At 35.3% G+C, this 72089-nt stretch overlaps 1 long non-coding RNA gene across 1 annotated transcript; it reads right to left on the bottom strand.

Annotated features, from left to right (window-relative positions):
• Positions 1-15818: 15818 nt before the first annotated feature.
• Positions 15819-34269, bottom strand: LOC123567893 (uncharacterized). Its single transcript, XR_006691021.3, has 4 exons — positions 34104-34269; positions 21865-21994; positions 19362-19436; positions 15819-17127 (listed from the first exon to the last, which is right to left on the bottom strand). It is a non-coding gene; the product is annotated as an uncharacterized lncRNA (long non-coding RNA).
• Between the last annotated feature and the right edge of the window lie 37820 nt (positions 34270-72089).

Genomic DNA, 72089 nt, shown 5'->3' with positions numbered 1-72089 from the left:
ATTTTTGGGAAGCCAATATGCTGCCTACCATAGTTCACTATTCTTAAGACCCTCTTTGCAGTCAGCTAGCATAGCCTGACTGAAATCTCACCCCTGCCCTATCTCTTACTCTAGTTTGTTTATTACTTGGGGATAATTTAGATTCTCTAGTTCTAACCCTTAAGCAACTCCAACAAGACCAAGGCCTCACTGGTAGCCATTTCTTGCATCTATTTTCCTAGTTTAGACCTCCTTGTTCAAGTTTGTACCTCATATCTTTAAGTCCAGCATCTGCCTTGTTCTAAAATTTTCATTTCTAGAGCCAGAGTTCTGCTTTTATTCTGTACTGTGCTTGGGACTCTCATGTGGCCTCCATATATGACTCTTCCGGGACTCCCAGTCACTTTGTTTCCACATATCTAATGGCCACCTATTGTTATATCATTTGCTCAAATTTTCTGAAGTTAACCATCTGCTTTGATTAGCATCTTCTCCATTACTGTGCCCTGAATTCTAGCTTCAATCCACCACAGAGACGTGGCAATATGGTACCTACAACATTTTGATCAATGAGTCCAAATCTTAAAGCCTCTCTCTTTAAATGTAATCTCCATTTGATTGTTTACATGCATATTTTTCTCCCCTAGCTTAACATTCCTTTCTTTGACTCTGGCTTATAAAGAAATTTCCATATGCTCTTTATTACTCCTTAGGAACTGGAGTGATAGCAAAGCAGGAGAGGCTCAGGACACAAAATTTGAGGAGACAGGATCAGTACTTTCATGTCCCTGAGAGTGCATGTCTCTGTAAATTTTACATTCTAGGCTCTTCTTTTACCTCATACTCATCCAGACATTGTGCTTTACCCTCACATTTAAAGGAAATTATTATTAAATCTTTACCATCTCTGTTCACTTTATTTCTCATTATTGGTAAAGAGAAAGAAGGGTTGCACCGTGTGCCACAAGAGAGCGTGATCCCTTAGAATATTCTTCAAATGGGAGCACAGTCTGTCAGCCCCATCAGACCAATCTCTCCATGACAGATCAATCTCTAATTCTCTACCATTACCTGACTTCTCTCCTTAATCTGCCAACTCTGACTTCCCCTACATGATCTTTAACCTCTACTTTCCCCACTCTGACCTGTCAACTCTGACATTCTCTCACTAATACCTGTCACACTCAATTTCTTCCACCATGACTTTTGACTTTTTCTACCAAAAGTTTTGATTGTATTATTTTCTTTAGGGAAGTTCTTTGCAAACACTGAAATTGTATTGCACTAATCTATTCCTTTGGCTGGATTTGTGATTTCATGGATAGGAAGAGTAAGAGAAAATTATCATTAATTTGAATTACCCCGGAACTTGAGAAACGAGGATAGAAAGCAGTTCCTTACATACCATCCTCCACCTAGGTGACTTCATCCATTCCATGCTATAATAAATATCCATCTGAAGAGTCCCTGCTGCATTAGGCTTCTACGGTTTACTCTATTTTTCATCAGTTTTTATTTGTCTACTGACATTAATTGACACTAATGAAATTCTTTGGGCTTTTACACTTGCAGAATTATTTACACAGGACAGAGACCAAAATGTTGCTTGTCTGTGAGGTTTTTCTCCAGGATCATGATATGCTAAATTTTATGATAATTTCTTCTTTACTGGGATGCAATTAGATTATTTCATTTAGGTCAATTGATAATGTAAAGAGAGTACACTATTTTTGAATTTCAGGTCTATTTTAATGATTTTTCTCCTTATGGAAATATTTCAATTATTAATTATTTACATCACATTGAAATCCTTCACATTTATATTTTCTCAATTAGGAATCTAAGTTGCTGTTTTTACTCTAAAATTAGAAGTCAAAATTAACCACATAATAACAACATAAATGGTGAAATATCTTTATAAGTGAAAGTAAAATTACTTGTTAATAAATTCAAAATTCTGAATTTTTTTCTCATTTTTATTTTTATTGTTTGAATGTTAAGTTTTATTCTTTTAACCTGACATGACTTGGTTTCATGAACTGTTATTTCTCTGGTCTTTTTGGTTCTAAAATAACATTAAAGCAGCAGAATTTTCCTAGGGAATCTAGAAAAAAAGACATTCAGCATAATCTTACTTCAAAATTATTTCTTTAGATATTTTTAAAATTGAAATACATAATGGAGAGAGAGAAAGAAGAAAAAAAAACAAAAACCATAGCAACTCTTGTTGGGAAAATATGTATTGCATATTCAGAAGATATGCTTCTAAAAATGCTTATAAATAAAGAAAATGAGTTTGTCCTAAACATAAACTATATTTGACAGTTACTTTTTAAAAGATTTTCTATTTTTTATGTTATTTCAAGTGTTTGGGAGAATGTCTCAACTAGACATTAGTTTATTTTTAACATTTTTGCATCCGTTAGGGTTTAGTCAGGGAAGCATGGCTACTGAATATTAAGGGAATACGGAAAATGTGAAAGGAATAAGATCATGTACATAACGAGAAAAACTGAGGAAATAAAAATCTGTATGGCGGAATTTGAGAATTAAAGACAAAGTCACCAGCTTACTCCTCTGGAAAACTGGTACAAGCGACCAAATCTGAACTTGCAGCAAAATCCAAGAAGCCATGTCTAGCTGCTAACGTGGGATCAGAAAAGTTGAGCTCATGCAGAGTTCTTTGGGACTGTAACCTCTGTGTGCCCACCACCTCTGATAGGGCTACAGACAAGCTGAGGATGAATCTGGGCCACTGCTAGCCAGCAGGAGGTGGAGGCAAAATGGGAAGGACAAGAAGAGCTAGAGTTCACTGGGAAATTCTGCATTTGTCTGTCATTGTATCTAACCCCAAAATACTTCCAAGAATTAAGACTGCTGCTTCCCTTCACCTTTAAATTTTATGCAAGTTCCTCTTTTGGTCAATTTGAACCCGGAAGCACAAAAGAAATGTGACTTAGGGAAACAAGGTTCTCAGCTTAACGAGTTAAAATCTAGCACACTATTCCTCCTTATTTTCTAGTCCTTGATGACTAGAACGTATATCCCTCAAGAAGCCATAAGAACAAACACTACCAAGTCAGCTGGTAGGAGCCATGGATTGCCCTGAATAACAACAGAAGTTGAACTCATGAATGCTTTTTTCAATCAAAGTTAATTGAACCCAAGTATCTTGTATTTATAAGTAATTTAATAAAAATATTTAATCAGATTTTGCCACTTACTTTCTGTGACATTGAATAAATCCACAAAATATCTGATTCTCTTCCCATTTATAAAAAAAGAAATGTAAAAAAAGAAAAAAGAAAATTTAAAAAACTCTGAATTTAGTTGTTTATTTGTAAAATGAGCTTATTAATATTATAACTGCTTTAAGATGGTCCTGTGGTTTGCATATGGTTTGGTTGTACCCACCAAAGCTCATGTTAAAATTTAGACCCCTGAGTGTCAGTGTTGGGAGGTGGAGTTGAGTGGGATATGTTTCAATCATGAGGGCAGATGCCTGATCAAAGGCTTGATGCTCTTCTTCAGATAGTGTGTTCTCACTCTGGTATTACTGGATTTGTTCTTGCAGGAATGGATTAGTTTCCTTGGAGAGTGGGTTATTATAAAACCAGGATGCTCCTTAGGACTTCTTTTTTTTTTTTTATTGGCACATGTCCAGTTTCCCTTTAACCTTCCCTTCCATGTTATGAAGCAGCACAGGAGCCCTTCCTAGTAGCCAGGGCCATGCCCTTGAACTTCTAAAGCTGCAGAAACATGGGCTAAATAAACTTCTTCTCTTATAAATTAGCCAGCCTCAGGTATTCTGTGATAGCAACACAAAACAGAATAGGACAGGTGGGTTCCTTAGGAACCTGTCTTGAGATGAGTTTTTGTGTGATATCTTAGCAATTGTTCATAGAAAAAATCTGGCAAAGGAGGATAGAGGTGGGAAAGAAAGGGAAGGACATCAGACAAGAATGAATTGTCACATAATGTACAGAGTAAAGTTTGATTTAATCCCACACGAGACTGTGATGACAATGTAAGACACATATCAGATTTGACTCAACCAGGGGACAAGAGAAATGGAGAATTTATAATCTGTACCATCAACCATGGGCTAAGACTCTCTTGGGGGAATGTCCCAAGAACTCGCCTCTCCACATCCATGGGCGAAGGAGTCTGGCAACCTAAGGGTGGACCTCTTACAAGGAAACATAGATGTTGGTTGTTGGTCTAAAGCATGGGGAAGCAAATATGCAAGAAAATGATAACAGAATCAGAGGGGCTACAATCAGAGTGACTCACATCTGCTGTAATACTTTCAAAGGTTTTTTGAAGGTACTTTAAACCCTAATTTAACATACATATTTAAAGTACATAGAAAGTTAACTAATACAGAGTAAGCATCTAATATCTAGTCAATACTAGTAGCAGCAGAAACAGAGGTACTGTCAATCAAAGAGCATCCCAAATGAGTCCTATCATGTAAGACAAGGAAAATATTCTTATTTTTATTTTTATGTTTTTATTATTATACTTTAGGTTCTGGGGTACCTGTGCAGAATATGCAGTTTTGTTACATGGGGATACATGTGCCATAGTGGTATGATGCACCCATCAACCCATCACTTACATTAGGTATTTCTCCTAAAGAAATCCCTCCCCTAGCCCCCCACCCCTCAACAGGCCCTGGTTTGTGATGTGGCCCTCCCTTTGTCCATGTGCTCTCCTTCTTCACCTCCCACTTATGAGTGAGAACATGTGGTGTTTGGTCTTCTGTTCTTGTGATAGTTTGCTGAGAATGATGGTTTCCAGCTTCATCTATGTTCCTACAAAATACATGAACTAATCCTTTTTTATGTCTGCACAGTATTCCACGCTGTATATGTGCCACATTTTCTTTATCCAGTCTATCATTGTTGGGCATTTGGGTTGGTTCCAAGTCTTTGCTATTGTGAATAGTGCTGCAATAAACATACATGTGCATGTATCTTTATAGCAGAATGAGTTATAATCCTTTGGATATATACCCAGTAATAGGATTGCTGGGTCAAATGCTATTTCTAGTTTTAGATCCTTGAGGAACCACCACACTGTCTTCTGCAATTGTTGAACTAATTTACACTCCCACCAACAGTGTAAAAGCATTCCTATTTCTCCACATCCTCTGCAGCATCTGTTGTTTCCTGACTTTTTAATGATCACCATTCTAACTGGCATGAGATAGTATCTCATTGTGGTTTTGATTTGCATTTCTCTAATGACCAGTCATGATGAGCTTTTTTTCAAATGTTTGTTGGCTGCATAAATGTCTTCTTTTGGGAAGTGTCTGTTCATGACAAGTTTGGCTTTGGTAAAAATAGAAGGTAGGCTGGTAAAGCTATATATATATATATACACACATACATACACACACACACATATACATATACATACATACACATACATACACACACACACACAATGAAACCATGACACTCTAGGGGCAAAGTCAATTCTGACTCGGCAAGTTTATCAAAATAGACTGTGAACCTATTGTGATTTAAACAGTTTGCTGTTTCCATGAGGAGAGACAAATAGCTAAATGGAACACAAATGATTGGAAGGCAGTTAAGAGAATATATAAGAACACACCACATAATAAGGCAATTTCAAATGATAAAGGATTGTATTCAATAAATAATGTTGGAATTATTGGCAATCCATTTACAAGTAAAATAATTTTTTATCTCCTGCAATATATAAAAATAAATCTCAATTGGAATCATGATAAAGAAACTTCAAAATTAAAACTAAATATAAGAATCTTGCATTAAGGTCTTCTGGAGAAGAACAAAAATTTTCTCATTCTGTCGTAAAAATTCATGGCAGATTTGACAACTTTTTTAAATAAAGGAGAAAATAATGCACAAAGTATATTTGAAGCACATACAGCCAAAAAAGCATCAATAACCAAAATGTATTATTATTGTATATTCTCAAAGTGAAAATAAAAAGAAACTAATAGAAAATGAAAAATATGGGTTTATAATACACATAAAAATAAAGCATTAATAAATAAATGTAATGCTCAAATTCCATAATAGTAATAAAATAAACAAATCATATAACTTTTTTTTTTTTTTTTACTTATTAGATAGGCAAGAAAATAAGAAAACTTAAAATCCAGTAGGAGCTAGAATGTGGGGAATAGACAGTCTCATATATGTGTAGTAGTACTGAAAAGTGATATTGATATACACTTTAGGGAGGAAAGGTATCATTGTTTATCAAAAAGCAGAGCTGTTTAATCAGCAACTTCATGTGTAAATATATCCTAGAAACACACACATAAGTGTACAGGAAAGCACATATAGGAATATGTGCTGCAACATTGCTTTTAGTAATGAGATTTAGAAATAATCTAAATACTCATCAAAAGATAATTGATAAAGCAGTGTATGATATGTCCATACCAAGAAATATAATGCAGTAATATAACAAACCTAGGTCTTTATCCATTTATGTAGAGTAATTTTCATAAGTGTAAAAAAGTGATTTTTATAATAAAAACATTAATCACAAAATTATCTATTTATAAAAATACATACAACCATAAATATGTTTGTCTATACAGGTGGAAAGCATGTACTCTGCTTAAAGAACTCAACAAACTTACTGTTTGGAAAATGAAGCAACCTACAGTCTCAACAGTTTTGCTGATTTGGAGCTTATGATAGTATTTAATAAATGGTAGCTACTGGTTCAAATCTGGAAGCCAAACAATATTTGGTCACCACAATATTTTATGTTCATTTTTTAAATTGAGCAATTATTAGATGAAACATCATGCGAGTCATGTAAGAACTTGGACTTGCCAGTCTTTCTTAAAAATCACATTTGGCAAGAGTAGGCAAGAATGATGCAAGGCAGGTGAACCTTCAAGTGTACAATATCCCTACTGACCCTTTTACTCCCTTTTATTACCTGCCTGGTGTCTATAGGTTTTAAGGTTTTTGTTTCTTTGACTATTTTTTATCGCTATATTTAATATATAAAAACCTTGACTTGAACAAGCTTCCTTGTATTCTAAGCTACTGTTAGAACCAATGATCACATCTGCAAAATAATGAAATAAGCATGTCTTAGTGCTCCCCAATGGATGCTTATATATAATGTCTTATATATAATATGTTTATATAGAGTGTTTATGTATAGAATGTCCCTAGTGTCCATCACAGTATGCCAGGCCCATCAGAAAGTATCAGTGAAAGAATCAACTTAAAGTGGAATCAATGGCTGTGGAGCAGAGTAAAGACAACTAGTTAGATCTTTGATCTCATTAGCTAAAGATTATCTTTAAGCTAAATAATTATATTTATGATTTAATACTCTAGAACAGTTGAAGTTTTAAGAGGAAACATAAGGTGATTAAGGCTCTCTGTGGCAACAGAAACGTCCCTTCACTGGCTACTTAGAAAATCTGTTCTCTGTCTCTTGATGAGATGAGAACCAAATTGGCAGAAAAAAAAAAAAAATACGAGTGAAACCTACTCACTCCTTAGGTAATTCTTAGTTATGCAAAATGATTAGGTCAAAATCCAAGCCCATCTTTGCTGTTTTCAAAGATGAAATGAAGAGTTTGTCTTATTGTCTCTCATTCTGAAAAAAATCTTAGGTTTAAATTGAGAAGTACATTAATTTGAAATAAAGCAGTGGACTAACATTTCACAGTCTCAACTGACTCTGCAAATAAGTTGAGTAACCTGACAATGGGTCTTTTCCCTTCAGTCAGAGCTAATTGAAACCCATATGTCTCCTAGTCTCCTTTAACCATTATCTACATGTAAGGCATAATTGACTTGGGAGATTAATACACAGAACATCAGGATTAATTCAGTAAAATTTCAGCTTTAATCTGATAGCAACTCTAAATTCAGAGACAGCAACTTCAAGTATATAATTTATTTTTTAACAATTTCATTTGATCTGTCACTTGATCTTTCTCTTTTGAGCTAAATGGCCCCAGCATATATACAGGGAAACTTGCAAGAAAGTGAAGCCTTACTTTTTAATTAGAGCAAATGTGTTAAATGGATATAAAGTAATTTAAATACAGCAGAGACCTCTTAAATCGCTATCAATAAATCTGTAACTGCAGCAGATCTAGCTCTGCACCATAGATTTTGTTAAGGTTGGTCCTGAAATACAACAGTTAAATGAATTTGTTACTAATGCAATCAAGTTTCGGTAACTCATGAGAAAGTAATTCCTCAAGGTACATGACTCACTTAATAATTTAAGATTTTGGTAGACTTGATAATAGAACCAATGAGCTCATCATAGACTACAAAATAAAGGAATTCAGTACCTGATCCAAGTATTGTATTTCTTAACTTCATTTTAATTAGCATATTATTTATTTTGTACAATAAATGTGTTTGGATGACAGTCATTCCTATGTGGCATTTCTATAGACTCCATCCAACATTCTTGTTTCCTACATGATTGATGATCAGCTTGGTTCTAACTATATAATCAGCATTTGAATAGAATGTTTAATGATCCAACTAGTCGCAGCTTCATCATATATAAGACATATTTACTACACGTGGGAATTTATTTTGAACAACAGTGATCAGTGTAAAAAAGAGTTAGTCAGCTTTTATAAATATACATTTCTACTTACTTTATTTTATAGACAAAATTTTGTTCTGGAGACATTGTAAACACTAGCCAATGTATGTGATTTATGTTACAAAGGAGAGAAATAATTTGATGAGATATAAAGTTTGTGTTTCTTTTTTAAACTTGACATTTACTATACATTCTTTCTGCCAGATAATATAAAGAGCAGTATATTTCATATTTGTTTTCCTTTTTATACTTTTACTTTTTATTTTATTTAATTAATTAATTAATTAATTTAGTTATTTTTGAGACAGATTATCATTCTGTCACCCAGGCTGGAGTGCAATGGTATGATCTCTGCTCACTGCAACCTCTGCCTCCCAGGTTCAAGCAATTCTCCTGCCTCAGCCTCCCAAGTAGCTGGGATTATAGGCACCTGCTACTACGCCTGGCTAATTGTTTGTATTTTTAGTAGTGATGGGGTTTTGCCATGTTGGCTAGGCTGATCTTGAACTCCTGACCTCATGTGATCCACCTGCCTCAGCCTCCCAAAGTGCTGGGATTACAGGCATGAGCCACCATGCCCGGTCCCTTCTTACATTTTTAGTTTACTACTGTGTTTTGCTTTCTTTTTTTAATCCAGTGTTCTATATAGTATACAAGTTCCCTCCAATACTAGAAAAATGTCTTCATTTTCATAGCTTTTGGTATTGATGTTTAAAAGTCCTTTAAAAAAAATAAATGTGTCTGCTAGATTCCCTTATGTATGTTTCTTACAGCTCATTAAAAATTCTAATAGTTTTCCCTCACAGAAATATTCTTGGCTTTTATTCAATAGATTGTTTTGCTCTTTAGGTTACATGAAACATGCTGCATTCTGCACTGTTTTTAGAGGGAGCAGAAAAGGTTGTTTTAATTTAATACAAGCTAACTTCCATCTGTAGAGAGCTTCGAGACAATAATAGGATTATACCAGGTAAATAACAGGTGTCAAGTGACAACGTAGTTGTAATGCCATTCATGTTACATATTTTCTTAATCTAATTTGGGTTCAAGATCAACAATACTTTTCACATAATACTACAGAAGCCAAAGTGGCTCTCTGCATCCTCTTTCTGCACCCCTAGAATAACATTTCTTAAAGTGCTATCTGCGGCTCCTACACCTTAGACAGACTCACATGGAGTCCTTGTTTAGAATGAATGCCACCAGGTATCTCTCAAGATCTAATAAATCACTGATCCACAACTAGGTTGGGACCTGGGAACCAACATTTTAACAAGCTTCTCAGGTCATTGTTATACACGTATATATTTAGAAACACTTCATACAATCTTCTCTGATACCTGAAATCCTTTTGGCAAATTTTAAAACTTTGAGTCAGAATGTGAGCCAGAGTGGTTAGAAATAAATTCTCAAATATGTAAAGACTTTTTATGTTGCGGTTTTATGAAAGTAATAATGAATTAGTGATGTCAGTGTTACTGAAAAGTTTCAATAATGCTCCACCCTGAAGAGTGACAATAATACACAAATTCTACATGTTTAAATAAGAAAGACTGACTATGGGTAAAATGTGAAGGTGCTTAAGTTTAAAGCTATGTCTCTAGGTTCAGGGTATCCTACTAGTTAAGGGATCTGTTACATCATTTACACTTGGAGATTTCTGACATGTTTATTTTTCCAGGATAAAAATTTAGGGTTGATATGTTTTCTTTATACTTAGATATTTTGATTTCTGTACCTTATGTCTAGTTGTGAAATGTAACAATTTAGTATTTCCAATGAAAATGAGTTTAGGTATCATCAAAGAGCTGAATGAAAATCCTCGCTGTGCTGCTGATCCTGAAATTACTATTCATCTACCACTACTCTAGTACACAAGCCGTATTGAATGAGCCATAAAAATAGCATTTTCAGGCTGTTTCTTCCATTTTTTTGGTAATGCCATTCTTCTTTGGGGCCAAGCCCCAGTGGATTGACTGTAGCTGCTCAATGACAGGGTCTGGGAACTGATGGGAACAGATTAGTCAATCCTCACTGTCGCCATCATTCCTGGGACCTGCCTTGTTATAGTAGACGTCTATAGGAGAAATTTCTTACTTCTCCTTCAATAAGAGTTTATTGCTTTTAGCTTCTGAAACCCAGAACACCTAAAACCCAAAGCCCAAACTCTCTGTAGGCCACAAGGAGATAGAGAAGAAAAGTATTGACAAGTTTTATTCAGATCTTGCTCCAACCATTCATGTGAGTGTAAGAGAATTTGTGAATACGCCAGTTATAGAAGATACTGCTTTCAGAAGGTTTAACAAATTAGTGAAATTTGACTTTAAAAACATTATTGCAATTTATATCTCTTTGGAGGAAAACTTTTTCCATTTATGCCTGATTGCCACAAAGCATCATAGTCAGAATGTGTGTATTAAAATGTGTTAGATTATTATGTGTCTTTAAAGTACAACATTCTTAATTAAGAAATGGCTCACCAGATATCAAGTCCCTATAACACAATTCATTAGCTACATGACTTTGGTAAAGTATCTTAACATTTATAAACCTTGTTATCTTATTATAAAAATTGTGTTTATCTCTTAGGGTGTGTGAAAGGATTGAAATTGTAATATGTCCAAAACTTTTAACATAGCACCTAACACATAAGTCAAAGTTCAATAAAAAATATCTAATATCATTATCATGATTCTTAGCATAATGTGGTGATTAATAGCAGTTTGCATTTCGCTTAACATCGAAATTAGTTTATGTTGACTCATTCATCAGTCTTACTTTTGTAGTTGTCTAAAATATTACAATACCAAGTGTTAAACAAACCAGTGAAGTGTACATATTCTTTACACTTTATAATTTAATTAAGTTGCAAAATGATACATTACAGGTAGAATACTCAAAAGTGATACAGGTTATTTAAAAATAAATCTAATTTATATTTAATTGAGGAAACAAAGCATACTACAGAATTATGTTGCATTTTCTCAGAGTATATAAATTCTTCCAGTTTATCAGTCATTCCATTTTCCTTGCATTCACCTTGATGTGGAACAAACTTAGATCACTTTTAAAAAGCAGGATAAGCAATTTCCTACGAAGCCAAATCACTGGCCTGAGATTTTATACGTTTATGCTTTATAAAAGCTGGAAGTGACTCTTAGAAACTTATCAGTATGATTGTACTCACATTGTTCATGGGACTAATAGAAGAAACTAAATATTTCTAAAAGAGTTAAAATGTACATTAGCATACTTAAGGTTTTAGATGTCTAATTGTAATGAAAAATATTCAGCTTCATTTTCTCAATGTTTCTCTTCTTTAACTGAAACTCCATACATCTCTTATATTCATGTACTATTTTTTACAAAATATTTATTAGCATATTGAAGAATGCATTAATGTTTTACCAAGCAAGTTTTTGGAAAACATTAATCTCTGACAACAACTTCCTTTCTAGAGAGGGAACTGAGAACTTGCAAAATTAAGAGAATTATATAAGGACAATGTCATTAGTGAATCTGTTTGTAGATGTGTGTGTTTGTTTAGTTTTTAAATTAACCACATAAGCAGGTTCTTCTTGTTTTTTAATCCACCTGAACAATTCTGAGAATTTGAGTCATATAAAGATTAAGCAATTTTTTCCCAGAAGTTTCTTATTTGGACAGAAAATAGTTTTCCCACCATAATAAGTTAATGGTAGATTTTCAATAATATTTGTTGATGCCTTGATTACTTTTGAAGCAGTCAGTTAGGCATTGCTAAAAAGACCTTTAGTGTTTTAGTTCCAAGAGCACTGAAAAACTCTTATTTTAACTGCACTCAATTCTCTTTCCTTCCATGGAAAAAAAAAATGCATTAAATTGATGTAGTCAGCTGTAAATCACATTCTGTATCCTTGACCTGGTTTTCAAGTAGTCTATATTGCAGGTGGAGAGCAGGTGCTCCTACCCTTTGTAGAAATGTATGTGCATGCTGTTTGCCTTTATACGTATTGCTGAATTTAGTGCCAAATAAATGTTGTTTAATTCTGGTCCATGCTTGGGGTTTACTCCTATAAATTAAACTTGACAAAGCAGGGGATGTTTTAAAAATCAACTCTGTGAATTTTCAAAACCCATCTTATTTGGGAATACTGTGTAGAGAATTGAACCCCGTGTGGGCATCAGTAGAGTATATTAACTACAGAATATATTTGTGCGGGAGCTTTGTTTGTAACTACTTTGAATCTGTAGGTTTAAGATCTTATCTCATCGAATAGGTAATTATTTGTCCAGATCGTCCAGTGAATTTCCTGTGGACATTTTTTCTTTCTATTCTTTTTACAAAATGTTTTTCACTAGGGTCCTGCTTACTTTGGATTAACTAGGCATGTAAACTTCAGTGGGAGCCAGGCAGAATTATAGCATACTCCAGTAGAAAAAACATCATAATTCGCAGTCTCGTTTAATATTTTGGGAAAAAATCCACCAGACACGAAAGATGGGATGCAGGTCCTCTGATCTGGTTTGTTGGAATTTGTATTTGCTGTATGCAAAATTGCCATTGCTATATGTAATATGTGTGTGTGTGTGTGTGTGTGTGTGTGTATAATGTATATATTTTAAGGAGAGATAGTTCTGTTTTGTAAGGTTGTATAGTTTTTATTGACTACTAAATCTGACTAGAGGACAAGAAACACTTAAGTGCTTTTAATAATGATGATGAGAATTTTAATAACATGAAAATACATTTCAAAAAAATAGCATGTGTGAATGAATTTCCTTGGTCTTAAAAAGGGAGCGTTTCTACCAGTCCTTTAGACAGATCACTGGGCTCTTTTCGTCTATGTCAAAAAACACCATGGACAGGTGACCACAGAGGTGCTTCTATAATTTTCCACTGCCAGCCAAATATGTCTATAGCTAGTCCTGATTAGCCCCCTTACTTCCTCTTCCCCCAGTTAAAAATAAAGGGAAATAGCACAGAAATACTTACTGTGGTGACTGAGCCTGTACCTACAGTGCAAGTAAAAGACACCTGTCTTGTTCCCTAGCTTTTCTCATTCATGAACTCTCCCAGCAAATCACTTTTGGTGATTTTGTTGGCTTGCCCTCTTAACAATTGCCCTTCTGTTGTCTCCCAGAAACACCCCCTTAACTGAAATGAAGGCTACTGTCTAGAGTCAGCTTCTCTAAGCATGCCAGGCACAGGACTTAGAAATAACTGAAGACTTGCCTTGAGGTCAACAGGGTGACAGTTTATGTATATAAGAGCCAAAAGGGTAAGATAAATGTTTGAAGGCTAACTTAATTATATATACCTGATATTGACACTAAGGTTGCTTAAGGCACAAGACAAAATATTTTTAAAAACCTGAATCAAGATTCTTTCAGATCTCTTTGAAATCCTTTTTGTTTCTTCTTCTTCTTCTTCTTTTTTTTTTCTTTTTTCTTGGTTGAACCAAGTTCTGATCAAGAATTTTTAATCTTAGGTCAAGTTTACTAGTGAAGGTTTCTAAGTAGATAAGTGAGTACTTGGTTCATATTTAATTTTAGTGAGCATTAAGGGGTTCAAGTATATCAGGGCAGCATGATACGAAGCAATGTTTTTTGGTGGGTTGTCCTCAGGCTACCTACATTAGAACTACCTGAGACTATTAAGGTGAGGCTCAGAAATTTTTATGTGACAGCAATTGCTCTGCCAACCAATGTCTGTGACTCATCTATGTAAGGAGCCTAATATGGGTTTTGGAGAAATACAGTCCTGGTGTAGTCATTTACTACTCATAGAATCTTGGAGAATCATGTAACTTAGTTGAGTCTTTGGCTTGTTATATGTAAAGTAGAAATGATACAGCTCTGATGAGTAGAGGAACACCAGGTTCTTTGCCTTGAGTCGAATTAGAAAAAAACGACACGGACACACGTGGAGTAGTTTTAAGGAGCAGGGAGTTTAATAGGCAAGAAAGAAGGGAGGAGGGCAGAAGAAAGAGACTCCCCAGTACAGAGACAGAGGCAGGGGAGTTCCAAAGCCGAAAGAAGGAACCCCACACTTAGGTATTATCAGCCAGCTATATTTGATGGCTGGAGGAGGCGGTGTCTGATTTGCACAGGGCTCAGTGGATTGGTTCGACCAGGCACGTCATTCATGCAGCCCACGGAAAAATCTGGCCCTACCCCCCGCTGGCTTTTAATATGCAAATGCAGGGCACTATGATTTTCTACACATGTGAGGATATGTGCGGGTGGCCATGCTGCCAGACACATGTAGGGGCAAGGGCAAGGGGACAATGGTAGGAATCACCACGTTGTGTGGACCCAGTTTCTAACTGCATGCATTTGCACATCAAAGGTTGCCTGCCTGGATCTAAGAGCCAGGGCTTTCATGCTAGACAAGAGCTGCGAAAAACCTTCCAATGAGCCCCTTTTTTTCCTATGTGCCTAAAATAATTTCTTAATAACTCCTACCACAGAAATATTTCCAAAGATCAAGATTGTTTGGGAAAATGAAATGAGACACTATAGGTGAAGTGGCCAACCAAGTGCTTAAAACATTGTGTATGCTCAGATTTAAAATAAAACTCACTTTCATACATTTCTTTCCAGATTCTGAGGTAAGACTAGAAATATGTTCACATGTCATGTGCTTGTCAAATTTACAAAATTAAGATATTTTTGCTTCACTCAGTTAAGTCCATTGCTCCTTCTACTATCATTTCTACAATGCTGCACTCCTCCTTGTATCTACCTGTGCAACATGACCACAGGGATTTTTAAGATTTAACTAAGGAATGTTGTATTGAGAACACTGTGCTTGAGTTGAGTGTAGGAAGCAGCTGTCCAAGAGTAGACTTGGCTTCCAGGACTATGCCCACCTTTTACATTGAAGACCACACCCCTCCCAGCACCAAGACCCAAAAGTGCAGGCTGGAAGTCACTTTGCCCATGGTAGTAGATACCCTCAGGAATAAGCAAAAAGTACAGATGAAATAAGGTCTGAAATGTATGAAACCATAAGCTGCTTTATAAAACATTTTTTGTATCATCAAATGTACATACATTAAAGCAAAGGATTGGATTTTTAACAATGTCAACTAAAAGTATAAATTCTGTGAAAAATATAGACAATATGTAATTTTAAATGCACAAAGCATTATTTTAATTTTTTATAGGAAATCTCAGACAATAGAACTTATTACAATTTGTCAAGGTAAACTGAGGCTGGAGCCAAACCGGGAACGAAGACACAAGGCAAATGGCAGTGAGAATAGCCTTTATTAGGACTTGCAGGCGAGGTTCCGCGGTCCAAAGATGCGGGCCGAGGAAGTTGCACTGAGGGAGGAGGGTAGGGGCTTTTTATAGCCCGAGAGGTAGGGAAGCTGGTTGTACAAACAGGGCCTGGGGGATCTTGAAACTACCAGGGCAGAAGTCGAGTAAGGGTCATGAGGAAGGGGTCTTTGGAAACTGTTAACCGAAACTGCCGTTTATGAACTTGTGGAATGCAGGTGAGCTGCAGGTGATGGGGGAGTATGGTTGCCCAGCCCGAACCTCTGACGTATGCAAGTCTGCCGGTGTGTTCAAAGAAGAAGGGAAGTCTTGAACAAAGGACCTGCTATGCCAGGTGGCGCCGCCATGTCGAGTCTAGATCCCTGCCTAACACAATTTATGAGTTTGTGGGCCAAAACCTATTGTAGTACTATAAGCACAAAGTGTGTCTGTATGAGAAGCTCATGAATCCCAGCTATCAATAATAATAATAAAATTCAATCAACTATGCAAGAAGAAAGGCTGAACTATACTTATATTCTCTTTAGGAAAAAAGCATATTAAAATAATAGTTTTATCTAGAGGCAACCAAAGACGCACAATTTAAAAATGCAGAAGAAATGTTTCACAAGTGTATTAGGTACACATAATAAAAATTACTATTTTCTGTATTTCACAGAAATCACAGTTTTAAAAATTTGTATTTCATTATATTTATTTTTCCACTTTAAATAAATGTTTATGTTTGTATTTAATTTTTCTACTTTAAAAAAAAAAAATAGAATCCCATACTTATTTAAGGGTGAGTTCTGACAATATCTAGATCTACAAGTATTCAATGCATGTGGTGCTGGGGGCTATTTATTATTTGTTAATAAACTTTAGAACACACACCCACACACATCCACCAAAAACAAACTAGGTTAGAATAACGATTATATTGTCCGGTATGAATGTTACTGCCCAGGGGGCTCACAGAGCCCACTGCCTAGATAGAGTCGATTTATCAAGACAGGGAAATTGCAATAGAGAAAGAGTAATTCAAGCAGAGTCAGCTGTACAGGAGACTGGAGGTTCATTATTACACAAATCAGTCTCCCCAGAAATTTGGGGATCAGAGAGTTTAAGGATAATTTGGTGGGTAGCGGGTCAGGGAATCAGGAGTGCTGATTGTTGGCCTGGGGATGAAATCATAGGGCAACACAGCTGTTCTCTTTTGCTGAGTGAGCTCCTGAGTGGGGCCACAGAACTGGTTGGCAGGTCCAAGTGGAGCCATCCGATTGTTAGAAATGCAAAAACCTGAAAAGACATTCACAATAATGATGTTACTTCAAGAGTAATCGGGGAAGTTGCAAATCTTATGATCTCTGGAATAATGGCTGGTAATATTTAGAATTCCATCCCCTCTTGACTTGGTGGTTGGTGGTCTTTCAATTGTTTTACAAGAACAGTTTGGCCTTTGGGGAAGGGCTATTACTTAAACTATACACTAAATTATTTCTCATAGCTAGTTTGGCCTATATCCAGGAATGAATAAGGACAGTTTAGAGGTGAGAAGAACGATAGTGTCAATTAGGTCTGATATCCTTCACCATCATAATTTTCTGTTATAATTTTTGCAAAGCAGTTTCATGAACATCTAACTAAGCTATCAAAAGATTATCTGAATAAAAATACTTCTGTATTTTATTTCACTTAAAAATATTAATAGGGAGTGTCCATTCTAAGATACAGTTGAGTGACAATTGACCTGTCTTTAATATTGTACACTACAGAGTCAGAGCAAAACATAATTTAGATTCACTAAAGGTAAGTGATTCTTACACATACCTTCTGTATCTGTCTACCACACACATGTGGCCACTGAGGATAAAATACTATGCTGGGGTAGAGGGGCTAGAAGTAAAATGAAAAGGGAACCCAGAAGTTTAAAAACACAATCTTATCTTCCATTTTGACATTACCAATCTCATATCAGTAATGAAATCTAGAATTTTTAATCTAAAAACTAAACCTCATTAAGTATTTTTATCATTGATTTCTATTTCTCAAGTATCTTTCACATTGTTCTAAGCAGTTAGCCAAAAGTTAGAAATATTCTATTTTTCTCATAAGTGGACTTAGAGGTCATTAGATCTTGTGGGAAAATGTGAGTTCTTAAAAACTACTGCTGTAGGAAGCCAAGGAAATGCGATTGAAAGTCAGCATCAAAGAACAAAGTTGCCTTAGAGATGTAATTCAGATCATTGTGCAACCATTAGATACAATTACCCTAGACTCATTGTGACTTCTGAAGAGTTATTTTTGAAGAAGGTACTGAATCTTGAAGCAATTGGAGTAACAAGGTGCAATAGGAAGTGAAAGTATGGGCTGCTAAATACCTATTTTTAAGAACTGAGTTCTAAGACAATAATACAAATTATGTTACATTATTAAAAGTGAATAACAGTGAGTGGAGTTAAAACTATTTATTGCTCATTCCTAGCTTTCATTCATTTCTAAAGGACAGATATTTGCATAGATAAAGCTCTTAGCACTTAACATTACTTTGACTCTGATTTTTACCTGAGCTGAATTTTAAATCTGTCTTATTCACATTTGGGTTTATTTAAAGATGTACTTTAATTTTACCTAATTGCCCTATAACTTTTTTCTGAATATTTAGTGGTAGTTATAGTTTCCTGTCATTCATAAGAAGTTGTAATAACTTTCCAGTGGAAATAAACATTTGAAACCATTTTACCACTTTTTCTGGAAAATCTCAGAATTGGGTGGCAAAGCTTGAAAGTTTCTTGACATAGAAGCCACATGTACAAATGAGACTTTACCACCCTGAGGGGGAATGTAATTGCATCATATGAAACATTTTTTCCAAGCCAAAATTATGAGAATAAAAATAACACACTGGAGAAATCTGAACATATTCAGATGAGTAAGTTAATGGACAGCAAGCTTTTCAATTATAAATAATTAGATTTCTAATTGAGTTAAAATTCTAGTGATTATTATGGTAAAAAAAAATAGTACAAATTGTAATTGTCCTACCACTCAGTAGTATGGTTGGGCCCTCTGTCCCTGTTGTCAATCACATTAAAACAGGTTTTTGTTTACTCGTTTAGTTAGGATTTACAGAAAAACTATAATATGCAAAGTGTTGTTCTTAGTAACTATAATGAAGATGTGAAATATAATTTAAAGTACTACTCAAAGCAGTTTACAGTTTATTTAGGAAGATGAGGGCAATCAATTTAAGTTTTTTATACACAATTAGGAAATAATACAGAACTTAGAGATGTGAGATGAAAAAGTGTTGTAATAGAAGAGTCAATATTTGTAGGTGTCAGGGAAAACTAAAATTGTAAAAATGACTTTCACTCTGGACTTTATATAAAGAAAATTTCCTTTGAAGAGGCAGGGCTTCAACAAAGACAACTTAATAAATTGGGAATACATTAGTCAGGATTCTTTAAAGGGACAGAACTAATAGGATAGATGAATATATGAAGGGGAGTTTATTAAGAGAATTAACTCACATGATCACAAAGTGAAGTCCCACAACAGACCATCTGTAAGCTGAGGAGCCAAGAAGCCAGTCAGAGTCACAAAACCTGCAAAGTAAGGAAGCCAACAGTGCAGCATTCAGTCTGTGGCCAAAAGCCCCAGAGCCCCTGGCAAATCACTGGTGTAACACCGAGAGTCCAAAAGCTAAAGAACTTGGAGTCTGATGTTCGAGATCAAGAAGCATCCAGCATGGAAGAAAGATAGAGGCCAGAAGACTTAGCCAGTCTAGACCTTCCACATTCCTCTGACTGCTTTTGTCCTAGCTGCACTGGCAGCTGACTAGATGCTGCCCACCCAGATTGAGGGTGAGTCTGCCTCTCCCAGGCCACTGACTCAAATGTTAATCTCCTTTGGCAACACCTGCACAGACACACCCAGGAATAATACTTTGCATCCTTCAATCCAATCAAATTGACACTTAATATTAACCATCACAAGTGGGAAATTAGACAGGATTTTTCAGGACTCCTCAATCTTAGGTGCTCGCACAAACACTTCTGTATCAACCCAACAATCAATTTTTTTCATCCAAGAAGTTCTTTGGCTTTTTTTCTCTCTCTCTCTTTTTTTTCCTTTTTTCTTTCTTTCTTTTTTTTTTTTTTTGCTAAGAATATGGGAATGTCTTCAGAAACCTTGAGTTTTTTCCTGTCATCAGCTTTGAGGTAATGGCAAATGTTTTATTTTAATAGTTGTTCCCAACAACCTCACAGACTCTTTCTTCTGTGTTGAAATGCTACTCTTTAAAGCTCTAAAGTTTCTGGTTTCTCTAAGGTTCAGTGAGAATCATCCAGTACCACTTCAGCTGTGCATTATAAGCGAAGCATGCATGGTCTTTTCCTCTTAGTTCTTTGGAGAAATGAAAGCAATGCTAGGAATTTTCTTCACTTTCCTTATCTCAAAATTGGTTAGTAATTTCTTTTTTTTCTTTTTTGTTTTTTTTAGACAGAGTTTTTGCTCTTGTTGCCCAGACTGGAGTGCAATGGCATGATCTTGGCTCACCACAAACTCTGCCTCCCAGGTTCAAGCAATCTTCTGCCTCAGCCTCCCGAGTAGCTGGGATGACAGGCATGTGCTTCTACACCCAGCTAATTTTGTATTTTTAGTAGAGAAAGGGTTTCTCCATGTTAGTCAGGCTGGTCTTGAACTCCCAACCTCAGGTGATTCGCCCACCTTGGTCTCCCAAAGTGCTAGGATTATAGGCGTGAGCCACCATGCCCGGCAATAATTTCAAATACAATACCTAAATGTACGCTAATTTATTAAAATAAATAGTAAAAATATACTTCATAGTATAGTGTACATCTGTTATATATTTATATGTTGTGTTCCTATTTTATTTATGTGTGAGTGTTTTATAAAAACAGAATCATACCATGCATGGTTTTGTAAATTGTTTTCTGCTCAGTAATATATCTTTATGAAATATCTTTCTCATTACTTTTAAGATCATCTTACATTTTCTTGTTTAAATAAGTTAATATTTAGTAATCACTCTGTTTTTAAGGGCAATGTGTATTTTATTAACTAAACTTTGACTATATGCCTGACTTTATTCAAAACAATTGATAAACATTAACATATTTAATCATCATAACAACTATATACAATGTCTCTAATTTTTGGTGGTAACAAATAAATTTGCATGTAATATTTCTTGAACTGTATCTTTGCATAATTGAAACTGCCTTTGCAAAATGATGACTGAGACAGTGAAAGAGATCTAACTTAACTGACTCCATCTTGCTTCTAACCTCCAGGCTGTCCTTGTTCATTCCTGGGCATAGGCTGAACTAACTTTGGGAGAAACTTGTTTACAGTTTATAGTTTAATTAAAGATGGTGATAGCCCTTTCCCAAAGCAGACCTCCTTCTTGTCTGGCAACTAGATTGCCTTTGTAGGACTAACATTAGCCACAAGATTAGAAATTATGGTTTAGGAATCATACAGCTGGAAGCCACAAGATTCTGACCGTCCCTAAACTGCTCCTAAGATCAGTGCTTGAGATATTTTGCAGACCCTGCACTTGATGGATCAGCTGGCCCCACCCAGATCAATAAACTGGCTCATCTCATCTTGTGACCCCCACCCAGGAACTGACTCAGCACAAGAAGACAGCTTTGTCTCCCTATGATTTCATCCCTGACCATTCAGCACTCCTGGCTCACTGGCTTTCCCCAACCCACCAAGTTATCCTTAAAAACTCTGCTCCCTGAATGCTTAGGGAGACTGATTTGAGTAATAATAAAACTCCAGTCTCCTCCACAGGCGGTTCTGCGTGAATTACCCTTTCTCTATTGCAATTCTCCTGTCTTGATGAATTGGCTCTGTCTAGGCAGCAGGCAAGGTGAACCCCTCAGGCAATTACAAAATCTTCAGGAAAAAGTCTTAGGTGTTAAATTTTCAGATTAAACAGATAGGAATTTTAACATTGGTAGATATTGCCAAACTGCCCTCTGAAAATATTGCTTCACTTACCTGTACTATGAGCAGTATATGACAGTATACATTATCTCACGTTATCAACATGTACATTCTTTCTTTTTGAGTTCTCTCAAGAATCAGCAATTAGATCCTGCTGAATAGTCAGTCAGTTCAGTGAGGGAGACTGTGAACACAGAAGAGAAGTTAAAGATAACTAAGTACCAATAACAGTGTTATAGTCTCGCCAATGCCCACAATGTAGTAGTCTCTCATTGCCTCAGGCAAGTCATCTGGGTATCCTTTCTTATCTGTGCAGCTGTGGACATGTCTTAGGCAAGCCTCCTGTGCAAGTTCCCTTATCTGTGCCTACAGGCTATTCTTTTGTTGGAAATAATTCAGTTGAGGACCCACCCTAATTGCCTGTCTGGCCAGTTTCTTCGTTTCTACTCTATCAACAGGGTAGCAATATTGGAAGCACACTCCATACAAATACAAGGTCTAGATTAGTACCACAATTGGGATGTGTGAACCCCAAGTTAAGGAGCCTCTTCTTAACTTGAGAACAAATCTCTTCCTATTAGGGAGAATTTACAATACTACAAGTCTGTAGCCTATTTACTAAGCATTAATTGTATATGGATGATCTTTTTGACTCATGCCTCAGTTCTAGAAGTTGGTTTCCTGATTTGTCTTTTTTCTTGAAAATATTGCAAGTATCTCAGCATTGGTAGTGAAAAGTAAATATTGTAGATATCGCAAGAGTCCCAGCATAAGTCCCTGTCCCTCTGAAGCAAAGACTCTCTGTTACATAGATTAGTATTCCCAGATCCTTCTTCAGAATCCCAGACCCATGATCTTATCCTAACTCTTACCCGCTGTGTAGTGTCCAAGATTCATTAAACTAACTGCTGCCAGGTTCTCCTGCCACATCTTGTTATCTGCCAGACATCTACCTGAAACACTGACTTAGAAGGTCCACCTGCCTGTACAGTTTTATGTTGCCTGCTATGATGTCTTCCTGTTCTGCCTTTCTTTCAGCCTATCTTCCTACCTGTCTGAAATTCATTTATGACTGGCACCTGATTCAGCCACACAGCACCTGCCCTCCTTTTATGAATTTCCTTTTTTTTGGTGCCTAGTTCTGGCTTATTTAATTCATTTTGTTACTGACAAGCAAAAACTATTTAAAATGTCATTATAAAAACAAGTGTGAAATTATATTCTATGGGCTATAAGTTTATTGCTGTAATTGGAGGATGTAACCTATAGCAAAGTCAAACATCTGGAATAGCATCTGCAGATAAAGGGTGAACAGCTGATGTGAAACCATACCCTAAACCCAGGGACATTTGAAATATGACCCTGAATTTTTCTTCTTCTAAAAACATTCCCCAGAGTTTAGTGAGTTGGGAGCTCTATATTGTACTCTCTGTAGTAGCATGTTTTTGTTAAGGCTCTGACTGACGAATTATACTGGAGGTATGTGACAATGCAAATTCTCAAATAGACTATACAAGGTGAGGAAGAAATCAAGAGAATGTTTAGTCTGGATTGAAGAGATCCTCATCTGTCATAAGCCTGCATACAACTTAGCATGTCTTTTGCATTGAAGGAGCCTAGAAGCTGCCCTAAGATGTGAGGCAGCTTATTCAAATGTTGTTGGGCTGAATGCTGTTTTCTGCTTTATTTTCTTTTAAGCTAAATGAGCAGATATATTGAATATTGAGGATCTTTTTGCTAATTTTGAACATACGACTAAATTATATCAACTCAATTGACGTGTTGTTTGAAGCATCAGAAGAGAAAAAGTTTTGTTTTGTTTTGTTTGAGTTATGGTAAAATGTAAGATTATTTACCATTTTAACCATTTTTCAAGTGGACAATTGAGTTGAATTAAGCATATTCACATTGTTATGCAACCATCACTGCCATCCTTTTCGAGAACTTTGTCATCACTCTAAACTGAAAATTTATATCCACTAAATAACTCTCCAGGACCATCTCATACTAGGCCCAGGCAGACACTATTCTAGTTTCTTTCTCTGTGAATATGACTACCCTTCATATCTCATGTAAGTGGAATTATCCAATAATTGCCATATTTGTGTCCAGCATTTACTTAGCTAAATTTTTAAAATTATTATTATACTTTTAAGTTCTAGGGTACATGTGCACAACGTGCAGGTTTGTTACATATGTATACATGTGCCATGTTGGTGTGCTGCACCCATTAACTAGTCATTTACATTAGGTATTTCTCCTAATGCTTTCCCTCCCTCGCCACCGACCCCACGACAGGCCCCAGTGTGTGATGTTCCCCACCCTGTGTCCAAGTGTTCTCATTGTTCAATTCCCATCTATGAGTGAGAACATGCGGTGTTTGGTTTTCTGTCCTTATCATAGTTTGCTGAGAATGATGGTTTCCAGCTTCATCCACGTCCCTACAAAGGATATGAACTCATCCTTCTTTTTTATGACTGCATAGTATTTCATGGTGTATATGTGCTACATTTGCTTAATCCAGTCTATCATTGATGGACTTTTGGGTTGGTTCCAAGTCTTTGCTATTGTGAATAGTGCCGCAATAAGCATACACGCGCATGTGTCTTTATAGCAGCATGATTTATAATCCTTTGGGTATATACCCAGTAATGGGATGGCTGGGTCAAATGGTATTTCTAGTTCTGGATCCTTGAGGAATCGCCACACTGTCTTCCACAATGGTTGAACTAGTTTACAGTTCCACTAACAGTGTAAAAGTGTTCCTATTTCTCCACATCCTCTCCAGCTAAATATTTTTAAAGTTCACCTGTGTTGTGGCAAGTATCACAATTTCATTACTTTTCAAGACTAAGTAATGTAACATAGTATGCATATACCACATTTGATTTCTTTATTTGTCAATGGACACTTGGGTGGTTTCCTGTTTTTAGCTACTGTGAAAATGCTACTATGTAAATTGCTATACAAATATCTGTTTTAGTCTTTGTTTCAATTATTTTGGTTATATGCAAAGAAATCTAATCACTGGATAATAAGGTAATTACAGGTTTAATTTTTTTGTGGAACTGCCATATTGTTTTTCATAGGTGTGAAACTATTTTACATTCCCACCAGCAATGTGTAGGGTTCAAATTTTCCTACATCTTCACCAACACTTTTTTCCCTCTCTCTCTCTTCACTCCTCCAACTCCCCACTTCTCTTGCTGCCTTTCTCTTTTTATAATAACAGTCCTAATGATTGTGAACTTATACTAATTGTTGTTTTGGTTTGCATTTCCCTAATGATTAATGATATTGCACATGTTTTCATGTGCTTATTGGTTTTTGTATTTTTTCTTCATGTTATTTGTCCTTTTGTTATCTTTGTTGATGACTTGTAGGAGGGAGTTCTTTACACATTCTGAATATTAATATTTTATCAAATATATGATATGAAAATATTTTCTCTCACCCTATTAATTGATTTTCACATTCTTCATAGTATACTTTGTTTCACAATTTCTTTTAAATTTTGAAGTAAAATTTATTCATTTTTTTCTTTTGTTTCCTGTGCTTTTGACATCATATTAAAGAAGTTATTCCAAATCCAGTATCATCTATCATTTCCTCTATTTTTAAATGTTTTTTATAGTTTTAGATCCCATGTTTATGTCTTTGATCCATTTTGATTTAATGTTGGTATGTTGCATGAGGCTGTGATCCAATTTTAATCTTTTACATGTGGATATCTAGTTTTCCCACCACAATTTGTTAAAAACACTGTTCTTTCTGCATTGGGTAGTCTTAGCACCCCTTTCAAAAATCATTTCACTATGTGTACAACGTTTTATTTCTACATTCTCTATTGAACTCCACAGGTCTAAATATCTCTCTTTATACCAGTACCACATTGATTTGATTATTGTAGTGTTAGAGTATGTCTTAAAATCAGGAAGTGTGAATTCTTCAACTTTGTTCTTCCTTTTCAAGATTATTTTGACTACTCAAAGTCTTTTGAAATTCCATACATATTTTAGTATTGATTTTTTAATTTATGCAAAAAGCACCATGGAGATTTCAATAAGGATCATATTAAGTCTGAAGATTTTTAGTAGTATTGCCCTCCTAACAATAGTAGTTCATCCAATCCATTATCACAGGATGTCTTTTCTGGCTTTGGTTTCAAGATAATGCTTGTCTCACAGGATAAACAAAGTGTTTTTGTCCCTTCATTTATTAAGAAGAGTTTGCTCACTCATCGGTGGGAATTGAACAATGAGATCACTTGGACACAGGAAGGGGAACATCACACACCAAGTCTTATTGTGGGGAGGGAGAAGTGGGGAGGGAGAAGTGGGGAGGGATAGCATTATCTATGTCTCCCATTAGGAGACATACCTAATGTAAATGACAAGTTAATGGGTGCAGCACACCAACATGGCACATGTATACATATTTAACAAATCTGCATGTTGTGCACATGTACCCTTGAACCTAAAGTATAATAATAACAAATTAAAAATTAAAAAAAAGAAGAGTTTGCAAATGATGGGCATTAATTTTTCTTTAAATGTTCTGTATAATTCACCAGTGAAGTCATCAGGGCCAGGGCTTTTTTTTTTTTTTTTTTTTTTTTTTTTTTAGTTGGAAATGTTTGGAGTACCACCAGTTCAATCTCCTTACTAGTTATGTCTATTCAGATTTTCTATTTCTTTGTGAGTCAGTCTTCATAGTTTGTATATTTCCAGTTCATATTATTGAAATTAGTTCATTGGCTTACAGTTGTTCATAATACTCTCTTCTAAGTCTTATTTCTGTAAAATCAGTAACAGTGACTCTACTTTCATTTCTAATATTACCTTTATCATTTCTGAGTTTACATTTCCTCTTTGTTGCTCAATCTAGCTAAAGTTTGTTACTTTTGTTAATCTTTTTGAAAAACTAACTTTTAATTTCATTTTTGTATTTTTTTCTATTCTCTATTTTATTCATCTCCACTCTACCCTTTACTCTTTCATTTTTTCTGTTTGTTTGGGTTTAGTTTAATCTTTTTCTAGTGGTTAAGGTATAAGGTTTGGTTGTTGATTTCACATCCTTTTTTCTTTTATATTGTAAGTATTATTAGATATGAATATCCAGCTTAGCAATACTTTTTCTGTATTCCATAAGTTTTGGTATGCTGCATTTTCATTTTCATTAATCTCAAAGTATTTTCTAATTTTCCATGGGACTTCTCTTTCACCCATTGTTTGTTTAGTGTGTTTAATTCTCATATATTTTTGAATTTCTAATTTTTCTTTTGTTATTGATATCTATTTTCATTTCACAGTATAAAAAAGCCACTTTTTATGACTTTTTTAATTTACAAAGAGTTGTTTGTGTATTGACATATGATCTATTCTACAGTATGTTTCATGTGCATTTAAGAGAGGTATATATTTTGCTATTGTTAAGTGAGTGTTCTGTATATAGGTTAGGTTCTATTAGTCTACATTATTATTTGTCTTTTACTTATTTCTTGATCTCTGTCTGATCACTCTATCCATTATTGCTAGAACAGTATAGAAGTCTTCAATTATTTTTGTAGAACAGTATATTTATCCCTTTATTTTGTCAATGTTTGCTTATGAATGTTGAATGCCTGACGTTTTATGCACACATGTCTATATTTGTTATATCTTTTGGGTGTGTTGACATTTTTATCAATTATATAATGTTTCTCTTTGTCTCTTTTAACGTATATTTTATCTGATACTGTTGTAGTCTCCCCAGTTAACATAATTGCTTTTGAGTTTCTTTGTTTTTTGTATTTTAACAGTATGATTACAATGTGTCTTGATGTGGGTCTTCTTAGGTGTATCCTACTTGTAGCTCATTGTACTTCTTAGATTGGATTTGTAAATTTATGCATTTTATTAAATTTGGGAACGTTTTGGCCATTATTTGTTTGAATAATCTTTCTTCTCCTCTCTCTTCTCTTTCTGTAAATTCCTAAATGTGTATCACAGTTCACTTCTTGGTGTCTCACTATTTCCTTGAGCTTTGTTCACTTTTGTTCATTCATTTTTTTTCCCCCATTGCTCTGATTCAATCATTTCAATTGTCTTGTACTCAGTTTTGCTAATTCTTTCTTCATCTTGCTTAAATCTGTCTTTATTCCCTCTAACAAAATTTTCAACTCAGTTATTGTGTTTGTCAGCTCCAGATTTTTTTTAATATCTATCTTTTTGTTGATACTTCTTATTTCTTTATTATTATTTCCTGTTTTTCTTTAAGTTATTTGTACGTTTCTTTAACTCTTTGAACATATGAAAGATAGTTGCTTTGAGATCCAAATATATTATGTTTTATTCTTGTGTTTCCTCCTGATAGTTTCTGGAAATTCATTTTGTTTCTTGGAATGTGTTTTTCTATTTCTTTATAGACCTTGTGTTTCTTGGTTTCTGTTGTTAAAAATTGAGAGTTTGAGGGAAAAAACAAAACAAAAATAAACTACCTTTCCTAGTCTTTGTATTTTGCTTCTTTGCCAGAGAAGTCCTCTACCAATATGTTGGACATAATTTGGGCCTTGAGATAAGCCCACAGTAGAAAGCTTAAAGTCTTAGAGTTTTTCTGAGCATGTGCCTTATATGAGCCTGCTTGTCACTTTCTCAATTCTCCTACATACATACATGCTTTTGAATGATTTAATTTGCAAGAAAAGTCTTATTCCAACTTCTCCTTTGAGCTTAGATGATCTGTTTTGTGTCTTTCCTGTAATCTCTTACTCCAGGAATCTGCGAGTCTGTAGTTCCCCTGCAGCTTTCTTGATCATTGCCACCTTTTTCTCCCAACTGAGATCTGAGTCAGATGAGACAGAGACAAGTATTTCAGGCAGCCCTCAGACAGTTTAGAACATCTCAAATGAAATATAACGTGCTCCTTTTGGCTTGAGAGAGGGAATTTGAAACTGCTCCTTCAAGACCAGAACTGTGCCATGCCAAGAATTGGGTAAGAAAAGAGCAAGTAAAAATGTTGTACAATTGTCTACTGTTTCAAATTTGCCTTTTCTTGATTGAATATTTGCTAGCTCTCTATAGATCTTTGGCTGTTTTCCAGGGTCCTATAAGGATAGTTAGTCAATTTCTGTTTGTTTCTGATGTTTTCATGAATGAATGAGGACTTCGAGTTTTGTTTGCCATTTTACTAATATCAATCCTGGAAATTATTTTCAAATTAAGAATTTATTTGGAAAAAAATAGCAACTTAAAAATGGAGCAAATGTGTGAGTAGATAATTAACATCTATGGTTGATCTGATATAAGATACATAGGCCTCGAGACATACTGATTGAATTCGAATTATGAATTCCCCAATCATTTTTGTAGCTTTTTAATATCTCAGTTTCTTCATTTGGAAACATAAGAAAATAATATGTACTAAAGATCAAATGTGTTAATCTTTCACTATAAAATAAAAGGTGCCCTGGAGTCATGGCTCACACCTGTAACCCCTGAACTTTGGGAGGCCAAAGTTGCAGGATCACTTCAGGTCAGCAGTTGGAGACCACCTCTGGCAACATAGCAAGACCATGTCTCTACGAAAAATTTAAAAAATTAACCAGGCCTGGTGGTGCATGCCTGTAGTTCTAGCTACTCAGGAGGCTGAGGTGACAGGACTGCTTGAGTCTGAGAGGTTAAGGCTGTGGTAAACTGTAGTCGCACCACTTCACTCAAGACTGGGTGACAGAGTGAGACCCTGTCTCAAAAAATAAAAAGTAAAAATAAATAAATAAAAAGATAAAAGTCCTTAGAATAGTATTTATCACATATTTACCTATCAACAAATTGTTGAATATTATTGTTACTTTATATTAACTATGTGTAAATTAGCATTATAAAAAATATGTTTTTTGTATAATTGATCTCTTGATTATATTAAAATATGGGTAAAATCATTTTTTTAGATTTCTTTTTATGCATATATTAATAAATTATGTATATGTTGTTTAAATATTTAGATACTACTTTTAAAAATATTTTATAACTGCAGAATCTCATAAAATCAGATTTGTAATTAACTTGTATTTAAAAATATTATAAAGGTACTCAATTATATTTCATATTTGTTTATTCTCTTCAATAATCATTTTGATAAAAAGACAATTGAAATAATAATACTATCTACTATTAGAGGCTATTTATGTGCCAGGTATCATCCTACTTGACTTACAAATTTTTTCTCACAAAAATCATGTGATATATATACATTTTATCATTTTTGTTGTATATTTGAAGAAACTATAATTAACTAATTATCTTTTCAGAGTCCTATATTCATCAGTGAAATATTATTTTGTATTTATTTTTTATTTTAGAGACAAGGTCTTGCTCTGCTAACCAGTCTAGAGTGCAGTGGTATGATCACAGCTCATTGTAATCTCAAATTCCTGGGTTCAAATGAACCTCCAGTATCAGTCTTCCAGGTAGCTGAGACTATAGGAGTGCACCACCACACCCAGCTAATTTTGTGTGTGTGTGTGTGTGTGTGTGTGTGTGTGTGTGTGTGTGTGTGTGTTTGTAGAGATGGTGGTCTCACTACGTTGTCCAGGTTGGTCTTGAACTCCTGACTTCAAACAATCCTGCCACCTTGGCCTCCGAAAACACTGAGATTATAGAAGCAAGCCAACACAGCCAGTCCTAAAAAGATCATTTTATAGTCACATGAGTTGGCAACACTAACAAATTATTGCTAGCTTACTATAGGAACTTAATTGGTGAAAGAAAAATTAATAAGATATTTTTATTTTACCATTTTTGCATTTCCCAATTTTGCCTCACTTGTTTAACTTATAAGTCACTGTATATTTCTATCTATAAAATATTATTATATATGTTTTATCAAAATTGTGCAAATAATGTACAAGTGTTTCACTCATCTTATAATTTTACATGAATGTGCCTATAGTGTTCTTAAAAGAAAAAAGCCACACTTTTTATATTAATAAAATATTAACTTCATCAAATTATAAGGATTTTCTAAGATATAGTCCCTACTAAAATATCTTATCATTTTTTTTTTCATGACAATGGACATATCTGCCTCTCACCTTGTGAAATTGGCAAACTGGTACAAGCTGACAAGGAAGTGCCCAATTTTCACTGCTTCAGTGATGCAGAACTCATAAGAAATGTTTTGGATGCCCAATGACAAATCTAAGGATAAGGATAAAAACAGTAAAGCAGATAATGATTTCCTGAAGGGTTTGAAAACCCACCTGGGAAAAGTATACTTCAATCTTTCATTATAAAATTCATTTTTTTTTTTTCAGAAAGACAGCCTTACAGAGAAACAAGGTTCTATGTCCTTCACTTTACCTTTAGTATAAAGAAACAAGTGTGCAAACCATAGCTAACATCAGGAAATTTTATTTCTTTATTTTTTAAAGCAAGTGCCTGCCTGTTCCTAGAATAAGTGCTCATTTACTCTGCTTACCTTGCATATTCTCTGAATTACTCTATCTCTAGCACAGCATAAGTACAGTACTTCATAATAAAAAAAATCAAATAGGATTTAAATAATCATTAAGTAAAATTTAAATCATTTTGGATATATTTTTTAAAAGTGGCAGAGACTGGGCGTGGCAACTCAAGCCTGTATTCCCAGAACTTTGGGAGGCTGAGGCGGGCCGATCACGAGGTCAAGAGATCGAGACCATCCTGGCCAACATGGTGAAACATGGTCTCTACTAAAAATACAAAAATTAGCTGGGTGTGGTGGCACGCACCTGTAATTCCAGCTATTCTGGAGCCTGAGGCAGGAGAATCACTTGAACCTGGGAGGCGGAGGTTGCAGTGAGCCAAGATCGTACCACTGCACTCCAGCCTGGCGACAGAATGAGACTCCATCTCAAAAAAAAAAAAAAAAAAAAAAAGGCAGAAAAAAATGTACATTTAAAGAAAAATCTATATTAATTGTTCTAAGGTGTTAGAGAAGGCTATATTTTATAAAAGAAAAACTTAAATAAACTGTATGAAATTCCCTTAAAAATTTCACATATCCAGAAAGTACTATTTTCTCCACCCTAGCACCTTTGCCAGAAATGGCAAACATTTTCTGTAAAGGGTCAGAGAAAAAATAAATTGGTATTTGCTTGCCATTTCGTCTCTTACAGCTACTCATGAGAACAACCATCGAAAAATACATAAATGAATGAGTGCGGTTGTTTTCCAATACAATGTTACTATAATAGGTGTAGGACTGGATGTCTTCTACTGGTTGTAGTTTGTCAACCCTGCTCTCTACTACAGTTATTGAAACATAGAGAAATCTTGGATATTGAAATATATTTAAGTTTGATGGCAGTGAGAGGAATCTGGGAAATTTTTATAAATTTGACAATCTTGAAAGAGTGGTGTGCTTTTCAGTGGTGCAGTTTATTATTTCTCTCACTATATTCTATTTATTGTAATACCAGCCTTCTGAAATAATCTCTAAAATATTAATTATGTAGCTTTCCCTTATTCTAGGTCGATGTTGCTTAAATTACAATCAGGCATTAATTCAGGAGCTCTGCCTGTGCCATGCTGTTACTGGTTCCCTAGATCATCACAGAGCCTTTACGGGATCTAATAGAAAATGGTGTGACTTTCCTATGAGGAATGTTATGGGGAGAATGATAAATCCATTACTGTCAGCAAAAGCTAAAGATTGGTAGACAGCTCTGTTTGCAGCCCTCTAAATTTGATTAAAAACCAATGGGTTCATATCTAATAAACACACCCTTTCAATTCCCACATGCAATTTAGAGATAGCAGCATGAAAATGCCCATCAATGTGCTACTGCACAGTCTGGAGGGATGTAAAGACCTCATGATGGATTCCTCAGCTTCCTTGACTAATGTTTCCAACATGACTTGTTAATCTCTGCAATGATCAAGTGGCTATTAATGATAAAGCTGTGCTAACCTTTTCAAAAATTAGAAGAGCATGACTACAAGTGAAGCTACAATGGCTTCTTGGAAAGGCAGCCTTACAGGTGAAAGATCGCCCTATCCAGACAGCAGTAATGTATGCATTATTTATACAACGTGTCTGGGGTCTGCATGAAAGATGAAATCCCAGTCTGGGAAATGCCTTTCTCAGCAGGACTATTTTAGTTAAAGTGCACAGAGTAGTCTGCTGAATTTCCATAAGCTGAGTAGAAATGAAGAAAGTAGGAGTAATCATTTCTTCTTCTTTCTATGCTGAAGTCTATGTAAAAATAATACTAATAAATAATACAGGTGAAAATTAATTGACTAGTCTAACAGACATTTTGAAGATTTTATAGTGGATTAACAAAGAGTTACTTATTAGCTTCTTTCTCTGCACTTTCTTTTTGAGTTATTATTATTTATTACATATATTCTACCCCAAGGAAAGGAAACTTGTTTATTCTCAAACCCAGTTACCTTTGCTTTCTATCTTGCCATAACACTTCTTGGAGGTAAGAACACACTAATTCTGTATTGAATGGGTGAATGATAAAGAGAAAATATTTGGGAAAAAATCAAATTTATTAATATTAAACCAAAAATATTTTTGCTACATTGCTTCAAGTAGCACCTGAGGTCATTTCCTAATAAATCTGTGCAATATCGTTTAGCCATACTCAAATGTTCACCTGTCTCTGAACTCAACCGCTTCTTTTCATGATTGCATGCTGCTTTGACCATGCATGGGCCTGGAATGAATTTGACCCTATTCTACCCAATAACTCAGGATCTTCCAGTCCAGTTACAGTGGTTCATAGTGTACACTTGCACATGGATACATGGTGACCCTGTGAGTGCATAATGAATCATACTTTAATGGCTAGTTCATTGTTACTCTCTTTCTGAAGACTTTCCTGGGTTTCAACTGCTCTTTGTATTTTGTATATCTCATTTCATTTTTCAACTCATCATTTAGAGCTATAATTAATGACTTTTATATCTCTCTTAACAGTAGAAACAGAAAATTATCATCATTACCTCCACCTTAGAAAATCTGGAGTAAAATATGAACTGAAGGAGGAACCTCAGTTAGCAGTTCTTAGTAAAGACTCTTAAGTGAAACAAGTTGTATCAGATTAAAGATGGGCACAAATTCTTTGCTACTTCTCCCATCGAAAAGGGTTGAATTTCACTCCTCTTAAATTTGGCTAATTTTGTGACTTGCTTCACCAAGAGAATATAATGAAAAGTGACTTTCTGGAGTTCCTGACACCAGGTCACAAGAAGCCTTGCAGATTCTCCCTGGGGCAAAGAGATGCTTGCTTCTCAGAACACTATTACCTTTGGAATACTCACCCTTAGATTCCATGTTGTGAGGAAGCCAAGCAGTTCCTGGAGAGGGCCACATGGTGAAGAATCAAAGCCTCCAGCTGATAGTCTCAACCAGATTTCCAATCAACAGCAGCACCAACTTGCCATCTGTATCAGTCTGTTTTACACTGCTATAAAGAACTGTCTGAAACTGGATAATTTATGAAGGAAAGAGGTTTAACTGACTCGCAGTTCAGCATGGGTAGGCTCTAGTTCCCAAGAAGTTCCTCATCTCCATCTAAGGCCACCTCAGCTTAGACTTCATTGTCCATATCACTATCAGCATTTTGGTCAAAACCATTTAACCAGTCTCTAGGAAGTTCCAAACTTTCCTACATCTTCATGTCTTATTCTGAGTCCTCCAAACTGTTCCAACTTCTGCCCATTACCCAGTTCCAAAGTCTCTTCCACATTTTCAGGTATCTTTATAGCAATGCCCCACTACGTCAGTACCAATTTACTGTATTAGTCTGTTTTCACACACGATAAAGAACTTCCCAAGACTGGGTAATTTATAAAGGAAAAACGTTTAATTGACTCACAGTTCCGCGTAGCTGGGGAAGGCCTCAGGAAACTTACAATCATGGCAGAAGGCAAAGGGGGTAGCAAGGCGCCTTCTTCACAGGACAGCAGGAAGGAGAATGACTGCAGGAGAAACTATCAAACACTTATTAGAAAACACATCAGATCTTGTAAGAACTCACTTACTATCATGAAAACAGCATGGGGAACCTGCCACCGTGAATCAATTACCTCCACCTGGCCTCTCCCTTGACACACTGGGATTATGGGGATTATCAAGAGTACAATTTAAGATGAGATTTTGGATTGGGACACAGCCAAACCATGTCACCATCCATATGAGGCTGCAGTCTTGGAAGTGGATCATCAAGCATCAATCAATTTGCCCTAGCTACTGCCACATGAGACAGAGAAAAGCACTGCCCAGCTTGTGGAATATTGAGCAAAGTAAATTATAGGTGGGGTTCTAAGCCTGTAATTTGGGGTGTTTTGCTTTGTTTTTAGATGGAGTCTCGCTCTGTCACCCAGGCAGGAAATGCAGTGACACAATCTCGGCTCACTAAAACCTCCGCCTCCTGGGTTCAAGCGATTCTCCTGCCTCAGCCTCTCGAGTAGCTGGGATTACAGGCACCTGCCACCATGCCCAGCTAATTTTTTGTATTTTTAGTAGAGGTGGGGTTTCTCCGTGTTCACCAGGATGGTCTGGATCTCCTGGCCTCATGATCCCCCCGCCTCAGCCTCCCAAAGTGCTGGGAATACAGGTGTGAACCACCGCGCCCAGCCTGGGGTGATTTTTAATGTATTAATAGAAAAAAAAAATGATGACACAGGGTTTTGTTGTTGTTGTTGTTGGTTTTCTTGATTTTTGTTTTTTGTTTTGAGGAAAAAAAAGGCTGCACTAGCCACACGTGTTCTTACATATATAAGGAGAAGGTTAGTAAACACATACATAGACCTCGCATTGAAAAACTTTGACTTATTTTCCTCAAAATAGAACTTACTCTTCTAATATACACCATACCTAAATGAAGCAATAGAGAGAGAAGAAAATGTATATGTATGTATGTATATATATACATATGTATGTAATTCTTATCATAAAATGGTGAAACTTAGATCTCTGAGATCAGTTACCACTTAACAGATAAAACTAAAATTTATGTAATTAGGTGACTTACTCTAGGTCACATAGATAGTGATAGAAATTATCAAGATTGTCCCATGATTCTAGTCCTGGGTTATTAAAATTTAAATACTAATTTAAAATAATAATCAAGAGATACATAACATGTAATCAGACTTCCAGTTTCCCAAAAGTCTCAAGTAGAAATAATGCTTCAGTAAAAGCACCTTTAAACATACAAGTTCTCCTGTACCAGCATTAGTCTATTATTATTTCAGGACTGTGTTCAGTGACAGATGGTTGGGTCACTCAGATACTAGGGGGATACAAATATTTCAAGACTGATTATATCTGGGCCTTCAAATTAGGGTGCAAAAATATTTTTATAACCTAGCTTTTCTAGCATTAAGAAACTCCCCTTATATACCCATAACCAAATGTACTCATCTAGGACATGTAGGCCAATTTATCTTCCAGAGAAGTCTCACAAAATGAAAATAAAACCACAATAACTCACTTTAATGGATGATGTTTTCAGGAGTGTTCCTAGAATAAGATACTCATTTGTTGGCACATTTCAAGTCCATACTAGTATTCTATCTCTATTTTAGAGAACCTTAAATAAAACTGGTTGACAAAATTAAGTGCAATGAGAAAGTGAAACTTGATGAGAACAAACTGAAGATTAGGGTCCCTTTCCCAATTAAAGGAGCTACAACAGAAATCTCTTGAACTTTGAGGCAATGTGTGTGAGGGTGTACGGTAACATAGAGATGTTACTCCTTGTATGATTAAATTTGTAGACTAAAAATCATTCCCAAAATAAATGTGTGTTTAGAAACAGTTCTAATATCTATCCCCAGAGCTCATTCTTCACCCTTACAGTTGAAGCCTAGGGTGCCACCTCCTGCTTTTGTAGATAACATTGGGTCCTACTTTCTTCCTAAAATCTACCCTTCTCTGGACCAGCATAAGGCCATCTACTTTCAGGTTGGCCATCTCCTGGAGCTTCTTGTTCCCACACTCAAAGGATTCTAACTCTAGTCTGAAACCACAACTAGACTGCTATCAAGGACTGAAAGAGACACCATGTTAGAGAAAATTCTCAGTCCTAGAACAAACATCCCTAAGGGATGAAATAAGAGTCTTGCTTGAAATGGCAGAAAAGGAAAGTAGAGGGGCAAGTACTTCAAACTACTTTTATCATAACTTACCCTACGAATCTTAGAGAGTGAGTTGAGGAAAGTGGTAGGCTCAGGAATGGGTGCCTATATCTAAGCTGCAAGTCTGCTTGAATGGCTGGGCCTCCCTTGACATGAGTAGCAGTCACTAGTAGCTAGATTTCACACAAAAGATCAAGGCTTTATTTTGCATATGTTCAATCTGAAATAAAAGATATTTAAAGGTAGCTGTCAAGGTGGCAGTTGGATAACTGTCTCTGAAACTCAGAAGCAAAGTGTGGACTAGAGATAAGTGTATGGAAGGCTGTATGATCGTCATATAGAGGCCAATAAGAGCCATGGGAGTATACATGAGATTATCCAGGGAGATGACATAGTGAAGACTGATTTTGAGGCTATGTAAAGGACAATGACGTGGCAAAGTGATTGAGAACAAGAGTGCAGAAAGTTAGATGGAAAATGACAAGAGTATATGAGGGAACCTAAGGGAAGTAGTGTTTCAAGGAGAAAAAGGTCACCAGCATCAATTATTCCTCACATGTCAAGTAAGATGAGAACTTCAATCTCATTTGAACTTCCTCCAGTCATACAATTTTTATTGTCCTAAACATGCTATGATCTTATTCAACTCTGGGCTTTCACACCTGGTTCCTCCCCTTACTATTGGGTTAATTGTATTTAGCTTTTAAGGTTTTGACGTCAAAGTTACTTTGTCCAAAGAGCCTTTCGGATCTGCCCCGGTGTAAGTCAGGGACTCAACCTACAAGCTTACATTGCACCTTATGTTTTTCTTATCTTAAAATTCACTACTCATTATTATCACTTTTTTTAACTGTATTTCTTCCCAATGCTCTGTAACCTCCATGATGTCTGGGATCAAACTTACCTTGTATATCACTGTATCCCTGAGTAACTGGCACATAGTAAATACTTATTAATTCTATGCTGAATTAAATAAATGGTGTGAAACAGATTCACTGTGTACTGGTTACCATTTCAGCCCATGCAGCTTGGCTTCAATTTCTTCTACTACTTGCATTCATCTGGTGATATAAACCATGTACAAGTTAAATTAACAAATCTTACGATTCACAGATAGGCAGTAAGGGGTAGAAGCTTAGGATTCACATTGATCCAATCCTCCAAGTCTCAAGAAAGCCACCCAAGGTAGGAAAATCTTGTTTACATGTGCCCCACTTGCACCACAATGGAGGAGTTTGGCAAAGCAGCCCACCTTGGGCGTTATACCCCGGGACAACAGGAATCACTGTGCTAAGTCATTGAAGAACATTGCATTCCAGGAGGGACTGAAACAAAACCAGTGCTGTTCTGGCCAGTCACCCCCTATCTCAGGATGTTGCATTCCTAGCACATTATACAATTATTCTGAGAACTACACATGAGAAAATGGGGAGAACTAGATTGGTCCAAGGCCACCCAGATAACTGTTCAGAAAATGGCGTTAAAAAGCATTTGTATTAGCTTTTATTTTATTCAAAAAAGTTTCAGTCTTGGCTTTTCTCTTTGTGGCTTCTCTGATACCTCCCTGGATGCTCTTTCCTATTCTTTTTCAAGATACCTACAATTCTGTCTACACTTTAAATGCTGGTACCCCGAGGGTTCTGTTCTTGTCTATATTCTCTTGTTAATTTACTCCCCTTCACATATTCATGCTTTGTTTACAAAATTTTGATGAACATCATATGTTCATCTTTGATCCTAGTTTCCTCCTGTGATTTACCCCTATGTATCCACCTGCCTACTAAATGTTTCAAGTTGGCTGTTGCATGGAACCCTAGATTCAGTATAACCAATCATATGAAAATAAACTGCCTTTAGTTTATCCCTTTACCTCTATTAAGTACCTCAGACATTGGCATTGATATTCACCTGGCTACCTAAGGAAATTAGTTGGGTGGTGCATAATATGATTCTTTGCCTGCTGTATCCGATCAGGTAACAGATTTCTTAATATTTTAGATATCTTTGTTCTCTTTATTTTTCATTGTATTAGATCAAATGCTAATTGTTGTTCTAATGGTTTTCTGAAAAATCTCCTTAACAGAATTGTTTACCCCCAGGATCACTGCTGTACAATTTATTATGTGTATTATTGAGTTATTTTTCAAAATGGCCCACTTCAAACGCACCTGCTTCAAACATTTCAGTGGATTCTCTTTTTGTAATAAACTCCTTAGCAAGACAGGAAAGGCCCCTTCTGACATGGTTCTTATCTTCATCTTGACGCTCATCCCATCCTCCATCACTACCACAATTGTAGTTCCCTGAACACGTGTGTTCTCTTTGCGACAGTGCAACTATGTATGCAAATTTCCTCTCCTTAGAGTACCTTTCTATGACTTTTGTCAAAACTAATAATTATTGACAAACATGTTCAAATATTATTCCCTTTGTGAGGCATGCAGCTCTCACTCCCAGAAAATAATCTCTTCTCTGAGATACCCCTCTACCATATTGTATAAACGGTTCTGTTGCTTAATGTTATCACAAAATTCCCATGATTTCATTGTCTTTTAACTTCTACGTTGTAATTTTGGGGCAGGGGCATCCAGGACACCAAATCTAATTTTGTATTTCAAGGTCTAACACAATGCATATGCTCAGTAAATGTCTTATGAATTGAAATGAAACAGCATCTTGAAACAGAATTGTTATGAATTTAAAAACTGATTCTCACAGTGTTAAAATTTGGTTCTTTGTGCAATTAGAGTCTTTTCTCTAAATAAATCAAAGTACTGTAATGCCATAGCCAAAATTAATAAGAGTTAAATTTAGATCAATTAATGCTATTATTTCTAATAAGATATTAGCATATCATTGGGAAGTATTTTTGTTACTGTTGATGGTGATGGTATTGTTGTTAGCTGAATTGATGATCTTATTAGGGAAATACTAGAAGCATCATGTTTGTGTTAAACCAAGTCAAAATTCAGTAGCATAGAGCTTTTATTGCATGTAAAATACTGGAAAATAAGAGGATGATACTAAAACTATCAACTAGAAAATTACTTCAGTACTGTAGCATATCATTTTCTCATGCATAAACTCTATAAAGTTGAGTACGAAAAAAAATCCAATAAATCCCTGTGACAATGGGGAATGGAATTAAAACCCAAGTGAAATTAAATTCTAGAAGATTAATGTTGCCAGTTATATTTTGATGACAACAATAAACATAATGCAATTTTGTTAACTTATTGCTTTAAAATGCAAGCTGATAACTAACAATGGTACCATTTTAGCACAGGTAACTAACTACTTGCATTTGAGTGTCCCAACAGGTAACCTGAATTGCAATAATGAAGAGGCATTTAACTCATTAATGTTTTTTATAGTCTCTTAAATAACATTAAAATTACCTTAGAGTCTCTAGTATATTTAACAATTATATAAAGAATCTCTTGTCCATTTCCTTACCTAGACATTTGTCTACTTACCTTTATTTGGATCTTCATTTAAATATAATTTCCACCAGTGTATTAAGCATGTATAGATGAATCTTCAATTACACAATCAGAGCATTGTAAGGGAGAAACTATTTTAAAAGTTATACTTAGTTTATAAATATTGCTCATTTGTGGGGCCCACAAAATTTAGGATAGAAGAGCTATCCTTTAGTGTTAAAATCAGATAAATTCACATGCCATCAACCTCAAAATTTTAGAAAATCTATACTGTTAACACTTTATTCAGATCCTTCTGGTACTGGTTCCAAATGTGGTCCCAGAATCTACATCAGTACCACTTTGACACTGGTTAAAATGCAATTATCTGGCCTCACTCAGGATATACTGAATCAGAAATTCTGGGGATGGGGACCAGCTGTCTTCAGGATTCTGATGCATACTAAACTTAGAGAACCACTGCTTTAAAGTAAATAGCTTCATATAATTTTAGAAACCAAAGGAAACTTAAGAACTAACTGACATCCTCATTTCCCAGATAATGCTAAGAGTGATTAAATGGCTTCCTGAAGAAAGCTTTATAACTAACCAAATTTCTAAGCTTCTGGTCCTCTGCAAGTGTCTAATCCTGGAGAATGTAAGCATAGAAGTTCCCTTAAAATTGGAGACAAATATATATATACACATGTGTGCATGTGTACAAGCTCATGGATTAAATCTAATATTTACTTTTTAAAAGGAGTTTCTGAAATTTTTATTGACCACTGAAATGAACTAGACTTTATTATGTTATGAATAATAGTCAATGTCACTTCATATTTTCAGAGGTAGACTTAATAAGGCTTAATATTCCAAGCCACAGATGTGCTATACTTCTAGGAAGAGCTTTGTCAATATCAATCTAATTAATTAAATAATTTACATGTGGGGAAACATTTCAGGCAGAGATAACAAAAGGTCTCTTGTCATAAATCATTCTTAAATGATATCTTAAAATTAAACATTTATATTCCAACCAGGTGTATTTCATTAAACTTATCTATTTAAAGCAGAGACAGATAAAAATCTTATTTTTTAAAGGTTTCACTGCAATTGCAATAAAGTTATTTTAATATTTATTTATAATGACTTTTTTTTCCTTAGTGCAGTCAGATACAAAAGTCGGTGCTTTTCTGATGTGTGTATTTGTGTGAATAGACATGCTACTCTTCACAAATTAAAATGTTTACAGTGCAAAAGCTCTGTTTCCCTAAAGGAAAAGTGGAAGAAATGAATAGAGACAGATCCCTTATAAAAAGTTGAAATTGCGCCAAAAGGAAATTAAAGAAATTCTCATTGTTGGGGAAAAAATAAGACACAAGCTAGACAAATCAAAGTCCCTTTTCAATGAGCCCATCTGAACAAAACCATATGCACGAGATTCATTACCTTGAAGATGAGTAAAATCCATGGGGTTTCCCAAGGAGTTCACATTTTATTTTATGTCTTAACCCAATTATTAACATGTTTGGCAAAGAGGAAGTTAAAATATCTGCTTGAAAAAGAAGTAGAAATATATATGCTATATTTCATCAAGCCTATCATCACCTCCTTATCCCCTGCATCACAACAGGAGCTAAGAGTCTGTGTTTTGCATATCTTGTCCCATTTCATATCAAGTCAGATAATATGTTAGATAGCTCCAAAGAATGAAGTTGAACACTACTGGAACACCCAGTAGTAAACTAACAATATCACTTCCCTAGGCCTTAATGTGCTTCCAAAGAGTACGATACCAGCTATAAATCTGACTGAGAGTGTTCCTGCTTGAGCTCAGTTAGGACCTGTCACAGCAACTCAGAATCCTATGACTTCCTTTTAGTAAACCAAAACAGGAAAACTATCTAAGCTTCTAGTAAATTGAATCCATGTTTTCTACCTCTAGCTATGCACAGAACTAGGGGTATAATAATTACTTCAGTTCAAGCACCACTGGTTAAAAGTCAAGTTCATGCCACTTCTAGATCAAATCCTTTGAATAATAATATACTGTTCTGATGTGGGATTAGAACTTGCTATTCTTGAGATTTATGAGAATGTCCCTCATTTAGTGTAGACAAACCCAGATTTGAGGTAGTTCTATCTTAAAACTAGATTGTGTCTCATACCTTACATGGCTGCAAATGTTTGAGCAATAAAATAGTATTTTTGAAAACTATTTACAACTGAACTCAAAATTTATATCATGTATTAGATAGGGAATATGCGGTGGAAAAAATCCCAGAGAAAACTCCCTCTTCAGAAACCATGTAGTAATTTAAACTTTCTGCCTGTGTATGGTCTCATAAAATTTATACGGGAAGAAATTAAATGTATAAAATGATTTATAGATGGATTAAAAAAGCTTGCAAGTTTGGGATTTCATACATCTTCATGAAAACTGTTATAAATCTCTGTAACCTAAATTGCTTATCCAGGTTCTACAGAAACAGCATAAACAGAGCAAGCAATTATTTGTGATAAACTTTTTCTTTAATACTGTGGCAATCCCATTTCCTTAACACACTCGTCATAATATATGTTGTGCTCTCCTATAGACAAATACCACATGCTAGTTGCTTGTGCCTTTTGGAATTGTGCAGGCACTGTAGTAACTATGGGCAAGTCAACCTGGTTGTAATGTTAAGAGCAAAATAGGAGGAGGAATAAACATCTTAGCTCTGCCTTTTGAAAGCAAAGACATTTTTTATGAGCCAAACCTTAAAATGTTTACTACTTAAAAAAAGTTTCAAAATAATGTGTTCTGCTTATAGTTTTGAGAAAATGTGTTAAATAAGTTTCAGATTCTATAAAACATTATGTGCAATTTGAGATATTCATTGCGTGAAATGATGTCATGAATCACTGAGGTAAACATTCAATCTGTGGTGCTAAGAGATAATCATCATCCATCATTTCAAATTTTCAATTTTACTTTACAAATTAAAGTTATGAAAATAATAACTTTAAATAATATTAAAGCATCAAATAATTAACTTTAATGCTAAAATTATTTTTAATGTTCCTTTTAAAATTATTATTCTCAATAGCATTTGTATCCCCAAAATACATACAGAATATATGTACATGTAGATACATTTATATAGTGTATAAAGATCAAATCAGGGCAATCAGAGTATCTATCATCTTAAATATTTGTCTCTTGTTTATGCTGAGAGCATGCAAATTATTCTCTTCTACCTATTTTGAAATGTACAATAGACTAATGTTACATTTAGTCACCCTACTTACTGATCTATCAAATGCTAGGTCTTATTTCTTCTACCTAACTGTATATTTGTACACATTAATCAAACTCTCTTCATTCTTCCCTTGCCCCTATCCTTCCTGGCTCCTAGTAACCACGAACTTCGCTATACTCTCTATATTCAGGGAAATTTACTTTTTTAGCTCCAACACATGAGTAAGAACATGTGATACTTGTCTTTCTGCACTTGGCTAATGTCACTTAACATAATGTTCTCCAGTTCCACCCACATTGCTGCAGATGACAAGATTTTATTCTATTGTATGGCTGAATAATATTCCATTGTGTATATATACCACATATTCTTTATCCATTTGTCTGTTGATGGGTACTTATTGATTCCAAATTGTGGCTATTGTGAATAGTGCTGCAATAAACATGGAAGTGCAAATATCTCAGTAAATTGATTTCCTTTCATTTAAATACATACTCAGCAGTAGAATTACTGGATCATCTGGTAGCTAAAGTTTTAGTTTTTTGAGGAACCCACTGAACTGTTCTCCACAGTGGTAGGACTAATTCACATTCCCATCAATAGTGTACCGTGGTTCCCTTGTCTCCACATCCTTGTCAGCATTTGTTATTGCCTGTCTTTAGATATAAGTCATTTTAACTGGGGTGAGATGTTTTGTCGTTGTGGTTTCGACTTGCATTTCTCTGACTGTTAGAGATGGTGAGTATCTTTTCAAATACCTGTTAGTCATTTATATGTATTTAAAATGTCTGTTCAGATATTTGCCCATTTTTAAATAAGATTATTTATTTTTATTATTTATTTGTTTGTTTGTTTGTTTTGGTGTTTCATTTTGTTTGCTATCAAGCTGTTTGAGCTCCTTATATATTCTGGTTACTAAACCCTTGTCAGAGGGGTAGTTTGCAATAATTTTTCTCATTCTGTGGGTTTTATTTTCCTTTTGTTGATTGTTTCCTTTGCTATGTAGAAGATGTTTAACTTGATGTAAAACCCGTTGTCTATTTTTGCTTTTGTTATCTGTGCTTTTAAGGTCTTACACAAAGTATCTTTACCCTGGAGCATTACCCAATGTTTTCTTCTAGTTGTTTCATAGTTTCTGGTCTTAGATTTAAGTCTTTAATACAGTTTGGTTTGATTTTTATATATGATTAAAGAGATAGTATAGTTTATAGTTTTATTCTTCTACATATGGCTATCCACTTCACCAGCATCATTTGTTTAAGACACTGTTCTTATCCTATTGTATGTTATTGGCAACTTCGTGAAAAATAAGTTCACTATAAATGTGTGGATTTGTATCTGGATTCTCTAGTCTGTTACACTGATCTATGTGTTCGCTTTTATGCCAGTATCACACTCAATAGCATTTATGTACACCAACACTGAACAATCATAAAAATAAGGATACAATCTCATTTACAATAGCTACAAAGAATATAAAACAGGCGAGAATCAATTTAACTAAAGCGAAAGATCTATGCCAAAAAAAAAAAAAACACTAATGAAAGAAATTAAAGTGGACACAAAAAAATAGAAAGATATTCCATGCCCATGGATTAAAATAAATATTGTTAAAATGACAAACCTACCCAAAATAATTTATATATTCAGTGCAACCCCTACCAAAATACCAATTACACTTTTTCACAGAAATGTAAAAAAAATTCTAAAATGTATATGGGACCATAAAGTAATTTGTATAGTCAAAGCTAGTCAAAGCAATCTAATTAAAAAGAACAAAGCTGGAGGCATTGCACGACCCAAGTTTAAAATATACTACAAAGTTGTAGTAATCAATGTTTAAATTATGTGGACCATTGTGCAATAAAAGTTATAAAATGTAAGGATAAGCTAATCACAGACATTTCTTGTGCAGAGTATTTTAGTGATTTTTATAAAAATTTAAGGACATGTGCCAGTTATCTTCTCAAAAATGTACTTATATCTATTATTTGCAATTCCATTTGTTAAAAAAAAAACCTAGTGTTTAATACAGATTACTTAAAGATAGTGGTACTGATTTTCTGGGAGGAGATGGAAAATAGATGAGATTTAGATCTTGCAGAACAGCTTGGAAAATAGCTAAAATGAATAGAATTAAGTAAAACTGTACTTTCATTGAAAAATTTGTTTTATTTATTTGCGATTAAAAAAGCAACTAGTCTCATGATTTTTACTTTCATTATCTCTTCTTTCCTTTTAAACCTAAGTGAAATATTATTTATCATGACCAAGTGAGATTTATCCCTAGGATTCAAGGATGTTTCCACATATCCAAAACAAGCAGTGTGATACATCATATTAAAAGAATGACGAATAAAACTTATATGACTGCTGAAAAAGCATCTGATGAACTTAAACATCTCTTCATGATAAAACCATCTCATTTACAATAGACACACATAAAATTAAATATAAAGGAATTAACTAAATCAAATAAGTGAAAGATCTCTATAATGAAACCTATAAAACACTGATGAAAGAAACTGAAGAGGATAGAAAAAAAAGCATTCCATGTTAGTGGATTGGAAGAATTTTGTTAAAATGTCCATACTACCCAGAGCAATCTACAGATTCAATGCAATCCCTATCAAAATACCAATGATATTCTTCACAGAAATAGAAAAAAAAAAAGTCCTAAAATTTATGTGGAACCACAAAAGACCCAAATAGCCAAAGCGGTCCTAAGCAAACTAGTAAGCCTGAAGGAATCACATTACCTGACTTCAAATTGTATTACAAAGCTATAGTAACCAAAACAGCATGGTACTGGTATAAAAGCAGGCACATAGACCAATGAAACAGAATAGAGATCCCAGAAATGAATCCACTTACCTACAGTGAACTACTTTCTGACAAAGATGCCAAGAACATACACTGGGGAAATGACAGTCTGTTCAATAAATGGTGCTAGGAAAATTAGATATCCCTATGCAGAAGAATGAAACTGTTCCACTATCTCTAATCATACACAAAAATCAAATCAAAGTAGATTAAAGACTTAAATATAAGATCTCAAACCATGAAACCACTACAAAAAAACATTGAGGAAAATCTCCAGGGCATTGGTCTGGGCAAAAATTTCTTGAGCAATACCCCATAAGCACAGGCAACCAAAACAAACATGAATAAATAAAATCACATCAAATTAAAGAGCTTCTGCACAGCAAAGGATACAATCAACCAAGTGGAGAGACAACCCACTAATGGGAAAAAATACTTGCAAACTATACCCTCTGAAAAGGGATTAATAACCAGGATACATAAGGAGTACAAACAACTCTATAGGAATAAATCTAATAATCTGATCAAAAAATGGGCAAAATATTGGAATAGAAATTTGTCAAAAGAAGACATAAAAATGGCAAATAAGCATATGAAAAGGTGCTCAACACCACTGATTATCAGAGGAAATGCAAATCAAACCTCAAAAAATGAGACATAATCTCATTCCAGTTAAAATGGCTTATATCTAAAAGGTAGGAAATAACAAATGTTGATGAGGATATAGAGAAAAGGGAACCAGGGTATATTTTTTGTGGGAATGTAAATTAGTACAACCACTATGGAAAACAGTTTAGGTATTCTTCAAAAAACTAAAACTTTAGCTACCATATGATCCAGCAATCCCACTACTGGGTATATACCCAGAAGAAAGGAAATCAGTATATCAAAGAGATATCTGCACTCTTAAATTTATTGCATCACTGTTTACAATAGCTAAGATTTCAAAGTAACCTAAAAGTCCATCAACAGAAAAATAGAAAAAGAAAATGTGGTACATAAACACAATGAAGTACTATTCAGCTATATAAAAAAATGAGATCCAGTAATTTGCAATAATATGAATGGAACTGGAGATCATTATGTTAAGGGAAATAGGCAAGGCACAGAAAAAAATCGTTACATGTTCTCACTTGTGTTGGGGCTCTAAAACACAAAACAATTGAACTCATGGACATAGAGAGTAGAAGGATGGTTATCAGAGGCTGGGAAAGGCATGGGATGGTGAGGAAGACATGGGGATGGTTAACAGGTAGAAAAAAAATTAGAATGAATAAGACCTACTATTTTATGACACTACAGTGTGATTATAGTCAATAATAAATGTATATCTTAAAATAACTTAAAGAGTATAATTAGATTGTACCAAAAAGACAAATGCTTGAGGGAATGGATACCCCATTCTCCATGATATGCTTATTTCACATTGCATGCCTATATCAAAACATTTCATGTAGCCCATAAATATATATACCTACTATGTACCCATAAAAATCCAAACAACGAAAAAAAAATTAAGTCAAGAAACACTTCCTCCCCTTGCATTAAATTACAAACTCAGAGGCCTGTAATGGCCTGGAAGGTCAGAAAATGTAGCACTCATCACCTGAATGACAAAGACCAGGCCAGTCAGAGAAAATAGCAATAGAGCAAAAAGGCTCCCAGTAGAAGACAACTGCCTCTCATGGCCAACACTTGGTAATAACATTTGGTAAGACAGTGTCATATTTTTCAACATTCTGGAGAATTAAGAAATCCAGATTTTGGGTTGTATCTCTTGGATTTTTAAAGGTTGGGTCAACTTACAAAAACATGCTGGTCTAAAAGACTTCTGAAATGTATATTTCAGTTTCTGAGCTAGTCTCAACTTCTTTAGGGCATAGAAGTGAAATTTTTATGGCTTTGTGCATCATCATTATATTCTAATAAAATTCCTTTTAGGTCCAGATCCATTTGTAAACTCACATTCATATCAAGTCAGCCCTGAATCTGACTTCTTTAAGAACAATGAGCACTTACTGTGCATCTAATATGGTTCTTGATAGTATAGATGAGAGTAAAGAAAGCTAAGACAGCATCTTTAATTTGTGTTGGGAAGTATAAAACATAATTGTGAGCCATGGATCAAATACCAGCTCTGTTTTATGATTCTAAATTATATAGTAATTATATCAATATAGGCAAAGACTTTGAGGTACTTTTTTCCCTGTCTCTTTAAAAAGTTGTCTATTCTTTATTGACATATTGCCCCTTGGTTAAAACACAAAATATTGTATAATCAGAAGTAATATTTACTAAGAGATTGCTTTATATTCTAGAAGCAATATATATTTCTATTTAATAAAGCATTTTAGCTCATGACTGACAGAGTAATATAGATGGAAGCATAGACTTTTAAGTAAATGATTTGTGTTTCTGTCTCAAATTGCTGTGTGACCTTAGGCAATTCTATTAATTTCTGAGCCTTGTTTATCTAAGCTATTCCAAGACAATTACAATCATTCTTATCCTATGTATGAGACAATATAGATTAATATTCTTTGTCAAATGTATGAACCTATGAAAATGTTTATTATTGGTCAGATGCAGTGGCTCACACCTATAATCCCAGTACTTTGGGAGGCCAAGGCAAGTTGATTCCTTGAGCCCAGGAGTTCAAGACCAGCCTGAGCAACATGGCAAAACCCCATCTCTACCAAAAATACAAAAATTAACCGGGTGTGGTGGTGCACCCCTGTGACCTCAGCTACTTAGGAGGCTGAGGTGGAAGGATCAGTTGAGCCCAGGAGGCTGAGGCTGAAGCTGTAGTCAGTTGTAATTATGTCACTGTGCTGCAGCCTGTGTGACAGAGTGAGACCCCATCTCAAAGAATACAAATGAATAAATAAACAAAATAAAAATAAAATGCTCATTATTATCTTTAATCAATCATTTAACAAAAAACTGTAGAGAAAGCAATATTTAAAAAAGTAAAGTAAATATAGCAGTAAATTGTAAAATATCTCAATCTAGCTGGAGCTGCACCTTCAAATATTTCCATGCATTGTTTGATTTTTATATTAATTAACTTTTAATGTCATACATCATTATTTTGGGCAACTTTCTTTTTGTCTATTCACAATTCTTAAAATTGCTCCTTCAATATTGACTAAATAATTTTCTGAGGCCTTCACATTCTCTAGACTATTTTCTCTAGGCTATCCAAATATATTTTTTGTAAATGAGTATTTTTACTCTGGAGAGCGAAACAAAATCTTTGAGTTGAATACTGAGCATGTTCCTCAGGTTTTTCTCTAGTATCTTTTTGTGACAAAGTTAATCAAGCGCTCATTTTATATATATATATATTTTTTAACTAATTATTTATTTATTTATTTTTGAGACGGAGTTTCACTCTTGTTGCCCAGGCTGCAGTGCAGTGGCACGATCTCAGCCGACTGCAACCTCCACCTCCCAGGCCCAAGTGATTCTCCTTCCTCAGCCTCCCAAGTAGCTGGGGCCATAGATGCCCGCCACCATGCCTGGCCAATTTTTGAATTTTTTAGTAGAGATGTGCTTTAACCATGTTGACCAGGCTGGTCTTGAACTCCTGACCTCAGGTAATTCACCCACCTTGGCCTCCCTAAGTGTTGGGATTACAGGTGTGAGCCAATATGCCTGGCTTATACAGCTTTTATAGCACCATTTTAATAAACTGTGCAGTATATAAGTTCAAATGTATAAAACCTGTTTCTAAAAGTGACAGTGTACACAAAAAGTGCTACAGTTCATTTACATTCAGCAAGATGTCAACTCAAAGCTATAACAATTCATATATCATTGGAGACAATGCTACTCATTCCATATGGAGTTTAATAAGGTTTTTCTTTTGGCTCTGAAATTGCTAGCATCCATCTCATGTTTACAACTTAAAAATATACATATATTGAATTAAATAAAGTTGGTTAGGAGTATTTTTCTTCTACCAAAAGGTAAAACAGAATAGAATTGTGCATGACAAGCGTTAGTTTAACAGGAATTAAAATTGATGTGTGATGAATCACTACAGAATAGAACCTTCAATAGAAAGCAGTGAAGGATTTACTATCACCTCTTGGCTTTGTACATATAATTAGAGGAGGTATCCACCCAAGGAGTGGATCTGGTAGTTGTCAGCGTCAGTAGCTACATGACACAAACATATCTAGAGATGATGGATTGTGATTGCATTTTTCACTTTTAATTCAGTTATTTTGGCATGAGTTAGAAAGAAATGAGAAATATTTCGAAAATATATTGAGTTCTTCAGGCTAGAATTTCCTGGGTGAATCAAATCAATATTAGCAAGTCGTTCAACCTAAATGCCTCTCCACAAAGTGAATAGAAATTACTAGGTGAAAACCTAAGGTAGATTTAGCTACTCCAGCCTGAAAAAAAAAAGCAGCATAGCATGATTGAAAGAGAACAGCCTTTAGAATCACACACCCCTGGTTTGGGTTCCCAAAGCTGATATTTATCTGCTATAAATCGGTAGATAAATAATCCCTCTCATGCTAAATTTCTTCAGTTCTAAAAGTGGAACAAATGCATGCCTCAATAGGCTGTTTAGGATTTTAAAATTATGTTCAAAAAAAGGCATTATTTTAACAGTACTGTCTATATGGTAGTTGCTGTTACTATTATTATGATTACTGTACCCAAATGGAGTCCATAATTGGAATTAATTATTCACCTCCTTCAAAAATACCATCAGTGCTGTTCTCAACATGTTCTGTATCCCAGTTTATCACAGTTACCTCAAGAAGCTCAGGATTTCTCTGGTCATTCTTTATCTGTCATGATCTTACTTTTTATGGTTCTGTTGGTACATCTCTCTAATTGACTCAAATTGCCACTCAGTTGGATCCTTGCAGAAAATGCCCCTTGTGCATTTTGGAACCCATGGCCTATCAAGCAAAAAATTCCCCATATCTTCAGTGTAATAAATGTTTGACTTCATTTTGCACATTTGACTGCTGATAACCTTCAGGTTTCATACTTCCCCCTTTGTCTTTTGTACCACATCTAACAAGACAATACAAAAAACTCAGACACTCCTTTCCTTGGCAGCGACATGGACATCTGAACCACATAAAACCCAGCCCAGTAGGAGCACTTATCCCAGCCCCAACCCCTACCCACAATGTAAGCTAAAGCTACTGACTTATCCTTCACTAAAGCTGTACAGATCTTGGATCTTGGTGACTATTCTGCCCTCTACAGAAAGTCTCATTATACAAGCAATGAACTTTTTCAATCAAGGAGAAGAGACTCATCTCTAATTCATTCTATGAAGCCAACATTACACTGATACCAAAACATGGCAAAGATACAAAGAAAAAAAAGAAAATAAAACTACAGACCAATATCCCCGATGAACATAGACACAAAAATCCTCAAAAAAAAAAAAAAACCAAAAAACAAAAAACACAATACTAGCAGACCAAATCCAACAGCACATTAAAAAGTTAATTCACCATTAATAGGTAGGCTTTATTCCTGGGATACAAGTTTGGTTCAACATATGCAAATCAATAAATGTGATTCACAACACAAACAAAATTAAAACCAAAACTCATTTGATTATCTCGATGGATGTGGGAAAAGCTTTCAATAAAATTCAGCACCTCTTTATGATAAAAATTCTCAAGAACCAAGACATTAAAGGAATATATCTCAATATAACAAAAGCCATCTATAACAAACCTACAGCCAACATCACACTGAACAGGCAAAAGCTGGAATATTCCCCTTGAGAACTGGAATGAGACAAGGAAGCCCATTAACACCAATCCTATTGAACATAGTATAGGAAATGCCAGAGTAATCAAGCAAGAGAAAAAAATAAAAGGTGTGCAAATAGGAAAAGAGGAAATAAAACTATCTCTCTTTACTGGCAATGTAATTGTATACCTAGAAAACCCTAAAGACTTCACCTAAGGCTCCTAGAACTAATAAATGGCTTCAGTAATGTTTCCAAATACAAAATCAATCTACAAAAGTGAGTAGCATTTCTGTACACCAATAGTGCTCAAGCTGAGAGCCAAACCAAGAACACAATCCCATTTACAATAGCCTTACAAACAAAAATAAAATATCTAGTGTATTAGTTCATTTTCACACTGCTTATAGTGTGAAAGAACCACCTGATCTGGGTAATTTATAAAGAAAAGAGGTTGAATTGACTTCTAGTTACACATGGCTAAGGAAGCCTCAGGAAACTTATGGTCATGGTGGTAAAGTGGTAAAGGAGGTAAAGAAAAAGTAAGGTACATCTTACATCGCATCAGGAGAGAGATGGAGGGGAAGTGCCACGCTTGTAATCCATCAGATCTCATGAGAACTCACTCACTATCATGCGAACAGCATAGGGGAAACCACACTCATGATCCAATTATCTCCCACCACTCCCCTCCCTCAACATATGGGCATTACAGTTAAAGATAAGATTTGAGTGGAGACAGGGCCAAACCATGTCACTGAGAAATACATCTAACCAAGGACATGAAAGATCTCTACAAGGATAACTACAAAACACTGATAAACAAAAAAAATCATACATGATACAAATAAATGGGAAAACATTCCAAGTTCATGGATTAGAAGAATCAACATCATTAAAATGGCCATACTGCTCATAGCACTCTACAGATTCAACACTATTTCTATCAAGCTACCAACATCATTTTACACAGAGCTAGAAAAATCTAGTCTAAAATTCACATGGAACTAAATAGGAGCCTAAATAGCGAAAACACACCTAAGCAAAAAGAGTAAAGCCGGAGGCATTACATTACCCAACTACAAACTACACTACTATAAGACTACAGTAACCGAAACAGGTACACAGACCGATAGAACAGAATAGAGAATCCAGAAGTAAATCCACACTCATATAGCCATTAGATCTTCAACAAATTCAACAAAAGTAAGCAATGAAGAAATGACTCCCTATTCAATAAAGGGTCCTGGGAAAGCTGACTAGCCAAATGCAGAAGAGTGAAACTGGACCCCTACCTTTCACCAAATGCAAAAATTAATTCAAGATTAATTAATGATTTAAAATTAAGACCTCAAACAATAAGAATCATAGAAGAAAACCCAAGAAATACCATTCTGCACATTGGCCTTGGGAATTTATGACTAAGTCCTCAAAAACAAATGCAACCAAAACAAAAATTGACAAGTAGAACCTAATTAAACTAAAGAGCTTCTGCACAGCAAAAGAAACTATCGAAGGAATAAACGGATAACCTATACAATGACAGTAAACATTTGCAAACTATGCATCATAGACTTAAATAATTGAATAAGCATAAAACAACCCCAATAAAACATGGACAAAATCCTTGTACAGATACTTCTTCAAAATAAGACGTATAATTGGCCAAAAACATACTAAAAATGTTTCACATCAACAATTGTCAGAAACATGCAAATCAAAACCGTGAGATACCATCTCACACCAGTCAGATTGGCTATTATTAGAAAGTCAAAAAGCAACTGGGCTTGGACAGAGAACATAGATGCTCCAGTGAGAATTCCTGAGGGGAATTCCCCTGAGCAGAGGGTTCCTGGTCAGGATGAAGCCTTCAGTGCCTGAGTGTGAGTAAAGATCCTCAGGATCAAAAATGTTGGGGACAGGATATCCAAGAGGATTAGAGTGAAGTATGCCAAGTCTCACACAACACCAGGAAATGTGCAAGGTCTGTACACTGAGAACTGGAAAATGTTGCTGGAGAAAGGTAACGAAGACCTAAATAAACAAAGTATATATCACTGTCATAGGTCAGAAGATGTGATATTAGTAAATGTCAGTTCTCCCAAAATTGATCTAGAGATTCAAAACACTCCCGACAAAATTCAGCAGACATTTTTTTTTTGTATAAATTTTTTAAAAGGATTTAAAAATTCATCTGCAAATTTGAAAAAAGTAGAATAGCTGAAATAATTTTTTAAAAGAAAAAAGTTTGAGAACTAACACTGATTGATTTGAAAACATCAAAAATCTGTGCTAATTGAGACTGTGATGTTCTCCTGAAAATAAACAAATAGATCAATAAAACAGAATAAAGAGTATAGAATTAGATCCACTGCTACATGGACACCTGATTTTTTTTTTACAAAGTTTCCAAGGAAATTGAGTGGAGAAATAATATTTTTAATGGTGCTGGAGCCATTGGATATCTTCATGAGAATGATTAAACTTGGATACATACTTCATACCATTACAAAAATTAACTCTAATGAATTGCAGACCTAAATATAAGACTAAATCAATGTAACTTGTTAAAAAGACTATAAAAGAAAATATTGTTACCTTTAGCTAGACTGAGGTTTTCAGATACAGCACCCAAAACACAATCTATTAAAAAATATTATTAAACTTCATCAAAATTCCAAAATTTTTCTCAGGGAAAGACACCATTAAAAAATTAAAAAGACAAATCATAAACTAGGAGAAAATATTTCCAAATTATATATGAGATAAAGAAATTATATGTAGAATATATAAAGAACTCTCCAAACTCAATGCTAAAACAAATAAACCAATTTCTTTTTAAATGAGCAAAAGGTTTCAACTGATATTTCAGCAGAGAAGTTACATAGGTAGTAAATAAGTACATGAAAAGATGTTCGTATCATTAGTCATTAGGGAAATGCAAATTAAAGTGAGCTACCATTAGACTGTTATTAGAATGACTAGATTTTAAAAATTGGTCCCATTAGGCCAGGCACGGTGCCTCATGCCTGTAACCCCAACACTTTGGGAGGTCAAGGCGGGCAGATCACAAGGTCAGGAGATTGAGACCATCCTGGCTAACACGGGGAAACCCCATCTCTACTAAAAATACAAAAAATTAGCTGGGCATGGTGGCATATGCCTTTAGTACCAGCTGCTTGGGAGGCTGAGGCAGGCGAATTGCTTGAACCTAGGAGGCAGAGGTTGCAGTGAGCCAAGATTGTGTCACCGCACTCCAGCCTGGGCAACAGAGACTCTGTCTCAAAAAAAAAAAAAAAAAAAAAAAAAAAAAAAGATTGGCCCCGTTAAGTGTTGACTGGGATGTGAAGGACCAGAACTCTCATACACTGTCTATGAGAATATCCAATGGTACAACCACTCTTAAAAACAGGTGGGTAGTTTCTTATGCAGTTATGCATATATTAACTACATAATTTAGTAATTCCATTCATAGCCAGGCATTTACCAAAAAGAAATAAAAGAATATACTCATACAAAGACTTTTAACTGAATGTTTACAACAGCTTTATTTGCAATATCCTAATGATGGAAATGGCCCAAATACTGATCACCAGAAACCTAGATATCAAGAGCATGGCATATCTACACAATGCAATGCTACTCATCAATAAGAAGAAAATAATAATAAACAACTACTGATACAGGCTGCAATATGTATGAGTCTCAAAATAGTTTCTTAATTTTATTTATTTAAAATTCTAGAAAATGGCCGTGTGTGGTGACTCATGCCTGTAATTCCAGCACTTTGGGAGTAAATAAATTTTTAAAAATCCTATGCACTCATAGCCCTTTCAGTTCTTGCCCTATATTTCTGCTTCCCTTTCTACAAAAAATGTTTAGGGATTCACTTTTTATTTGGACTTCCTAACTTTGCACATACAACTTCACTCCCAAAAAACCTTTTATTATTGTACTAGTCATACAAGTTCACTATGTATTAATTACAACTGCATGCAGAAAATGTGGAATCACCCTAAATGCCTATCAATGAATAAAGAAAATGTGGTACATATATACCATGAAATACTATGAAGTCATAAAAAAGAAAAAAATCATGTACTTTGCAGGAATGTGGATGGAGCTGGAGGCCTATCTTTAGCAAACTAATGCAGAAACAGAAAACCAAATATCACAGGTTCTTACTTACAAGTGGGAGCTAAATGATGAGAACACATGAACACAAAAAGGGGCACAACAGACACTGGGGCCAACTTGAGGGTGGAAAGTGGGAGGAGGGAGAGGATAAGAAAAAATAACTATTGGGTATTTGTCTTAGTAACTGGCTGATGAAATAATCTGTACAATGAACGTTCGCAACATGAGTTTGGCTACATAACAAACCTGCACAAGTACTCCTGAACCTAAAATAAAGTTAAAACAAAACAAAAGTACAAACAAAAAAATTGCATGCAAACACACACACACTATTCCTCATAATTTCAATACCTGGGGATAACTGCATTTAACACTTTTCAGTACCTCCTTCTACGTATTTTTCTGTGCTTCATGTGTAATTTTTCAAAATAAAATCCCTTCTTCTTTAATATAATCCATTCTGGATTTATTTTTCCCATCACCTCTTTGATATCACTCTACTCCAGGTTATCAGTGCTCTCCATATTGTCAAATCTAATGGTGAATTTTCAGTTCTTAGCGTACTCACACTTTTAGAATCATTTGACACAAATGATTACCCTTTTCTTGAAGTATGTTCTACATTTAGTTTTTTAGGAAACCGCATACTACATGTTTCTCCTCCTCACTCAACATTCTCACTTCTTCAAGTATTGCCCTTCCAGGGTTCAGTAGTCATTGAACTTCTTCATTTTCTCCATTTATACTCAGGATAATTATGTCCTGTCCTGTGGCATTAATATCATCAATGTCACAATGACTAGCCTATTACTATCTCCAGCACTGACCTTTCCTCTGAACTCTTGATTTAAGAAACCAATTGCTTACTCTTTTGGGATATGTAGTAGAAATCTCAACCTTAGCATACCCCAAGAGCGTCTCTGGGCCCACATGCTCCCATGGAACTTCTCCCAGCCAACCCATCTCATGTAATGGCACGAACAATCACTCAGTTGCTCAGTTCACTATGTTGACATTATCCTGACTGCTCTGTAATATCTATATCCAATCCACAAACAAATCTACTCTACATTTCAAAGATAATGTATTTTCAAAATACCTCCCTCCTCTGCTATCGCCTATTTCAAGCCACCTACGCTTGAATTGGACTTCTGCAATAGTTTCCTAAAAAGTTTACTGCGGGAGGCAGAATGAGGGTCCCCAAAGATAACAATGTCCTAATTCCTGGAATATGTAATGTTACCTTATGTGGCAAAATTATATTTTGCAGATGTAATTATATTAAGGATCTTGAGATGGTGAGAGTATTCTGCATTATCCAAGAAGAACCCGAGTGTAACCACAAGAGGAATGCAAGGAGGTCAAAGGAAGAAGTAGGGGCTCTGACAACAGAAGCAAGGGTTTGCACTGATGTGAGCTGAAGGGTTTCAAGTAAAGGAATGCAGATGGCCTTAAGAAGATAGTAAAAGCAAGGACAAGGATTCTCCCTTATATCTTCCAGAAGGGACTAGTCCTGTGGCCACCTTGATACTAGCCTGATGAAACAGATTTTGATCTTCTGGCCTCTAAAACTGTGAGAGAATATTTTTTTTTCTTATTTTAAGTCACAAAGTTTTGGCAATTTTTACAAGAACAAGAGGAAACATTTACTTGCCTTCTTCACTCTTACATCCTTATAATGTATTGGTGATAAGGTATACAATATTTCTTTAAAAATGCAGATGAAGTCCTTTCATTTCCCAACTCAAAATGCTCCAGTGACTTCCCATTTCAGAAAAAAATCCAAAGCCCATACCATATCCTATAAGGCCTCAAATAGTTCTGTGCTGACCACCTCTCTTCTGTTGGTTTATTCTCTTTCTGGCCACGACAGTCATGCCGGCCTCCAGGCTATGCCTCAGATACAACAAGCATGCTCCTGCCTCAGTAATTTTCTCCCCCTTTCATTCACATCCCAGCTCAAATCTCTCATCCTTAGAGGACACTTTCCTGTCCACTGCCTTGTCCACTGCATGCAAACAGTATCCTTTGTCGTTCGATAGCCCTCGCCCTGCTTTCCTGTGTCATTTCCTTTCCTATTTTTAGCTTTAGTTGATATGACATCACCTCTTAATTGATTTTATTTTTATTTTTCCTCTAGAATATAAACTCCAAGGTAAGGTCAGGTCCAAGGTAAGGTCAGGAGCTTACTTTTTTGACTGCTCCATCTCCAGTACTTTGAATAATTCTACCTTATAATAGGCAATAAACAAATGTTTATTGCATGAATTACTTACAATATCAATAGTAAAAATATTACAGTCTGCATTTTTATTTAACTAACAAGCCCTCTTATAGCCATTACAATGCTCCAGGAACTGTTTATATGCCTTACAAATTGTTATAAGTTTAATCCTAATATTAACCCTATAAGGTAGGTACTATCATTAACTAAAATTTATAGATGAGAGAACTGAGGGACAGAAAGGTTAAATGATTTGCTCAGTCACAGAGCTTGTATGTGTTCCACCTCTACAGTCCACATTCTTAGCCAAAATGCTATGTTCCCTCTCTAGTAGCTGTGTCAAGGAAATATATATTGTTGTAGTAAAGTGTATTATTTTTTCTAAATGTCATGCATTTTACATTTAAATATTTATTTCAGCTTTTTTTTTTTTTTTTTTTTTTTTTTTTTGAGGCAGAGTCTCATCTTGTTGCCCAAGCTAGAGTGCAGTGGTGCAGTCTCAGCTCACTGCAACCTACGTTTCCCAGAAGAAGACAATTCTGCCTCAGTCTCCCAAGTAGCTGGGATTACAGGTCCCAGCCACCACGTCTGGCTAATTTTTTGTATTTTTAGTAGAGATGAGGTTTCACCATATTGTCCAGGCTCGTCTCAAACTCCTGACCTCAGGTTATCCACCCACCTTGGCCTCCCAAAGTGCTGGGGTTACACGCATGAGCCACTGGGCCCAACCTCTATTTTTAAATTTTTTTTGCACTTTTCGGTAATTATAGATTTATAGAAAGTTGTGAAGATAATACCAAGTGGTCCTATGCACTCCATACCCAGTTTTCTCCAATGGTTACCTTATCTTACATAATTATCACGCAATATCAAATCTGGAAAACTGACATGGGTGCAATATGTATATAACGTTTTAGATCATTTTATTACCTGTAGATTTCTGTAACCACCAAACCAATTAAGAAATCAAATTAAACTATCACTACAAAGATCTTTTGTGCCCTTTACAATACCTACCCTCTTCTCAGCATCCCTAGACCCTGGTAGCTGCTAATCTGTTTTCCATCCCTATGATTGTGTCATTTCAATAATGTTCTATAAATGGAATCGTGTATTATGTGACCTTTTGTGGTTAGCTTTTTTCATTTACCCTAATGCTCTTGAGAACCATCCAAGCTGTTATGTGTATCAATGGTTCATTCCCTTTTATTACTGAGTTGTATTCTATATTTCAAATATAATTTATGATAATCTTTTTATCAATATAAAATAATAAAAGTCTAAGAGGATAGCACATAATTAAATGCATGTTTTAAAAGGCATAATAGATTTTTTTGGGGAAAATCTATTATTATAAAAGTTAAAATTAATAAAATTTTATAGGCATTATGGAGACTGTTAATTTCAAAATATGACAAGTAACACATTTTAGAAAATGTAATATTAATTTCAAATAAATGAAGTAATATAATGTGCATTAATGCATACATTTATAAAAATAAAATCATTATTTGGCACCTGTCATGACACTACAAATTTGTAAAATTATTCTTTTCAAAGACCCCTGGGTGGTGACTGGAATGAGCATGTAAACACCATCTGAGATGAACCTAGGTATGTTCTATAGCAGAATATAGGCAAGCGTCTTTTGCATACGACCAGTAATCTCTGCCCAAATTACTTTTTGTTGCTTTTGAAAGCCTAGGCAGTGTAGGCAAGGCTGGGAACACTAGGGTTCCGAGAGTGTATGGGGAAGGGAGAGTCAGTGTGCTCGGAATAGTTCAGAATGGTTTGTTTCTTGGCTAGTCTGTGCATCTGAGTCAGTCCTCATACCAGAAAGGCCAGGGTTGGGTGCGGTCTCTCCAATCTGAGGAAAAAAAAAAATTTTCTGAAAGTTTTATATTCAGCTTTAATATATCTGCAATGGGATAGTATGTCTAGGCCATGAGTTATCAATTACATAATGACATCATAGCTTTGGATAAATCCTCCCTTCTCCTTCCCAGGGGTTGGCTTGATGATGGCCATATCCAGGAAAGGGATAGGGGTTCATAGCTTGCCATTGTTCAACCTCAGGCTTCTACAGTTTCAGTTCTGTCCATTCAGACTGGCCTTAAAAACTTTCAAGAGACCCTCAGCCTTTTCTCCCCATAGATGCCAAAGCTATGGAGTTGGAAAGTCCCTACCACTGGAGAACTAACAGATACGATTCCTTAGCAAGTCTGGGTCTTAGTTTCCCAGTTTGCAAAAAGAGGGTAAATATTTTACCTACCACATGGAATTGATGTCAACATTATGTAATCTCAGACCTGTGAAATGTTTAATACATTGCTTTGCTTTTTAAAAGCATGCAAAGCAGTGTTACTGATATATTCTATATATTCTAAATATAGAATCCTTAATTATGTGTAAGATTCAGCTGGGTATATTTTTTATGTGCATTTCATTTGCATAAGGATCACATAAAATCCATGTCAAAAGGAACCCTGGAGAATCAGAAGAAAAACCATACTCAGCTCAACTTTAGAGAATACATACCAATATTTTATGTAGAAATTATGATTATCATTAGTTATTGCATAATATTTTAAGATATGGCAATTTTTTATGAAATCCTAGATCTCATTGAGATTCTTAGCAGCACTTTGGATTAAAAATTCATTTTAACCTATAAACTAGACTTAACATGATTCTTTAGATATAAATTATAATACTTAATAGTCCATTTTTCTTAACTAACATTAAACACCAGTTTTATATACATTTATACTACCTAAAAGACAAAATTGTGATTTTATTCAATTGAACAAATAACTGATAAAGATAGTTCAAGATGGCTTACAAGCACATATATTTGTCTTTTCTTTCTTCTTAGACCTCATTCATATGAAGCAATGACATGAAAATAAAATAAAAAATAAGCCCATAACAGCAGAAAAAATAATGAGAGATCCATGAGTATACAAGATATGTCAACGCTCAAATAGGCAGAAAGTTTGTAAAAGGTTAATGACAGATTTAAATTTAAAAAAATAAAATAAATAATATTTGGCAGCTAGAATAATGCAAGGAGGGCTACAAACTTCAGAAAGATTTCAGTGTTGGTGTCCACAGTGCTGGATAATGGGGTGAGAAAGGAGCTGAGCAAAGGGGAGTTCATTGGAAAACTGCTCATGGAACCAGACGCTCTCTAGGGCTTTCCGCCTTCACCTCTCACCATCCCTCCCCATCCCCTGGTAATTCACCAAGACCTACCGTAGCTTGGTGTTTTCTTCTATTGAAAACTCAGAACACAATACATTAAGCATATTTAGCTGAGTGTGGAGAACTAGGACTCCATCTGATAGCATGGACATCAAACAGCAAAACTCCCTTTATTGTAGAATTTTGAGGGTAAGTGGTGTAATAGCTAGCTCTCTAACTGCTAAACTCGAGGTGGTTATTGAGAAGAGCAGGAGGCAGTGAAATGCCTAGGCGGATGGGGCAAGTCCCCAATGAAATACAACCTCCAAGCTGAAGACAGTTTAAAGCCTGAAAGCCGAGCTACGAGTTAAATCCTGCGACCAGATTGAGAATGTGTCTTCCTATTTGGCACACTTTCCTCTGAGTGGTCCCCACCCTTCACATATTATACATATATCCATCCTTTCCTAATTGGTTTTTCCACACTGTTGTGCCCAACTTTGAGTGGTGTCTTCACTTTAACCTTTTTTGCATACTCACAAACCAATCGGCAGGCACTCCTCACTCTGAGTTCATAGAAGCCTCTGGATCCAGCCACATGGGGGACTTTCCCACCTTTGGATAGGGGGCCGCTACTGCATCCCCTCTCTGCTGAAAACTGTTTCGTCGCTCAATAAAATTCTTCTCTGCCCTCCTCACCCTTCAGTGTCCAGGGTACCCTCGTTCTTCCCAGGCACACTGCAAGAGCCTGGGACCCACCGAACATGTGAGCTGAGGCATGCCGACATGGCTAAGCAGGGCCTAGAGAGAGTGTTGCCAGAGGCAAGTCCCCAGCTTGCAAAGTGATGGAGAAGAAAAATTCTACATCATTATCAACCACCATACATAAACATGGATTTTCCACCATCTTCTTAATAGGAGGGGAAATTTAACAAGAGGACAGATCCTGGAATTCCATTATTAGTGTTGGCGGTGGGGGAATTTTCAAATTATTAACACTATTCTCATTCTCATATACAAATGGTTAGCAAAGAATCACCAGCAACATGGATGACCAAAACCTATATAAACCAACCAAAGCAAGAAAGCAATTGACTTGGGAGGAAAAAATATATTTTGTAGTCAGTAGAAGACAACGAAAAAAGAGGAAGGAAGAATGCTATGAAAAGCAACAATAAACAAATCCAAAAGCTAGTTCTCACAAATACTTGTAAGATAGACAAATCTCTAAGAAGTTTGATCAGTAATAAAAAACGTAAATTATGCACATGCTCTGGAAATGAAACAGTATATCTCATAAATACTAGTGAATAAAAAGAGTGAGGATATTTGAAGATGTGGGAGAGGAAAAGGTATTTTTTTCTTCTCCCCTTCCAAGTTCTCAACTAGAACTCTTATAACAAAAGGTAGACTAACAAGAGAAAAACAAACACAAGATTATTAACACATATATTTTATATGTACATGGGAGAAAACTCAGGGATGAATAACTCTCAAGGAGGCAGTTTAGAACTCTAGCTTACATAGCATCTCCAACAAAGAACATACATTTTTAGAGAAGCGACAGGACAAATGAAAAGGACCTTGAGCATCTAGGGGCTGCAAATTCTGAAAAGGTAAGTTTATGGGAAACTAATGGTAGATAAAAGCTAGTCAGTTAAGTTTGTTATGTAGATGCCTCAGGTGCGGGCTCCAGGCTAATAAGAGTCTCAAGTTGTCTCCTGGTGATTAACTTTTGTTCTTCCTGCTAGAGGAACGAGGCAGAACACCTTTGTAAATATATATCCTGCCTTTAGACAAATAGTGGGAAGGAAGAGAATATTTCTTATATCTGCTTCATCTCAATTGCCTTCAAATCAAAATAATCCTATGTCCGCCCGGCAGGGTGGCTCACACCTGTAATCCCGGCACTTTGGGAGGCCGAGGTGGGCGAATCACAAATTCAGGAATTCGAGACCAGGCTGGCCAACATGGTGAAACCCTGTCTCTACTAAAAATACAAAAAATTATCTGGGCATGGTGGCAGGTGCCTGTAATCCCAGCTACAGGGAGGCTGAGGCAGGAGAATCGCTTGAACCTTGGAGGCAGAGGTTACAATGAGCTGAGATTGCGCCACTGCACTCTAGCCCAGGCAGCAATGCCAGACTCTGTCTCAAAATCATCATCATCATCATCATCATCATCATCACCCTTATGTCAAAGTGGCATATTTTGGGTTGGCATATTCTGCCACTCTTTAGAGAGAAATATAAGGAGGTTAATATTTTCATCTCACATAGTAGGAAGCAAAGTGATAATATTAAAAATTAATAGAACATGAGATAGAGTTTGAGTATATAAGAACTTATGTAAAAAATGAGAAAGAGTAGGGAGGAAAGAGGAGGTAAGAGATAAGCGGGAGGTTTTTTTTAATCTAAATTGGGAAATAGCAGTTTAAGCTTTCACTTTAAAACTATTGCAATAACCATCAAACATGAGAACAGAACAGTGAGGTTGGGGCTGGTGGAAAGCGTACTATGAGAAATCAAGAATTTGCATTATAAATCCTCTTCTATTTTTTTTAACTCTGTGCATATAAATATTTTAAAAACTAAAGATAAGAATCCTATCTAACCAGGTAGATTTAAAACAGTAGAAATAAGTCATACTTGTTACATTTAACAAGGTTTGCCAGAGTGCTTTCTAATTTGACACTTATCTGACTGAATTTGTGATTAAAGAGAGAGAAAATAATCACATTCATAAACTGTGTAGCCATAGCTCAAAGCTATGTCTTTATCATACATGTGTAGTTTAATGAATATTTCCTGGTGTTTAGATGATACTTTTTGTTGCATTTCATTTAAAAGATGTTATTAAAAAATACTTGTTTACTGTAGAGATTCAAACAAAAAAAGAACAATAAAAGTCACTTTTAATCTAATATCTTCACCTTTTAAGCCACTATTTTTCCTTAATGTACATTTATTTTCCTGAGAAATAATTCCCAAGAGGGAATTTGACATTTTATAGTACTCTGTGCATAAGCTCATATACTCTTTTAAATAAAATTTATAACTTAGACATATAAATTATTCTAGTTTCAAATTTTCAGCTGTTGAAGCATTTAGCCATTTTTTTTGCAATGCAATTTCAAAAGAGAGATATTATTAGGTTGGGGCAAAAGTAATTGCAGTTTTTGCCATTACTTTCAATGGCAAGAACCACAATTACTTTTGCACCATTCTAATAACTACAGTAGTAGTTACCTAGAAGACCTAATAAGAAAAGGCAGCAAAAAAAAATTTTAAGTATGTACAAATAATTTCTATTTCAGTCATATATACCTTTACTTGTCTATTTGAAGGTATTATTTTCTTTGTATCTTGAATATACAAAATAAAGATTATGTGAATAAATAGAAATTTTGTCTAACTTGTGAGAATTCTGCTGTTAGTTCATATGCCAGTTTGAAAGACCTGTGAACAGTAATGTATATGTAATGGAAATAAAAACAAAGTAATTATCATTATTATGATATAATTTTGTTAACTTTCAATATTGATTGAGTTGGCTTTGCAGTAGATCTCTCCATTTGTCATCATAATCTATTTGTGACTGATTTGCACATTTGACTACATTACTTGATTTCCAAATCATCTGCATTTTTCTAATCCATGAAATTTTATAAATCACAGATTATAAAACAAGCACAGTGCTGACTGCTAAACATACAAATGTACATAAACATGACATTGTCTCTCAATTTAAAAATCCCATAAATACAAATTAGTGTAGAAGCAGCAGTAAATTAAAGTTCATATAGATTCATATATGTATCATATAAGAGATGGAATCCAGAATGAAAAGTATGTTTAGGAGGGCATTCTAAGAGGACAGAAGGGTAAGCAAAACAAGGGGGTGAAAAGGCAGATGTGACTTCTTTTTATAATTGAATGAAGTTTTCTCAGGCCTGTGCCTCTCAGGCTTTTATGGGAAGTGAATATGTGGGCATCTGGTTAAGCTGCATGTTTGAGTCAGCCAATTTGGGGTGTGATCTGAGATTCTGGATATTGAAGAAGCTCCCAGGTGATGACTCTGATGCTGGTCCAAGTACCACATTTAGCTTAGGCAAGGCTGATTCCATAGAGCTGCAAAACAAACGTTTTGATTTTTGAGTATATTTATTGACACAATGGAGAACAGTGACGCGTAGGAAAATGATTCATGGAAAAGCTGTTCCTCCTTCTGCACTCTTTACTTCCCAATTATTTGTATTTATCCTCCCTAATTAACTTCCAGGGAATCAGGTTCCACTAAAGTCATAAATCTTGCTTATTTACTGATGTTTGACTTTGTCTTACCCTTCACTTTTCTGAAAGTGATTCTTACCAGTCTCCAGGAAATTATGGCTTGTTTACATGATAAACACTTGTTTATTTTATCTATACTTGGTAAAATAGGCATTACTTTCTTCCTCAGCTAGTTTCAATGTCAATGTTAGTTTACTTTCATAAGATACTTCACATTGATAATTAATACAGTTATTACTCTTGCTATGAGTATTTCCAACCACTGTGTAATATTCCCAACCAACCTGTATATATAGCTCAAAATCCAGAACTGAAAATATGTGATTCAATATAGATGGCCACTTTGTCACGTTAACAATCTTTGCTTGTGGGCATTTCTCAGTAAAGGTGTCTACCCGTTGACTTTACCTGTTATGTCTTTATGCATAAGAAAATGATTAGTAAGTACCTTCAGAATATTTAAAATGGAGCTTTCACTCTCTCCATTTACAGATTTTTACTCCATACCTGTGGTTTTCGACTAAAGGAAGTATTTTAATTAGCATCTGGATGAATCTGATTTCTTGTGAATCTCTACTCAGGAGTTACCTTTTCCTTGCAATACCAGGTCATCAGCACAATTGATGAACATGAATGGAGACATCTGACAACTCCTCTGCAGGTGGTGATTCTTGAAAATGAGATGTTACTAATTTGAACCAATTGGAGGGACTATAATTGAGATTCTATTAGTGATCTGCCCACAAACTGAATGAGCTATTTTGTTATTAACAAAGAAAGGAAGAAATTGACCTTCAAATTGAGTTCATTTTGGACTGTAAGGTAGAATGTCATTCAACTAAATGCTCATTATTCCTGATCTTTAGATGAAAGATAACTTTCCCAAAAAGATATGAAAAAAATGTCATGCTAATTTCACACGTTGAGCAATGGGTAATGCTAAGATGTCAAAATGTCTCTGGAATAAGAAAGTAACTAATATGTACACTAGAAATACTGCAAATAAAAGATGATTGCTATTGGGAATTTGCATGAACATGAATCTTAAATAGTTCTTCCTGTGCTAAAGCTGCTCTTTAAAAGAAGAAATTTGAGAACCGAGGACAGGGCCTCCATGAGGTATTATACTAAATTAAACTAATTAATCATTAATTTTAGAAACATGAATCCAAGATAAGTCTCTTATTAGAGCAGTATTGAACGTGGCATCTTTACATGACCAATTCTTTAAGTGGCCAAAACTCAACTTTAACATTATAATTTATAATTTGAAACATGCAAATCTACAAATAATTTTTCTATTTATTATTTTTACTCATAAATTTCAAGTTTTGAAACCATATGAACCTTTTATAAATGAGAAATAAATTAATGTTCTTATTCTAAGTAGAGTGGAAAATTGGATGAATGATATAAGATCTAAGTGACAGATCAGCTGCATCTGTAATCCCAGCACTTTGAGAGACTGAGGTGGGTGGATCACGAGGTCAAGCGATTGAGAACATCCTGGCCAACATGGTGAAACCCTGTCTCTACTAAAAATACAAAAATTAGCTGAGCATGGTGGTGCACACCTGTAGTCCCAGCTACTTGGCAGGCTGAGGCAGGAGAATTGCTTGAACATGGGAGGTGTAGGCTGCAGTGAGCCAAGGTCACGGCACTGCACTCCAGCCTGGTGACAGACAGAGACTCTTAAAAAAAAAAAAAAAAAAAAAGATTTAAGTGACAAGCATATAACATTTTTCTCCCTCCAGAAAACATAGAGCAATGTTTTTCTTGTGTAGATTCCTGCAGATCAATACAGTATACAAATCCCCAAATGATTGTGAAACGTATTTTATATTCTAGTTGGTTAATGGATGAGAAAGTTAATGATGGGGCTTTTGATCATTACTTTATTTTTAGGATTTTAGAAATAAATCATATTAAAAATAAAAAATAGTTTCCATGGAGAATATGACATAAAGAATATACAGAGGGACTTCTTTTAAATGTTAGAAATGCCTAATATTTATAAAAATCAGTTTCTCCTTTAGATTTAAATATAATTATCAGCGAGGTACAATGGCTCACACCTCTAATCCCAGCAATTTGGGGGACTGAGGTGGGCAGATCACTTGAGGCCAGGAGTTTGAGACCAGCCTGGCCAACATGGCAAAAACCCATCTCTACTAAACAAGTACAAAAATTATCCAGGTGTGGTGGTGTGTACCTGTAGTCCCAGCTACTTGGGAGACTGAGGCAGGAGAATTGCTTGAATCCTGCGGGGCAGAGGTTGCAGTGACCTTAGATCATGCCACTGCACTCCAACCTGGGCAACAGAGCAAGATTCTGTCTCAACATAAATAAATACATTAATTAATTAGGTATAATTATCAAAGTACTTCGTTCAGTAGACCTGAGAAAATTACTGTCACTCTGAGATAATCAGACTTTGCAGAAAAGTGATGACCAGAGAAAAGAGAATTGCTCAGTGAGTTTCAAGAGGACCAAGTCAGAAACACAGGACAGCAAAATAATTAGAAATAAAAATAGTAATACTAATAACTAAATGCATTGTCATCACAGAGCCCTGTATATAATAGAATACTTAGTAGAATCTAAAGCGTGAACTATTCCCCTATAATAATACTTTATTTAATTTCCCAACAACCCCATTATCTCCATTTTGCAGATAAGAAAACTAGAGGCCAGAGATTATACAACTTTTTCTATTTAACTGCTAGTCTGTGATAGAACCAGGTGTTGACTACATATCCATCTGACGGGAAAAGTTTACACACATAATCACTACAGGGCAATAGAGAAAATTCGTAGAGTCTAATACTCTTGAACAGCCCTTAAATCTCCCACAGAGACATGCCAAATTGGGATTCAGAATACCATTCTTCAATATTTATGACCACACAATATTTCCTATGTATTGGAGTAGAAAAGTATTTATTTTGTTATGGGTGAAGTGGGTTTCCAATTGGTGTTCCTCCCAGATAGATTAGAAAGATACATGTATAGATAAATAATAGAATCACACACTGTTATAGGAAGATGTTCACATTCTGGGAGACACTTGGAAACTGAGGCAAACTATAGGAATCACAAATGGTGTCTCCCATCTCACCATGTTCACTCTGGGATTAAATACTCGTTACGTGTTTTATCTTATCAAGAGAACTCACCAGCACTAAGTAATGTTTTTTCTCCTTTCCCATACTCCCGATGTTCATAGCATGATGTTATGCATATCTGATGAACTTCTAAACCCTTTATTGGAAGGACAATACAAAGCATGAGGAATAAGAACAGAGAGAAGAATCTCATGCCCAGACAATGATTTAATTTGGCCAGTCCTTCTTTGTAAAAACCTCAATAATATTTTAAGTACTTTCCATATTCCAGGTAGAATACTAAGTACTAGTGATATAGTCAGATGGTCCATATTTTGTGGGGAAAACTTACTTCAAGTGAGAGGTAAAAAGATCATTTCAAGTTCAGTGTAGGAAGAACCATACAGGGTGCTAAGAAAGCATGAAGACCAATATTTTAATCCAGAATAGAGAGATGAAGTGGGGGGAGTGTGCTCTCCTAGGTTGAATGTCAACATGTAAAGTAACATTTCAGGATAAAAGGCAAGAGGCATATACTTTCTGTAAGGAAAAGGACCAGTCCAGAAATTTAGGCACTCAGAGATTATACTGACTCCCTGTTAATAGAAATGTAGGTTGAAGCTGTAGGTAGTGCAGATGTGTGGAAGTTAGTGAGAGATTCTGATTAAAAATTAATTAAAATACATTAATCAGATGAACATACATTTAAAATATGTCATAAGATAAGCAAGTGCTATGCTTAAAGATGTTCTGGAGTTTTTGGATTGACAAACACATCAAGATACTGCAAGGATGGTGTGCTCACGGAGGTCGTGGATGTTCCACACTACCTGCTTACTCCCATACTTTGACTATACTTTGCATCTCTTCCATTTGGCTATTCCTCAGTTGTATCATTTATAATAAACTGCTAATGGTAAGTTAAATACATGAAAATAAATGTAAAAAAGATCTTCCTACGAATCATGTGAAACTATTGCTTATTGAATTTATTTTGATCATAAAAAATTAGAATCCATGTGTTATCCAGGTCTGGTAATCCATACTAGACCTACAGAAGCAGTAATGGTCCTGTTTATGGATTGTTTTCCTACATAAATTGACCACATGTGCCATTGCCTAACTTGTAGCACAGCGTTGTGATATTTGGAAATGATTTAGAGTTGTATCCATTTCAGAAGAGTTCATCTCTCCAAACACCACAAAGAATGCCATTATTCTAATGAAACTCCCATTAGAAGGGTCACTGGGATGATAAAGTGGCAACAAGAATTAGCATTTCAAGGAGAAGCATTACATTTTCATGACAAGCATGCTCCGGTGTGTTTCACAAGAATGGGAGGAGGTCCCCAAACAAGGAATTGTTAGACAGGAGCCAGGCTTTCAATTTGACTGACTGGATATGGTAATTTTCTGCCTATTTTTGATGAGACATTGTAAAATACATTTCTGTGATTATTAGAGCAAACTCTCTTTTATATTTGGCATTAGTCTTCCACTTTACGATTACTTTTTACTGTATTATGTGATGCTAAACTCCCATAAGGCATTAGCTACTGTACTAAGATAATTCACTGCTGAAAAATTTATTCTCGAAGAGTATAGTACTAGCCTGACCAGAGGTGTGTGATAGGCTGTTCTTGCATTGCTATAAAGAAATACCTGAGACTGAATAATTTATAAACAAAAGAGGTTTAATTGGGTCACAGTTCTGAAGGCTGTACATGCATGGTGCCAGCCTCTTCTCGGCTTCTGGGGGACCTCAGGGAGCTTTTACTCATGACAGAAGACAAAGTGGAAGCTTGCTTATCACATGGTGGAAGCAGGAGCAAGAGAGAGTGAAGTGGGAGGTGAGAGTACACACTTGGTATTGCAAGGACAGCATAAAGCCATGAGGGATCCTCTGCCAAGACCCAAACGCCTTCCATCAGATCCCTACCTCCAAGGTTGGAGATTACATTTCAACACAAGATTTGGGCAGGGAGAAATATCCAAACTATATTGAGGGGGAAAGAAGAAAAACATAGCAACATAGCAGTTGAAATGATTTTTATTAGTAAGGACCAATGGGGGAAAATCTTACAAAAGAATACTAAAATTGCCCCAAATTATACTACAGAAACAAAATACTAGTTTATGCTAAACTGCATAAATATCTGATTGGTCACTGACTGGGAAATAAATGGAAATCTAGATTTCTTCTTGGCTTTAAGTACATAATTTGTCAAATTATTTAGCTGTCTTTTCTATACTTAAATTGTACCAAACGAGGCAATTGTTTGTTTTCTGTATTTAATGGTTAACTTCTATTGATGTTTTAGCTTTCTTTACTGTTTCTTCTCCCCCTTCTCCTCTGTTCCTTCCAACTAAATGTTCTCTTTGATGGATTCAATATTTTATTCTGTAGCTGAAATGGTATTTTTCTGCCAAAAATTTAGTCAGTGGACACCATTGTGGACGTAAGTGGCATCTAACTCTAAGTCTAATTAAGAATGCAGTCAGTATTCAATTTGATTCCCTGCAGAAGTGCCAGCTTCCATCTCCTCTAAGGCCAAAATCTTCCAGAATGAATGGTTCCTTCTCACAATACCTTTATGGATTCATGATGCAGCCCTTCCTCATCTGGACCAATGCTATCAAATAGAAATACAATGCATGCCACATAGGAAAATTGTAAATTTTCTAGTTGCCACATTGAATCAGTAGAAAAAAGGTAGGTAAAATTAATTTCAATATGTATTTTATTCAAATCAATATATCCAAAGTATTTTTTTAAAAATTTTTGTTTTAGATGGAGTCTTGCTCTGTCACCCAGGCTAGAGTGCAGTGGCACAATCTTGGCTCACTGCAATCTCTGCCTCCCGGGATCAAGCAATTCTCCTGTCTTAGCCTCCAGAGTAACTGCTATTACAGGCATGTGCCACCACACCCAGCTAATTTTTTATTTTTAGTAGAGACGGGGTTTCACCATGTTGGTCAGGCTGATCTTGAACTCC

This window comes from Macaca fascicularis, chromosome 12 (assembly GCF_037993035.2).
Source record: "Macaca fascicularis isolate 582-1 chromosome 12, T2T-MFA8v1.1".
In the NCBI taxonomy this organism is placed as follows: domain Eukaryota; kingdom Metazoa; phylum Chordata; class Mammalia; order Primates; family Cercopithecidae; genus Macaca; species Macaca fascicularis.
This window is presented reverse-complemented; position numbering and strand designations above follow the sequence as displayed.